The sequence below is a fragment of the Panthera pardus genome, unplaced genomic scaffold (genome assembly GCF_024362965.1).
Source record: "Panthera pardus isolate Hobbes unplaced genomic scaffold, ASM2436296v1 HiC_scaffold_3, whole genome shotgun sequence".
Lineage (NCBI taxonomy): Eukaryota > Metazoa > Chordata > Mammalia > Carnivora > Felidae > Panthera > Panthera pardus.
In genome coordinates, this window is record NW_026526876.1 from 43337716 (window position 1) to 43409804 (window position 72089).

Below are 72089 nucleotides of genomic sequence, written 5' to 3' on the forward strand. Positions count from 1 at the left end.
AAGCCTGAACAGATTAAGTCACTCACTCATTACTATTTTCTTTGCAGGTTCTGACTATCTCAAGAAGTCAATCTGAATCATTCTGTTGCTTTCTTAGTGCATCACAGCTAATCTTTATTTTCCATCTTTTTATATACTTCATGATCCTCTCTTTAAGCTTAAATTAACAATTTCCTTTCAAAAAAATAATTTCCTTTCAATAGGGTTTGAGGATGTCTCATCTGAAAGAGGTGAGGGATTTTTTTAAAATAGTGAGCTCTGTGTTTCTATGTCCACAGTAGCACATGGTTTAGAGGGATGAACAGGGTTTTGTTTTGTTTTGTTTTACCCCCAAGGGACAATTTTTTTCATGCAAATTGAAAATAGCTCTATTCTATTCCTTACATTTTTTTTTTCTTACAACTTTCTTTTAAAAACTTCCTAGGCAGATTACCAGAATGTGTTCATAAAAAGACAGCTGTTGAGAAAATATGTGGTGCTCATTAGCCACTAACATGTTCCCATTTGAGAATTTTGGAAAACTTGCCGTGTGAGTGCACTGCTCTATTAGTTTACCTGATGACTTTATTAAGAAGCTTGGCAACTTGCTGTAGCCTGACAGTCTAGGATTGCTCATTGCCGACCAACAGTGGTGCTTCCTTGGGGACTCAGGTGAGTAAACAAATCTAGCGGGTAGGGAGAGACTGACCTAGGATTTCAAACTTGTTTTGCTAAACAAGTACTGGAAAAAAAATAAAGAAAATAAGAAGACCACCATCATCCATAACTATGATTGGTTCTTGAAAGAAAGGGTACTATTGCTCAAAACCAAAAAATCCAGGATATAATCTCACCACACTGATTTTCCTTTTCACATTTTGAACTGCATGTCTCCAAACTGGTATTTAGAAACCACCAAACCTAGATTAATTATAATGGGAATTGTAATGTCAAATCCTATATAAAAAAAAAAGGACTAAAAATTTGTTTGATTCATATTGGTATTAACTACTGCTCATATCATTTGGTTCTTCAGTGAGGCCAAGGTGTTATTTATGTCTGAAGATTTCTAGATTATTGGAGAAACAGCACGGTGGAATCAGTATGCCCAGACTCACAGAGCCAGCTGGGAGAAATTCCAACTTTGCCACCACATTCCATAAACCACTTAACTTGTTTGTTTCTTCATCTTGAACAAACGGGTCTATTTCACAGGATGTTGCATCAAATAAAATAATAAATCTGCAAGCATTTAATAAACTATACAGTGGTCTGTAGCTGTGAGATTTTGTCAATAACTCTAAACTCTGTGGGCTTAAAAAAATTAAAACCTTCTCTAGGATGTTTTAATATGTCTGCAATGTCTGATGAATTTATCAAACTACATTTTACGTAGGAGATTACAATATATAAAGTATGTGTCAATGCCTGGCATAAGCTAGACACTCAATTATTTTTAATTTCCTTTACCCACTGGGAGTACACGTTTGACTCTCCATATAACGTAAATGCCGAACTTTTGTAACATAAGTGATAGCCAAACTGCAATTATGTGTTTATGATCTTTTTGAAATTTTCTTGGATACATGAGTGAAAAGAAAATCAAAATAACTTTCAGGTTATGAAACCATTCAAACCAGCTACACACTAGCTCTTTCACCTCTGCGCCCTCTACTGGCTGAAGGTCTGTATTAACATTAGCAAATTTTACCATTTCAAACAAAAGGATCACAATTTCCCTCAGCGTGTGACTGAAAGTCCTAACACACAAATCGCCACTTTAAAGAATCATGGTGTCTTCTTTTTTCCTTTTTAACAACACCAGGAAAACTTATTCATAATGTAAAAATTAAATGGGGATAAAAACAAGTAGGAAATAAAAATCAAATGTCAACTTCATCTTCAATGGAACTGTCAAGATTGTGTTTTATCTTTACTCTGTTTTCTCTACATAAGATGTATGTTATTTGTCTTACAAAAATAGGATTATGCTGTATATAATTTTTACAAACTTGCTTTTAGTACTGCTTACAGCAAACATCTTTCAATGTCAATAAAATGGACCATGTAATGGTTACATAGTATTCCATTGCAAGGATGTCCCATAATGCCTTTATAAATATTTATAAAGTACACATTCAGTTTGATTTCAGCTTTTCTTATTGCTGTGTTTTAAAAAAAAAAATTCTCTTATGGCCCATATTCTCCATGAAGATATGTCAGAAGCTAAAGCAAAAATTGATAATACTTCAAGAACAATATCGGGGGCTAAAAATGATACATCAGTGCCCAAGGTCTCCATATACTGTATAGTCAAAGATTTCTACTTCTGGTTTCCATTTCCTGTACTGAATATGCTTTTCCACTAAATCGTATTAACATATATTTATCATAAGCAAAGAGTGAACATTTTTAAAAGACTTAAAGTCTTTTTCTCAGTAAAATTCATGAAGATATTTCATCTCAAAAATGAGAGTTGGCACCATGAACAAGGAAAAATCTGAGGTCTGGAAAAACTGGGTGAAAATTAGAAATAGATTTACCATGTTCAACTCCCAGTGAAGGAAGGAATGTCCTCTATTACACTGAGAAAAGCCCAATTAGTGAAGCTGAAGGTAAACCAGAGCGTTTTCTCAAGGCTCACAGGTAATAATAATTAATTGAAAATAATGAGAGAAAAAGATAGGAAATAAGGAGTCTGAAAGGTGTAGTTAGTGCAAAGCAGGAATTCCATAACAGGAGCTGGAACCATGAGAACACAAGCAAAAATAAAAGCAACGGAAGAAGAAATTTTTGAGCTAAATAAATATTTGAGTCTGAAGTTTTAAAATGGTTCATTGAAAATAAATTAAACACGTGCCTTGGTATAACCAGGCAAAACTCCTGGACATAAAAGGCACATTAAACTTTCTGTTAGAATGGAGACTTTTAAAGGAAAACAAATATGTATCTTAGAGAGGAACACAAGTCAAGCTATTCTCCCTAAAGCTAAATGCCAATCTTCAATGTTTATAGGACTTTGAGGATTAATCAAAATTAAGAACTCAAGAATAGTGAAGATGTAATTTAAATTTTCCTTTCACAAACTTCCTTTCAGAGCTCCAGTGAGGAAAACCAACAAAAACTTAGTGCTCTTGTTTGTGGAGCAGGGAAGGGGGGGCTGGAGCTACACCTGCTAGTTTGCCCTCTGTCCAATGATGGAGCCAGAAGTCTCTCCTCAGACATTTTGAAAACCACTGTTTCAGTCCATTTAATAACATGGGGAAGGAAAATAATTGTATAGCTATTGAAAAAGCTAGGTGAATTTAACGTTTTTGCCTCCCCTGGCAATATGATTGTCTATGTAGAAAACTAAGAACAATTTAAAAATGAATGGAGCCTGGGTGGCTCAGTTGGTTATGTGGCTGACTTTAGCTCAGGTTGTGATCTCACAGTTTGTGAGTTTGAGCCCCATATAGGGCTCTGTGCTGACAGCTTGGGATTCTCTTTCTCTCCTTTCTCTTACTGCCCCTCCCCCCCCCACTCTCTTTCTCAAAATAAATAAACTTTAAAAAAATTAATAGAACTAATGAAAGAATTTAGTAAGGTGGTCAGTTTATAATATACATTCATATATATGTATGCATATATTACACATGTATATATACGATCAACAAAATATATGTATATACATACAATGTATGTATGTATATAAATGCATATAGATTTATAGATTTATTATATATTATTATGTATTATTTATTATATATACATATATATATATATATATATATATATATGAAGATCAACAGAATTCTACTAATTCACTCAACAGATATTTATATACCAGATGTGTGCTAATAACTAGGGACACAGTGGTGAGGGGGATGGACAGGTCTAGATGTTGAACTTATGCTCTGATGAAGGAGACAGATGCTCAACTAATTACAGATCAAGATCAGTGCTAGAAAGCAATTAGCATTTATTTGCTTACTTTTTATTGTTTTCCTCCTGCAGGTTCCAGCACAAGTGGAAATCAAATTTGTACAGGAAAAAAAGGCAAAGGCTGAGATAGCACATAAAAGAGGCTGGGAGAGAAGACTCTATAGAAAAAAGATTCGGGCTAATGCCTGACAGATGAGAATGAGTGGGGAGTGTGGGGAGAGCAGCTGAGACAGAGAAAAGCTCAGGGGACACTTGGCGTGACCGCAGACACTGAGGGACGGAGGCTGGAGCACAGTGAGGGGACAATGGGGAAGATGGGGATGGGGGCACAGGAAGGTCTAGTCAGAGGGAGGCATGGGACACTGTAAGGGGGGGGTGAGAACTCTTAATGTTGTTTTATGCAATGTGAAGCCGGTGGACGGTTGTCAGGAGAGGAGTGACAGGAGCAGTGGACACCACATTTTAATATAGCACTCCCTGTCTCTCTGTAGGGGGAGTGGATGTCTTACCGACTGGTGGGAAAGACACTGGGCAGTCAGGGGAACAGTGATGGTAGCCTTGGCCGGAGTGGGCAGTGTGTATAGAAAGAAGTGAACAAACTCAAGCTATGTGGAAAGTACAAATAGCAAAAACTATTGAGCAATTGTATGAGGGGTTTGAAGGACAGAAAGTAGTATCAGTGTAAGGTTTTCAAACTTCCAAACAAATTTGATGGACACACGACCGTAGGGAGATGGTGGCAAGGAGAGGCCACGCGAATGAGGCCTTTGCCCAGGTAGAACTGGCCTAGGTTAAGCAGGCAGAATTCACCAAGGACTTGGTCTACGTTCCCAGAGAAGACAGGTAGGCTTCTGACCCAGACTTGAGAGCTGCCCTCTGCGAGAGGATCCCAGGTGTACAGAAGAAAAGGGCAGCGGTGTTTATGCTGATGAGTATCAGAGTGTAATCTGGGGGCCACAGCCCAAGTGAAACCCTAAACTTTTGTCTGAAATGCCCTAGTGTTGACCTCAGGTCCCCTGCAGTGATTAGTCAGGGCAGCGGAAGGGACTTGGAAATACAATACTTCCAGCTCATCTCTGGAATCCCTTTACTGGAAGGAAGATGGTTGGCAACTTATTCTCTGACCCCCTTCCAGGATTTAAACACCTGGTTTTCTGAACAATTTTAAGAAAGTTGACATAAAGTATATGTCCCATTAGGTAAAATTATAAACCCATCTTCCCTAACATCGGGTTTGTATGTCTTATTTTTTAGCAGAGTATATAGACTAGGGATCTTCAGTCTGTATGGGTCTGTGACAATATGGTTTGACTAACTGAATCACCAAGTTGTTATCCAAAGTATTATCTCTGTGTGCCTTAATTCTCTTATTCTGATTCTCTCTCATAAAATAAAAATGGTGCCACAAAAGACCCTGAATAACCAAAGCAATCTTGAAAAAGAAAAACAAACCTGGAGGCATCACAATTCCAGACTTCAAAGTTATATTACAAAGTTGTGGTCATCAAGACATTATGGTACTGGTACCATAAAATTAAAGTGCTGGAATATAGATACAGATGTAGATAGATATAGATATATATCACATAAAATAATTTCTCAAACTAATTGTTCATGTGTTCATGAGGATGGCATCTCACAACTTTGTACCCTCCAATTGCTGTTACGGCCATAAAAACATAAAAGATCACACTTAAGGAGGATTCAGATATTGTCTTTAACTTATCCTTTTATCTATTAATGTACTCACTTGTTTGATAAATATTTACCAATGATAAGTATTTATCAAACAATTGAGTACATGAATACATAAGCGAGAACAAATTAAAGGCAATATCTAAATCCTTTTCCGGTACTAAATGTTATAGTTTTATGGCTAGAATGGTTCATAAAAAGTCTTTTAGGAGTGAAGACCTTCATGGATATAATTGAGTTGCAGCTACATTCATTGTTTTGTGTCTATCGATCCTATGTTGGTAATAGAAGATGTAGGTATGAGAAAGTAGGCTCTAGAACCCAATAGGACTGACTCCAAGCCTCAGCTCTGCCTTTGACCTACCCATGTGACCATGGGAAAGTTCCTTCATTTCTCTAAACATTAGTTTCTTCATTTAAAACCTGGAGATTATAATGGAACTGATTTCAGAGTAGTATTGGAAGGATTAAATGAAAACACTTAGCATAGTTTCTGGCTCATAATGAGTACTCAGCAGGCTTAGGCTATTATTAACTGACTTACAGGTTATTATTTTATAAGCTTTGGAGCCCAGTAACAGCGTCATCACCCTCTTTATTTTCTCCACTGCCCTAGCAAGGCAAAACTCTTGAGCATTTTAATAAGAGCAAACGTTCAACAGTACAAGTCAAATAGAAGTAAACTGATTTGGACAGCCATTGAGACAGATTAAATTCAACTCAGCTATAGAATTGAGCAATAACTATTGAGAGAATACATTCCATAAGGGTTCACTTTCACATTACAGAGTGCTTTCATTTGTATTATTTGTATAATCCTCTCAGCAAATCCTTGAGATAGGTATTATTTTTATATTACTGTTGAGTAAGTAGGTTTAAAAAATTAAAATGATCTCCCCAATTCTTAAAGTGACTAGAACCCTGATCTTTTGACTCCAAAGCTAGCTTTTGTGACCATGACTCTATCTTGGGAATCCACAAACCAAATTAGTTCTGTGCTGTGAAAAATATCACTGTGGGAATCTGATCTTTACCCAGATGTTTTAACCATGATGCCATATAGTTTGTTCTTTCCTCAGTTGCTTACTAGTAACTAAGGACAGGTATACTTTTAGTCCCCCAATTAAAAAAACACACATAAAACAACACTGATCAATCACAACAGGTAATCTATAGCTGTTCTCTGTGCAAAGTTAGGCATTTGTGAACATTCATTATTCATTCACTCATTTTACATGGTATTCCAGAATAGTGTTTTTCTTTTCCTTCTGCTATTTTTAATGGGAACTATAGTATTATATATTTATTGGAATTATTTATTTTTTATTATTTTTTAAATATCTTATTTTTGAGAGAGAGTAGGGAGGGGCAGAGAGAAAGGGAGCCACAGAATCCGAAGCAATCTCCAGGCTCTGAGCTGTCAGCACAGAGACTGATGTGGGGCTCGAACTCACAAACCGTGAGATCATGACCTAAGCTGAAGTCAGACACTTAACTGAATGAGCCACCCAGGTGCCTCTAGAATTATTTCTTTAACTTGTTTACATTACACAAATTTCAAATATATAGGAAAGTGCAGAGAATAGTATAACATTCATGAACCCACTACCCAGCATATACATTAATATTGTGCCTTATTTGCATCATAATTTTTTAAAGAAATAAAATGGAACAGCTACTCTTGAGAAACAGCTACTCTTGATGTTAACATGAATCCTTCCCAGTTACATTTTGAAGTTTACAGACTAAACACTACTAAATGCTATAAATATAAAATATCTTATTCTGTACATCCTTCTGCAACTTGTCTCCTTCATTCAAGAGTGTTTTCAAGATTTGTCTACCACAGACAAGTAGATTCTTTTTATTAAATGTTTATTTATTGAGAGAGAGAGCGAGCATGCACATGCAGGTGCAAGCCAGCAGGGGAGGGGCAGAGAAGGGGGGTGGAGAGAGAATCCCAAGCAGGCTCCATGCTGTCAGTGCAGAGCCCAATGTGGGGCTCGATCCTATGAACCATGAGATCATGATCTGAGCTGAAATCAAGAGTCGGACCCTTAACCTGCTGAGTCACCCAGGTGCCCCCAAGTCGATTTTTGTTTGTTTCAAAAGCTATATAATGGATATACCACACTTTATTTATTCTGTGTTTGGAGAATATTTTGTGTTGTTTCCAATTTTTTGCTACTGGAACACTGTGCCTATTTACATAATTATTAGCGGTTCCCTCAGGTATACCCATCAAAATGGACTGCTGAGCCAAGTAGCATGTGGATAGTCAATTTTAATAGGTCTTTCCAGGTTGTTTTTCAAACTATCATTTACATTTTACCTAGAACATTTTATGACAGAGTTTTCATTTCCTTGTATATTTACCAACTTCTAATTAAAAGAAAATTTTTTAATGTTTATTTTTGAGAGAATGAGAGTGCACGAGCAGGGGATGGGCAGAGAGAGATTGGGACGAGGATCCAAGCAGACTCTGTGCTGACAGCAGCTCGCCCTATGTGGAGCCGGAACTCACAAACTGTGAGATCATGACCTGAGCCGAAGTTGGTCACTCAATCGACTGAGCCACCCAGATACCCTACCAACTTCTAATTTTTAAGTTCTTGACAATCTAATAACTATGAAATGGTGTGATTTATTTTGCATCTCCCCACTTACTATGGAAGTTAACTTTTCATGTGTTTATACGCCATTTGGGTTTTTTTCTCTGTTCATATTTTCAGCTGCATTATCTGGGTTTTTCTTATTGATATATAGGAGTTCCATGTATATCACCAATATTGATTTTTTGTTGTCAATGTACCAAATGCCTTCTACCAATCTGTGTGTTGGGTTTTGATTTATCTATAGTGTATAATTGAACAGGGGTTGTTGCTTTCTAATTGAAATGTTATTTTACGGTTTCTGCTGTTTTATGTCTTTAAGAAACCTTTTCTTAACTCTTGGGTCATAAAGGTTTATTTACTTTTATATTGTCTTCTGCAAATTTCAACATTTTGCCTTATGCAGTTAAGTCTTTATACATCTGGAGTTTACATTTTTATGTGACATGATAGTGGAAATTCATTTTTGTATAAGGATAGTCCCTTGTTCCAATACCATTTTTTCTTTACCATATTTCACTATTGTAGTATAGTTGACAAACAACATTACATTAGTTTCAAGGGTACAACATAGTGGTTTGACAAGTCTTTTCATAATGCTCTGCTCACAAGTGTAGCTACCATCTGTCACCATGTAATGCTTCCAATACTATATTTTTAAATTATCCATTCTCTCTCACATGCTAGGGTTCAGTATGCACATGGATTTGTTTCTAGAAGGAAAGCTGTTCAATTATTTATTTTTCCTAGACCTGAGTCAGTATAACAGTATTTTCTTTATTATTGATCCTAATATCTGATAAGGCAAGTTTTCTCCCCCCCCCCCCCCCCCCAAAGGTACTTTCCTACTTTTTCAAACTGCTTGATACTGTTAAGGTCAGCCGTTGGGCACGGTAAAGATAGGAGTTAGAGGCTAAAAAAAATTTAGCAGTCAAACGCTTTATTGGGAACTAAGGTTCTGGGAGAGGTTCCGTGACTCAGGGAGTGAGAGTCAAGGAAGTCACGCCTGGGTGTGGTGGGGTAGGGTTTTTAAGCTACAGTGGTTCAGGGTTTAGGTCTGGGTGGGCCTTTTTTCGAGCCAGGTCGTGCTGTCGCCCGGTGATTGGTTGACCTTCAGTTCGTTCTGGCCCGCCGCTTGGGGCTTTTCCGTTGGGTTGCACTGACAAGATGGCCGTCCCCTCCACTGTGGTTCCAGGGACATCCTAACAGATACCTTTCTTGTGAAGTTTAGAATAGGTGTGTTAAGTTCTTTGAACACTCTTAATGGATTTTTGCTTAAATTTCATTGGATTTATAGTTTGAATTGATAGTGTTGGGAAAATAAAGTTTTACACCATAAGACGGCCGAGGGGACTAAAACAAGCTCTGGTCTCTAGCTTGGAGACCCCTCTTCTGGGTTCTTCTTGCCCTGTTTGCCCCGCGTGCAAAAACCCACCACAGATGTGGAAGCTGACAACTATAAATTACCCTCCCCCCCTTCATTCAGAGCTCGGATCTTTGGAGAAACGGTCTCCTCTGAGCCTGCTGATGTTAAATAAATCGATCCACCAAGATCTCCGAGTGCCGCTTGGTTTTTCCACCAGTGTTCCAGCCTGGTTCTGTAACAATGGAAATGGTCTTCTTTAAAAAATTAAATATCCTAATCTATGAGTAAGATGTCACACAGGAATAATTACAGAAAACAACTCTTCTCTAGGTGTTTTAGGCAGAAAGGAATTTGATGTGGGGGATTAACTGCTGGCTAAGCTCCTAGAATAAGTATGTATTTGTTTTGTTTTTTTGTTTTTCAAATATGTGAGGGCAGGGATTGGCTATTTTTTCTTTCTTTTTTTCTTTTGTTTTTTCATTGTCATCAGAGAATGATATATATTCTTTAGTGTTTGTTGAAAATATCTTCTGTGGCTTACAGGGTCATCAATTTTAATGAATGTTTAATGAGAGTTTGCAAATTATACGGGTGTTCTGGCTATTGGGTATGGGGTTCTATAAATGTCCTTTAGATCAAGCATATGAATTATATGCTAGTGTTCCATCTCTTTGCCAATTTTTTGTCTGCTTGACCAATCAATTTCCTAGAAAAGATCCTTAAAATGTTCCACTGTGATTGTGAATTTGCTGATTTCTCCTTGTATTGATGACATTTTTTGCTTTACATATTTGAGATGATGTTGTGAAATAAATATAAATTTAAGCATTCAGAATTCCTGAAAAGTTCTGTCCTTTATCATTATCCCATGAAATCCTATTTTTTTTCCTTGCCTTAAATTCTATTTTGTTTGATATTTTTAGAGCCATACAAACTCCTTTTTGTTTAGGGTTTTCTTGTGTATGTTTTCCATACCTTTCATACCTCTCATTTTCTGTGTCATTATATTTTAGTTATTTCTCCTGTAAACATATATAGCTGGGTTTTCTCAAAGTTTCTATTTTGAATAATTTTAAATGTGCAGAAAAGCTGAAGGAATAGAACAACAAAAAAAATGTTTATCTTTCCCCTAAATTCATCAGTTGTTTGTATTTTGTCACTTTTGCTTCTCTTTCTTACAATTACCCAGTTTATCACATCATAAATATTGCACAATTATTTTTATTGAACTCTCTGAATGTAAATCACAGGTATCGTGATACCTTACTCTAAAATTATTTATGCTAAATTGCATGCATTCCATTATATAAATATATACACAATATTACAAATGCATAAGCACACACACTCGTATATACACATTTTAATCATTTAACATTTTATTGCTGAGTAATTCATTGATGGATATATCACAATGTGTTGTGATAAAATCAATTCACCTCTTGAAGGACATTTGTGGTTTTTTTTTGTTTTTTGTTTTCCAGTTTTGGGCTACCACAAATCAAGCTGCTGTGAACATATGTGTACAAGTCTATATACGGACAGAGCTATTTTTTTTCTCTTGGATATATACCTAGGAAGTGGAATGCCTGGATTCTATGGTAGGTGTATTAAAGAAATTGTCAGTTTTCCAAAGTGCTTGTTGTATCATTTCCGTTCTGCCAGCAGGGTATGAGTGTTCTATTGCTTCCACATCCTTGCCAGCACTTGCCTTGATCAATCTTTTTAGTTTTAGCCATTCTGATAAGTGTATAGTGGTACCTCACTGTGATTTTATTTTACTTTAAAGTTTTCATTTATTTAGGTAATCTCTACACCCAGGGTGGGTCTCGAGCTCATGACCCCAAAATCAAGAGTCCCATGCTCTTATTTTAAATTAAATTACCCTACTGACAAATGATGATGAATATTTTTTCATGTTCCTATATGCCACTGATATATCTTCTTTGGTGAGCTGTTGGTTTAAACCTTTTGCCTACTTTATTGGTTTGTGTTTTGAGAATTCATTCCATTAAATTTTAACATGTGCAATAGACTAAAACTAATCAATATCTCTTGTTTACCTCCTACAAATAAAACTCTGAACTCACCCTCCCTGTTTTAGGTTTTTGCTCTTTGAGTTCCACTTTGTTTTATTTGTCCATTTGTCTATTTCTTCCCCACCTGTCCATCCCATCTCTAACCTCTCCCTTCTCTTTTTTTGGAACTCCAGTCAGAAATGTTTTAACTTTTAAGCGTATCCTTCATGTCTCTTACTTAATCTTCACCTTTTCCATTTCTTTCTATCTCTGTGTTGCTTTCTGGAGAATTGCCTCATAGCCTCCTTTTTATCTAGCCCTTTATTTCTCTTGAACAATTTTACCTGTTCTAATTTTAGTGACTATTGTATTTTTCATTTGCAGAAGGTTCTCTTTCAGATTTATTTTTTTTTTCTTAGTGTTCCATTTCTAGACCTTCTTTTATTTAGTTGTCATAAATGCATATTGAAAATTACTCATATTGGCCTGTTGTTACCTGTAGTTTTTTGGTTCCGGTAATCCTGTTTGCACATCTGCTAACTCTCTCACATGGAGAGTTGTTTCCTCAGATCTTCGTAACTCATTTATTGTATATGCATCTTCTGTGGGTGTTGTCCCACACCTCGGTAATTCTCCTGGGTAATTCCATGTGTCCTTCTTGTGAAAGTGTCCCTGTCTCTAATTCTGGCAGGATCTCAGGGGTTTCAGTGGTCCTGAATCAGATCTGGTGCTAATTTCTCTCTTTGTGGCTCCCATACAGGGCAGATGACATAAATTTAGGTCACATCTCTGGCATACACTCGGAGTTTGGTTTCTCCCAGCTGTCTTTTTATTTCTTTCTACTTAAGGCTTCAGGAAAAGCACGAGCTTCCTTGAGGGCCCCATGGTCTACAGCCTGGAGATTTTTCTGGTTTACTTGGAATGGAAGGGTTAGATCTGGAGGGATCCAGGCTTTATGAGGGTGTCCCCTGTCCAACCTCCCACCAACTATGGCCCAATACCAAGTCTTCAGTCCTTGTGTGAGTATTAGAACCCCAGCCCCAGCCCCTGGGGCGTCAGTCCGTTTGGATTTCAGGAAGCTCCAAATATATTATTCCTCTCTTCCCCACCAGTGCTCTGAATCCATGAGCTCTGAGCTCCAAATCCATTTAGATACACGCTGAAGTCTGACAATGGAAATTAGCATTTCCCCTTTATTACAATGAAGCAGAGGCAACTAAAGAATTACAACACTGCCTGAAACCAAACTTGCCCTCCAGGCACAGGCAGCAGTAAAAAGTCTCAATTCCAGTCCCACAGCCCACACTCTGGAATTTACTACATAAACTAGGGCAGATAAAAATGTGTATTTTCTACAAGTAGGAGGAGCCAGAAGGGGTTGATCTGGGCATATCTAATAGTTCCTGTTCTCAAACTCATCAGCCATTTAAATCACACATCTCCTGAGAAGGAGTGTGTGAATGAGTGAGGCCAGGAGGATTACTCTAAAGGAGGGAAGTTCCTCCACAGAGAAATACAGCATGGGGGAGTGTTGGGGGGTGGGGGGGGAAAGGGGTAGTCAATCCCTTCTAAAGATATCCCTTGTGCTTGCATCTCTGGCTTTCATTCTGTCTTCCCTTTCTGAAATCTGGTGCATACTCTTCCTTTATTTTCAGCTAAACTCTATATTTAAGACTATTTTGGTGTATTTTGCCCAGAATTCCCATGTTTGAGGCCAGGAGCTTCAGCTGTCATGTTGTTGGAAGTTCTCTAGAGAGTGTTTTCACAAAGGAAACAGGATGGCCTATTAAAATAGGCAAGTCCTGAAGGAGAACAGGCCGTTTTAGACCTTTCTCCAAGCCTTTTCTAGGTTTCTCTGAGGCTGCACAAAATAAAAGCTATTTGCTTCTTCATTCATAAACTGTAATAAAGTAAACATGTGCATAAACCTCAACATACCCAAATGTATGTGTGCTTACCTTCCGAGTTTAGTAGATAAACACACTTTTAAACATATGCAGTACATGCAGTTTGAATTTCTGGCCTTATATCTCCTATCTCACAAAATGCCATTTACATAGCATTTACGTAGCCATTTACATAGCATTGAAACATTGAAGCATTGCAGCTTCATCAAAGCACGCCTTTATAATGGGATTCCTTGAAGATGTTTGAAAATACTTCCTAGGTAATGGGTTTTGATGAAATTTCTTTTTTCAAGCAGTTGAATTTCAGTTTAAATATAATACAGTTTTGGGGCGCCGTGGTGACTGCCGGTTAAGCCTCTGACTTCGGCTCAGGTCATGATCTCGCGGTTCCTGAGTTCGAGCCCTGCTTCAGACTGCGTGCTGACAGCTCAGAGCCTGGAGCCTGCTTCAGATTCTGTCTCCCTCTCTCTCTGCCTCTCCCCTGCTCGTGCTCTCTCAAAAATAAATAAGCATTAAAAAAACCATATATATACATATATATAATACAGTTTGTATAAAGAAGAGAGTTTAAGAGGCATTACAAAAACAGTAGGAAAATAGGTCTCTAATCTCTTGTGCATTTTGTCTAGAACCATCCTCATAGAACAAAACCGAACCAGCTCATAATTGAACAAAACAGTAGCATATCTGTGCTGCCAGATCTGATCTTATTTCTCTTTTTGGAAATTTGCATGAACATAGAGTTTGCCATAATTTCAAGGCTTTAAGTTTAGAAGGAGAAACATTTCAATATAGGAATGCAAAATACACGGACATTTTTATTGAACATGTATTTACTTTGACAGGCAATGTGCAAACATGTTCTGTGTTTATTTTATATGGTCACCTCCTCAGTTCTCACTGGTTACACAATTCTTACCCCAGTTTACAGATTAGGAAACACGGATTTTCAGAGCGTATTGACATTGTGGTATGACATTGTTTCAACTACTTACTCAAAGCCAATTACAGGGTGCCGGTAGCACATATACTAACACCCAAAGGAGCTGAGGGAGCAAAAAGATCTTTGAGTTGCACGAAGATCTGAATTATGCAAGCAGCAGAAATCCTCGGTGGACACCATGATACCTTTTAGATTATCTTTCACCCTCCAGGGTGGCAAATTACCTGGTAGACCCATTATGAATTAGGTTATTTAATCCTTTTTGTGCCATGGACCCCTTTGGCCTCCTGGTGAATCCCATGCACCCCTTCTTGGAATAATGTTTTTAAATGCATAACAGAAGGAATAGAAATGACATTGGAACAGTATTCAGTTCTAGCATCTGATCCCGGAGATTTTCAAGCATTTCTGCTCTGTCCCTCTCACCTCCCAAGTGTACCAATCCCCTCAGAGACTTTCCCTGCCTTCTTCAGAGAAGGTAAAGGAGGGACACCCAAGCAGGTTTTAGGAGGTAAGGGGTGGGGAGGAGGATGAGATGGGCTAAGGAGCGGTTTCTGAGATGGCGTTAGTTTCTTCCTTTTCCCTTCCGTCCACAAGCCTCCTCACTCCCCTATCCCCTGCATCTTGCCCGAGATCAAGTCCAGTACTTCTCTGGTTTTTCTTCTCTTCCATCTTCACGATCTCAGGCCCAGCCCCGCCCACCTCCCTAAGCCCGCCCTTCCGTGGCCACGCCCCCGAGGCTCCTCCCTCCCCATAAACCCCTCCAGTGCCCCATCGCGCCTCTGGTCCCTGCCAATCACGCTGGACCACCCTCTCGGCCCGCCCCAGAGCGCACACCCGGCGGGTCCGCGGCTTCGCCCCGGAGGCGGAGAAGCTGGGGCTGCCAAAAGATGGAGTGTGGTGCGGTCGGCGGCTTCTCCGAGGAGCAGTTCCGGGAGGCCTGCGCGGAGATCCAGCAGCGCGCGCCGGCAGGCGCCAACTGGGAGCTGCTGGTGGAGACCCTGGGCTTCAGCATCTACGGGCTGCTGGACCAGGTAGCGGCCGGCCAGCTGGAGGATCCCAGGCAGTCGCTTGTCGGGGCCAACCTCCCCAGGGGAAGCGCGGGGCAGCGGCCTAGGAAGTCAGGGCCGGAGTTGGTCACGCGGAGCAGGGAGGAGCGAACGCTGGGGCAGTGCTGGCAACTGACTTTGCCCCTGCAGTTGGGAGGTCATCCGAATTCAGCCTAAGTCTGAGGCCCAGGGCGGGAGTGGTTTGTTGGAAGCTAATGATAGGGTTAAAATGCAGGATTGCAGAGTCTGAGCCCCATGCACTTGGCTGCAAGGGACGTGGATCCTCCTCCCGGGTGGGTGCCACTGATGTGTGTATGTTGGTGGGGTGGAGAGAACCTTAGGGTTTGCATACAGGTGGGAAGGAGACCAGACTTTTCAGAAACTGACTGGATGTGCAGGGTGATAGTGTGTGTGCAGAGCAGCGTGGCTGAGAAGGGAGCTAATATCATCTCAGTCATTTTAGTCATTTCATTTCGCAGCTGCCCCTTTCATGTAAGGGGCACTTAAGAATTTGGTCTGAAGCTTTAGGGAGAAGATTAACTTAAAGGGTAGGAGGAATAGAGTTGGTTATTAAGCAATTCTCCAGGCACTCCCGGAGGCCTTTGGAATCAGGTAGCTTTCCAGGTGGAACGATTGCGTTGTACCTGAGACCTTTCATCAGTTACAGTGAGTGATAGTAGCTGAAGGCACATGGGATAATAAATCACTTTTAGGCAAGTGAAGTGAAATCTAGGTTTACTGGCAGAGAACCAGAGTAGTATAGAGTAGGGAGGCACTCTGAACGTGTGTGTAGCAGGGCCACGGGGTGTGACAAAATGAACAAGAAGCTCACAGTCCAGCGCAGGTGGAATTAATTTCTGAGTGTAATTTCATTAGGTGCCTTGGTGCCAAAGTGGACATGTTTTCAGACAAAATCTTTTATTCTTCTGACCATTCCATTTTCCTTACCAGCCATATCCAGGCATTTGCCAAGTTTTGTCAATTCAGCTGCTCAGACAAGCCTGATATCTGGCCCCCTTCCCTTCCGTTTTCATTCCTTTGTGGTTGGCACTTTGGATGGTACCTTTCACCTAGAGTTGCAGAAGACTTCTGGCCTTCCTCCTTCCTCTCTGATCCCTTCCATCCTACACATTACAGCCTGATCAGGCACCTGAAGGAGAGGCTGTGGTCTTACCACTCCCCTTTCAGTGGCACTGTTGATTGCAGATTTAATACTATTATAATAGCTCACACACTGCATGCTGTCTTATGTTCCAGGCACTGTTTAAGTGCTTCACAGGTATTGACTTACTGAATCCTCATGTCAGTCTTAATGTAAGGCACTGTAATTATCACCTTTTTACCTATATGGAAATGAATGTGTGCAAAGGTTAAGGTGATTGCTCAAGGTCTGAACTGGGATCAGAACTCACCTGTCTACTTCCAGACCTGTGCCATGAGCAGGCTCCTGCATTGCCTCTCTGAGAGAAGTCAAATGCTGCTGGGTAGACTATACAGATCTTTCTCAACTTATGATGGGTTTACATCCTGATAAACCCATCATAAGCTGAAAATATCATAAGCTGAAAATGCATTTAATATACCTCACCTACTGAGCATGACAGTTAGCCTAGCTGATCTTAACTGTGCTCAGAATGCTGTCATTAGCCTATTGTTGGGCAAAATCATCTAACACAAGGCCTATTTTATACTAAAGTGTTGAATATCATGTAATTTTTTGAAGAGTGTACTGAAAGTGAAAACAGGATGATTGTATGGGTGCAGAATAGTTGTAAGTGTAGTGGTTCACTGCCCCTGCCCAGCATCAGAAGGTACTATATCACGTATCACTAGCCCAGGGAAAGATAACAATTCAAAATTCAAAGTACTGTTTCTACTGAATGCATATTGCTCTTGTGCGTTTGTAAAGTCAAAAATTATAAGTTATCCTGTCAAGTTGTTGACTGTATTGAATTGCATTAAGGCTTTTTATTTTATCCTGTTTCTTTTTATTTTTTAATGTTTATTTATTTTATTATTAAAAAAATTTTTTTAATGTGTACTTTTGAGAGAGAGAGAGAGAGAGAGAGAGACAGAGTATGAGTGGGGAAGGGCAGAGAGAGAGACACACACACACACAGAATCCCAAGCAGGCTCCAGGCTCTAGGCTCTGAGCTGTCAGTACAGAGCCTGACACGGGACTTGAACTCACTGACTGAGAGATCATGACCTGAGTCAAAGTCATCCACTTAACTGACTGAGCCATGCAGGTGCCCCAATGTTTGTTTATTTTTGAGACAGAGAGAGAGAGAGAGAGAGAGAGAGAGAGAGACCAAGTGGGGAGGGGCAGAGAGAGAAGGAGACACAGAATCCTAAGCAGGCTCTAGGCTCTGGGCTGTTAGCACAGAGCTTGACTAGGGGCTCGAATTCAGGATGGTGTAATCATGACCTGAGCTGAGGATCAATAGACTGAGCCACCCAGACGCCCCTCATACTTCCTGTTTGTTAATACCATCTAAAGATTTCCACTCTGTTGAGATGAGTGAACTAGTTTGGTCCCAACTTACATTTCCAGCTTTATCTCCCATGACTCATCTGCACACCCCTTGTCCTCCAGCCAGCCCAGAGCACTCTACCCTTTACTCCAGTGAGCCTGTGCTTTCTTGCTTTTGTGCTTGTGAGCTGAGACAGTGCCTGGCTTTCTATTGTGTCTTGTTGCCATTGTGTATTGTTACATTGCAGGGCCTGCCTCCCTCCTGTGGGGAGGACATGAGTGGTATTCAGAATAGTTCCTATCCCTACTAATAATACCGTATGTCTTATTTCAACCTGCTTAGGGATAAGGGTAGTCATGGTACACTGATGTAAATTACACGTGCTCCCAGGTAACTTCTTTAAGTTTAAAGGGCGTGGGATTCCAGTAGGTGTGCCCTGAGCCTCAACAGCTAGGACGGAGGGCCATTGCTCCATGGCCACTTTGTTCTCCATCTGTATTAAAATGTCAGGAGGCCCTACTGAGTCAGGGTATAAGCCCTTTCCTAGAACCCTTCCTGGGTTCTAGCATTTTCCAGCATTATTTGCTGCCTGGCCCACTTTGCTAAAGCCTCATTTTCTTTCCAGTTTGACTCCACGTTTTGCCTTCTTCCCGGAAGAGAATTCCCTCTAATTTCCAGTTAGTAAATCTTTTCATCCGAATACGATACCTTATCAAAAGTGAATTCACTTGTCCCACATTCTGCACCTATCTGCCCCAAAGCCCTTTTCTGTCTTGTGGGCCAGTGGTGTTTAATCCACCCTGCATGTTACCATTATGTGTCTTTTCTTCCACCAACCCAAACCATTTTACACACATGAGTGTATATGGCCTTGGGTCCTCAGGTCCCCAACTGGGGGCTCAGACCAGAAGACCTTGGTCCTTCTGTTAGTCTTCATCTTGATTAATCTACTTGACTATTGCTGCAGGTGAGTCCAGGTGAGGTTCAGTATTTCAGTTTTTGCTTTCTGGCTTTTTAAATTCCAACAACTGGGGTAAACAGAGTGGACTTGTTTGGAGCCCTTTAATGTTGAAGGGCCAACAGGGGGTACGACTAGTCCATCTAACTTTAGGTAGTGCTACTTTGCCTCAACCCCATCAACATTTGCTTCATTCATCCTGTTTCTTAATAACCATCTAAAGATTTCCACTCTATTGAGATGAGTGTTCTGATTCTCCCCTCTCTTTCCCCATTTTCTTGTTAGTCTAATTTTTACTGGCATCTTTAACATCCATATAAGGGATACTGAGATAGGTAATCTGGTAAGTCTTCTTGGATTGCTCGAATTTTGCAGCAGTAAGGTTACACATAGTACCCATGCAAAGGGGACCTCCTCTATCAAAGTATTTACCATGATTTGGCTAAAAGGCATATTTAATAGATGAATATCTCCATCATGATAAAGCCAGTCCAACATGACTTGCATATAAAGCATATTAGTGGCCTCATGGGGTGGGGTAGGGAAAAGCAGGTAACACTAGGAATTTTTATGATAGGAAGAATCGGGCAGCCACCCTTCTCAGTGTAAACAGATTTTGCAGTGGCTTTTATCCATTCCACCAGGTTGACTGTTCCCTTGGGAACAACCTACTATGTGTCTGGATCACATATAGACATTTATGTTAATCCACCATGAACTGTGACGATGATCTATTTTGCATGTTTTGAAAAGACTAAAGTGTAGGGGCATTTTAGTTATCTGGTGTAAAAAATAAATTAAATTAAAAAAAAGATTGTAGCCTTTTCTGTTTATGTTTTTTACTTATTTTTGAGAGAGAGAGAGAGAGAGAGCGAGCGAGAGTGCGCAAGCAGGGGAGGGACAGAGAGAGAGGGAGACACAGAATCTGAAGACAGGCTCCAGGCTCTGAGTAGCTGTCAGCACAGAGCCCGACACAGGTCTTGAACTCACAAACCGCGAGATCATGCCCTGAGTTGAAGTCGGAAGCTTAATCGACTGAGCCACCCAGGTGCCCCATAGATGGTCACTTTTGATATACAGTATTTTGATACTTTTTCATTTTCTCTTTTTCTATTAAATCACAGGTTTTTGACGTTGAAAGTTTCTTTGCAACCGTTCTGTTCAATGCCATCATCTTTTTCATTCACTTCTTTTTTCTACTTCCTTTGCCTGCTGTTTCCTTCCTCTCTTCTCTTTTTTCCTCCCCAGGTTGTAATGTCAATAACTTACCATTACATAGTGATTTAATTTACAAAATGCTGTCACGTGTAAGTTTCCTTTATCCCTGTAAACAAATCTGGAAGATAGGTAGGGACAGGCCTATTTTCCTATTTTACAGATGGAAATAATACCCAGTTGTTAAGTGAGCCACACAGGACCTAATTACTAGTAACTAGACATGAACCAGCCTACTTTGATAAGCATAGCACCAAATATACAGCTTGCTTCAAGGCAAGAATTACTTTCTCTTTCTGGAGGATAAGCAAAACTAGCCCCGAACTGCCACATGGTATCATGGGAAGAACATGGGTTTTGGAGGCAGACAATCCTGGGTTAAGATCTCCATTCTGCCCACTGTCATTCATTTTTTTTCATTCAGAGAAGATTCATCAAAGTGCCTCCCATGTGCTATTGCCCTCACAGGCACTGGGGATAAACAATGAATGGGAAGATGTGCCACTGTTCCAATGAATGAGTTCTTGAACAATGAACGACATTCACTGATGAGAATAAACCCATAGCATGTAATGATACATTGGGTGAAAAATGCTATGAAGACAGTAAAGTGGGGTAAAGGGATAGAGAGATGGTATCACAGTGGTGGCCAGGGATGATGTGATGTGTTTTAGATGAGGGAATCTGGAGAACCCTTCTGCCGAGGTAACATTTGAGTGGGGACAGAAATGAAGCGAGAGATTGCATCATGCAAATATCTGGAGGAGAAATGTACCAGAGAGTGTTTTTCAAAGCGCAAGCACATTAGGATCACCCTGGGAGCTGTTAAGACATGACCAAGCCCTACTCTAGAATCCCGGAATTAATTGATCTGGGTTGTGGCCTGGGTAGTCCTTTGAAAAACTCCCCTTTCATTACAGGGGTTGATCATTCTGTTGTCTCTACTTTTGTGTATGTTTGAAATGCTTCATAATCTGGTTTGTTGTTGTTTTTGTTTTCAGTGTTAAAACTTCCCAGGAGATTCAAATGGACTTGCTGGGTTTTAAATCACTGTAGTAGGGGGAACACTGAGTGCTAAGTCCCTGAGTCAGGCGAAGCTTGCCTTGTTTTTCAGGAAGAGCCAAAAGGATACAGGACTGGGGTGAATCTATGGTTGGAGAGTAGCCAGGGGCCAGGCCCCACTTACTAGCTGGGTGATGTTATTCAGTTATCTTTTCATTTTGAAATCCCAGCTTCCTCATTTTCAAAACAAGGATAATATTTACCTTTCAGAATTACTGACCTCTCAACAGTCATCAAATGAAATGGTATATGGCACAATGGTATTTCTTTTTTTTCTTCTTTTTGTGTTTTATTTCTAACCAGTTGCCAAGTGATGCTGAAGCTACCAGTCCAGGGACTATACCCTGAGTACCACCAATGTATGGGGACCATCTAGAATGGTGCTGGGGGGTGGAGAGTCCTAGAGAAGCAGTGAGTGGAAACTGAAAGGTAAGAGGGAGAAAGAAGAATATCTTAAGACAAAAGCAACACCATTTGAAGACTCACTCTCCTGATTTTTAAGTTAGTGGCCACCTGGGGGAGTGAATGTTGACTTCTGAGCTGTGCCAAGAAGTCTCCCTGGTAGAGAAGGGCCACAGGTCACTTACAAAAGCGTTCCCAGTGATCTGCAGTCAGGTCTCCTTGGAGCTCTGGGCCACATCATCATGCCAGTTGACACTGTGACATGCCTACAGAGAGTGTGAAATCAGCAGGCAGAGCTTTGCACCCTCAATTTAGACCAAGTAAGTAGTGGTCTGAGCTGATGGGGTTAATGGCTTGACTTCTTAACATTTTTAAATCTGAATGTCTGGCGCTGTGAGAAGGGACTGCCTGCAGTATGCCTTTGTCCTTTAATGGGCCTTCTAATCAAGAAGTTTGCTCAGGAGCTGACAGCTCTTTTCCAGGGACTGTTCTTTTCTATGCTGTGTACCTACTAAAATACAAAAAGCCTGGCATTCCTAGGAAAATGGTGTTTAGCCAGGCTGGGCTAAGGGACAGTTTGGCCTTTAGGTGGGAAGCACAGATTTAACTCCCACAAGAACAGGTTTACTTCAATGGCTGAGAAGTTTCCACTAGCACCCCACAGGTGAGATCATCATCATCAGGAGTGTCTTCACTTCCAGATTACAGGACTGTTCTGCCCCCTTCTCTCACCCTTTTACCTCTCTGCTAAGGGAGGAGTAGCTACCGGCATGAGTGACCTAATGATTATTGGACCTGGGACACTTATGGAGCCACATTTTACCAGTGGGCAGGGCCACCAGGTTTGAATGCAGAGCACCCATGTGTGGCATTCTTCTACCTGCCACAGACTGAGGCCAGCTCTTGTGCTCTCTTGCTCATGCTCTCTCTCTCCCTCTGTGTGTGTCTCTCTCTCTCCCTTTTTCCATATTCCTGAGCAAGCAGCTGGATGGATATATCAGAGCCTCAGGTCTTCCCCTCCTCACCTCTCTCTCCTGATGAGCATGTGGTGTGAGACTGTGTGAGAATGCTGGTCCCAAGGTTTAAATTGAGGGGACTGAGAGGAGAGGGCTGAACAGGACCTCCCACTCCTGTCTTGGTATAAGCCAGGCTTCATACCCTCACCCTGTCTTTCACCAAATTCCTCCATGGGGATCACAGGAGGTGACTATTAATAAAGCAAAACTCTGATTTTCATTGGGCCTTCAGGACTCTGAGAGCAGAAGTGACTTGTCAGCAAAGATTTGGACATTCTGGATCCCTGGACACAATACCATACCAGTTGAACCAGGGGCTGAATTGGAGCAGTGTCAAGTGGAATATGGTTCTTGCTGGGTCTTCCAACCTGCTGTTGACATCAGAGTCACCACCTATGGGTGGAAGGAGAATTCTAGTGGGCCCTTCAGTGGGAATAGTTTGTTACTTCACAAGCTCACAGTCCCTGGACATAATTTTGTGAGGCTATTTTATCCATCAGGGAAATTATGTAAATGAATGTATTCATGTAAGAAAGGGAGCATCCATGCAAATACGAACCTTTGAATTTTAGTCTGGGACTTTTAATGTGTTTTGTTTTTTAGGGGGAGAGAGAGAGAGAGAGAGAGAGAGAGAGAGAGAGAGAGAGAGAGAGAGAGGGAAAATATGAATGAGCCAGGGAGAGAGGCAGAGGGGGAGACAGAGACAGAATCCTAAGCAGGCTGCATACTCAGTGCAGAGACCCATGCTGGGCTTGATCCCACGACCCTGGGATAATGACCTGAGAGGTGAAATCAAGAGGTGCCCCTTTAATGTGTTTTTACGACCCAGAAAAGCTTAGATGGGGTGCCTGGGTGGCTCAATCGGTTAAGTGTCTGGCTTTGGCTCAGGTTATGATCTCACAGTTTGTGAGTTTGAGCCCCACATTGGGCTCTCCGCTCTCACTGCAGAGCTTGCTTCGGATCTTGTCTCTCTCTCTGTCCCTTCCCAGCTCTCTCTCTCTCCCTCTCTGTCAAAAGTAAATAAACACTAAAAAATTAAAAAAAAAAAAAAGACCCAGAAAAATTTAGAGATAGACTTAACCACCTTATTTTGCCATTTAGTTTAGGATAGATACCTCTCCATAGCTACCTTTGGGTGAATGAAAACTCCAAAATATTTGTTCATGTGCTCGTTCAAGCAGTCTTTAGGACCTGTTGTGTGCCTGGCATATGCTAAATCCCGGTGATACCTGATGAATAAGACAAAGTTCATACCTTCAAGAAGCTTTAAGACAATAAAACAAGCACTTTATATATTATATAGATCTGAGTTTCTGACCTTTATCATTTTTTTTTTTCTCTCTTGGAACATCTTCTTTTAACATTTCTTCCAGAGTAGGTCTGCTGCTGAATTCCTGCAGTTTTTATTTGTTTGAAAAACTTTTTATTTCTCCTTCACTTATTTATTTTGAGAGAGAACAAGGGTGAGCAGGGGAGGGGCAGAGAGAGAGGGAGAGAGAGAATCAGAGCATTGTCAGCACAGAGCCCAACGTGGGGCTCAATCTCGCGAACCAAGAGATCATGACCTGAGCTGAAATCAAGAGTATGTCGCTTAACTGACTGAGCCACTCAGGAGCCCCTCTCCTTCACTTTTGAAGGACAGTTTCACTGCATACAGCATTCTAGGTTGGTGGATTTTCTCTTTTAATACACTATGTATTTTATTCCACTCTTGTTTTACATGGATGGTTTCTGACAAGATGTCTGGTGTAATCTGCATCTATGTTCCTCTATAGGTCAAGATTTTCTTTTTCTTTTCTGAATTTAAATAGGATATATTTTGCTACCCAATTTGGATGTAAATTAAAAATAAGTTAATTAAAAAAATAAATAAATAGGGTATATTTAAGGTGTTTTTTTTTTTTTTGTATTTGTCCCGTATGGCGTGCTCAAGATGGGCAGATTTACTTTGAAGGGTGGTCTGAGCCTGCACAGTAAACACCCATGTGATTCAAAATAAAACGTAAATATGACTACGACACAAAGTTTCCTCTCTTACATGTGTAATTGCACTACGACTCATTGGCAGTTCAGAGTTTTCCGGAGTTGTATGTTTTGGAAGTGGTGGTAGCAATGGTCTCGAGCAGGGATCACCAGACTTTTCCTCTAAAGGGCCAGCGAGTAAATATTGGAGGCTTTGTGGGCCAAGAGGCAAAATGGAAGATATTATGTAGGTGCTTTTATAACCACCTAGAAATGCAGAAACAATCCTTAGCTTGTGGACTGTTCAAAAATAACTAACAGGACAGATTTGGGATCACCTGACTAAAGTATGTTTCTGACACCTGATTGCTCGGTCATTTTAGGATTTATGAGCCTGAGACTCTAGCTGGGTTCTCAGATTCCTCATCTGTAAAGTGGAAATAATTCCTGTTCTGCCAAATTTGTATGGGGATCCAATGAGAAGATACATTTTGAAACACACAGTAAATTAAATGGTTTTTGTTGTGAGCCATAGCTAAGTGTATATGTCCTACCCAATATACTCCCCAGAGGCCTGGTTTATACCTGTTGTCCTGGTGATATTTTTACCACATCCCTTTCACTCTCAAAAGTATGCTGGTTGGAATGATAAATAATACGGTCATCCTCGCTATAACTATATGCACTTCAACAGCTTTCTTATTTATCCAATGGTATGTTTGGAGAGGTCAGTGACAATCCAGAGGCAGTATCACAGACCATGACCTCAGCTGTCCGATCACTGGCTGCAAGGCCAGGTTCTACGGTCATTATTTGAGTGACTTTAGGTGAGTTTCACAGACTTTTTTTTTTTTTTTTTTTTTTTTACAGCTCTAATGAGGTATCATTTGTATACCATAAAATTTACTCAGTTTAAGTGTACAGTTCAATGAATTTTAGTAAATTTATGGAGTTATGCAGCCTTCATCACAGTCTAATTTTAGAACATTTGTGATATCCCCAAAAGACACTTCTTGTGGTTGTTATCATTCCCAGTCCAGACAGCCACCAATCTGCTTCCTGTCTCTGTAGACTTGCCTTTTCCAGAAATTTCTCCGAACTCCTTTAGCCTCAGTTTCCTTGTCTGAAAAATGGGTTTCCCAATGAGCCACACTTCATATTATCATTGTGTGGATTAAGTGAGATAATCCGATATCAGTCCAGTGTCCGGTATTCAATAAGCACTCAGTGAATGTTAGCCATCATTATTATCTTACCTAGCTATGTGCAATCCTTAGGGATTAAACCTGCCATGTTTTCGTAGAGAGATCTAAAATATTAAATCAGGGGCGCCTGGGTGGCGCAGTCGGTTAAGCTTCCGACTTCAGCCAGGTCACGATCTCGCGGTCCGTGAGTTCGAGCCCCGCGTCAGGCTCTGGGCTGATGGCTCGGAGCCTGGAGCCTGTTTCCGATTCTGTGTCTCCCTCTCTCTCTGTCCCTCCCCCATTCATGCTCTGTCTCTCTCTGTCCCAAAAATAAAAAAAAATAAAAAAAAAAATAAATAAAATAAAATATTAAATCAGATTTACTCAACTGCCTTTTTTTTTTTTTTTTAATGTTTTTATTTGTTTTTCAAGGGGAGAGAGAGACAGAGCATGAGTGGGGGAGGAACAGAGAGAGAGGGAGACACAGAAGCTGAAGCAGGATACAGGCTCTGAGCTGTCAGCACAGAGCCCAATGCGGGGCTTGAACCCACGAACTGTGAGATCATGACCTGAGCCGAAGTCAGACGCTTAACTGACTGAGCCACCCAGGCGCCCCACAACTGCCTTTTTTTAAATCTTGATACACCCTTCCAAGTGGCAGCTGTAGCTTGATTCCTGTCATTAGAATTGATGCTCCTTGGTGAAAAATGCTTACTTTTCTTAACTTCAGAGCCTGTTTACTTGCCACAGAGTGGCTGGAGTTGGTCAGCTTCCACAGTCATAGTTGAGATCTTGTCCCCTCCTGCGGAATGGGAATGAGCTCTTCTTTGAGAGGTTAAGAAAATTCAGCACACACTCAGAGGTGCATTTTCAGGATTAGACAAATGTGATTTATCAAGACTGTCTCCCAGTCAGTGAGGTCAATGCAGATGAACATCATGATTTACAGAGACAGGGTGACACCTTTCTGGATCAGGTGGGGGAGAGGTAAAGGAGGTCTAACAGATTAGTCCTCTGAGGGAGCTGCAAATGTCAAATGCAAACATTGTGACATTTTGGCATTTCTCATATGTAAACACATGAGCTCTTACAGAATTTATCCTGCTCAGGACAAATAAGTGTGCTGTTGGCAGTAGTGTTTCTCAAAATATGTTAACCTTATAAATGCAGTTGAAAATAAAATGTCCAGTTCTTTTGTGCATTTGAATCAGCACTGCTAAGAAATACAACAATCTGATGTTTAGACAAGTGCCCCAGAATAACAGAGTATCTTAAAAATTACTGATTAGTGAGATCAGTAGCAAATTGCCAAACCCTGTCCCCACACCTCCACCATTTCTTCATTTATAAAGTGGAGATAATAATATGCTTACCTCATAGGATTATTTTATGTATTAATCACCAAGCACAGTGCCTGGCTTCATACTCCATAGATGTTAGTTTCTCTAAAAAATGTGCATTATGTTACAGTTTGAATCCTCAATTATTTAATATGGAAAAGGGGATCATTGTACCCACCTTATGAATGACAATGACATCTAATATCTGCTAAGTACTTATGTGTGAGGCACAATGGTAAGAATTTTAGATGGATTAGCTCACAATCCTCATAATCATCCCCTTAAGTACAAATTCATTAGACCCACTTTGCAGCTGAGGAAAGCAAGGCTAGTGGGTAGAAGAGCTTTGACCCTACTGGGTTGTGACTCTGAGCCCATGCGGTAACCACCATGGGGTATTTTCTGGTTTTTGAGATGACTCTGGAATAATACACGTAAAGATAGCAAAGCACTAGTCCCTTGAAAGTTCTATTATTCATCCTTTCCCATTCCTGCCTATCTCCTGCTCTGGATCTGAATCTCTACAGAAGAGGCATCTAAAAAATATTCCTCTGGCTGCTTGGAGGCCTGTTAGACAAACACCAGGCTTAAGGCCTCAGGGGAGCATCTCAGTGGGCGGTCCATTCTGGGTGGTCCAGGGAAGGAGCAAGAGCACTGGCTTGGGGACCAGAAGGAACAGGTTCCCGTCCAGCCTTTGCAACCAACAGCTTCATCAGTGGGACCCTTGGCAAGTCACTGACCTCTTTTACGTAAAGGTCTAAGGCCCCTTCTGGCTCTAAGATGCTATGTGATGGGTCTTCTTTATCTTAATCATTAGATTGTGGTTTGGAACAATGGTTTGAAGGAAATGTGCAGACAGTAGGGCTAAACAGGAGACACTGAAGGAAGTAGAAGGGCCCATGTCACCTTCTTTCTGGCTGTCCCAAGTACTAGCTGTGGGACTCAAGCAAGTAATTTAGCCTGCCTGAGATAATTTCTTCACATAAAGATGGAGATAACACTAAAATCCCCATCTCTATCACAGAACTCTGTTAAAGATTACATGAGGTAATGAATATAAAACTGAAAACTGAACAATTACTAGTATTAGTAAAATAATTTATAGCAGGTCAAAGTGACCAGAAAACTTCAAATACAGAATGCATGGCTATTGCATGACTACTGACATCACCAGGGGGAAGTATGTTCCAAGCTCAAAAGCCAAGAATATGTGTATGCCCGATTTCTTCCCAGGGCCAAGGATACAGTGAGTCCTAGCAAGTTTATAATTTTATAATAAAATTTGTTAATTTTTTGTAATTATACTTTTTTCTGACCTAGTGGAAGGAGGTGGCACTTTCTATAACAGTGTGTGGAGTTTCAGATATGCAAAATTAAATATACTTACTGTTGATTAACACTGGCCATGATCTCTTCCCTCTCTTCCTTGACAATGCATTGTAGCAATGCTTATGTACTTCTGTACTGTTTTAATGGATTTATACATCATAGTTTCTCCTTGTAAATGCATCTAAGTCTTATCAGCACTATTCTGGCCGTCTGCTTTTCTACTTTAGAGTAATAATGCCAAGTAAAAACAAACCTGGACTCACAAGGAGAGACTTTTATCCAAAAGGATTATTGCAAAGTGGGGAGAGAGATTATTGTAATAGGGAGAACGCTTTGACCATAAGGTCTGTGAATGTCTCAAGAATGAGGCAAAAAGAGTTTTTCTTTTATAGAGATGAGTAAACAAGGTGAGAAACCAGTGTGAGGAAGTGAGATAAAAGGTGGCATGCCTGGATAGTAGATCAGAGAATATTTTGCCCTGAGGCTAATCTGTTCTCAGGAGGGGCTGTATGCTGGCTCAGCCTGAGGGTGGGCCAACATTTAGGGGAAGAATGAGAGAAACTTAACCAGTCTGGTTCACAAGCATTTTGTTCTGAGCGGATCAGTGGGGACAAGCAGTTCAGCTAATCATTTATGAGGCAATGCAAGGGAATTCAGAGCGTCTGTGTCTGGCCTTGTCACAGGTAAACAAGGGCAGCATCTGGGAGTCTTATCTAAGTCCTATGGGGAATGATGGTTCTTTGCAACAAGCTCTTTTCTGGAACACAAAGGAGAGGGGAGTTTTCTTAACCTTCACTGTTCCCCCAAATCACAGGACTCCTGTAAAATTCATTGTTGGAAAGGATCATTTTTATCAATTAAGGTTGCTTTTAGCTGCAAGTAACAGGAAACTGTACAAACAGTGACTCAAAGAGGGGTTTATTTTTCTCATTTAACAAGTAGAGCAGGGGTCAGTAGTTGATGACACTGGTTTAGCTGATCAATGATGCCAGTAAAACAATGAGTCTTTTTAGTCTTCCTCCTCATGTTTGGTACCTCTTCATTACAAAATAGCTGCTGTAGCTCCAAATAGCCATAGTCAAACCAGTGTAGGAGACCGGCAAAGTCATTAGTTGTGTACATTGCCACAGAGGTTCTCTTAGCAAGAAAGAAGGCACTCTGTGCTACGGTAAATCTTCTGTTTCTTCTGGTCACTGTATTCTACACAAGGTATTTACTGATTCTCTACCACCGAATAATTTTTTTTCAATTTTATTCATACATGGAGAATTAGAAAAATATACACCAAGTTTTACAGCATGATAAATAAATGGAGACATTCTTACAAATGATTTTCTGGAGGAGCTTCAGGAAAGCCAAGAATCTCTTGAGTAAACTTATTTGGAATCATTTATTGAATCATCTACTGAATCTTACACATAATGCAGAAAGTTTATATTTCTAATTTTAAGGAGATCTTACACATCAGTAATAAAAACTTTGCCCAAATCAAGCCAAGCTTTATTCCCTTTCCTATCTATTTGCACAAACAATGGTACCCAATCCTGATGAGATGTTCCTGTGCTATTGGCAAGAGTATACATTGGTATAAATTCTTAAAGCCTTATAAAAAGCATGAAGAACCTTAAACTTATAAAAAAGCATAGAGAACATTTACTAAAATCTATCTCTAAGGAAGAATGAAAAAAATTAGAATTATGGACCAAGTTGGTCCATCTGAAATAATAATTATTCCAGCAATATTTATATTTGTAAAAATATTAGAAACGAAGGACTGAATGAGAATAATTAAATTAGGTCTGATCTCTCCATAGAGAATACAAGTTGTTTAAACCATATTATTCCGATTTTGTAACATATAGAAGTATTTATGTACTTAAAAGAAATAATGTCAAATATTACCAATAGGTCTTTGTGGATTATGGGGTTACATGTCATTTATATTTTCCTTATTCAGTTTTTTGCATTTTCCAATTTTCCTATAATGAATATTATTTCTACAGTTATAAAAAATTCACTTTATTTTTTAAAGGAAAGTAAAATCGTGTGTATGTTTGCAGAGATCCTTGTCAGAAAGAAATAATAGGTGAAAAGGTGCCTTGATCCAAGAATTTTGGTGGGCTGTTTGTTACTTGAAAAGAACATTTTATTGATAGACGAGGGAAGTGTTACCAAGCATTTTGTTCCTCTGGAGTCCTGGCATTTCTCAGTTCTGCCACGAAGGGAGTGTTTAAAGGAAGTTGTAACAATAGTTCGTTCTTCTGTATTCAAGTAAATCACATCGTTTTATTTTTCTCTTTCTAAGAGGGCTTTCTGTTTTTCTTTTCTGTGATATGTATAGGACTGAGGTCACTAAGGACAGTAACTAAATTCAGAAGGGGAAGGGAACCAGTGTAAGGAAACAGTTTGTCTTAATTTATCCAGATAACCAAAGTTAACTCATTTAAGCTGAGATCATTATCTCAATGCATAATTATCCCTTTTGCTCAGTATGTACAGAAAATGGGGCCCCAGCATTCCGGAACAGGGAACTGTCTCTCTTCCAGAGATGATTAATAAATGTATGAGTATGTATAAACCCTCACTATCTTCCCATCTGTGTGAGGGGAGGGCACAGGAGGGAGAAGGAGGTGTTTCTCCTGATGTTTGTCTTTTGGGGTATACAAACTAGCAGATCTAAATACCTCGCGTGCTGTGCTCACAGCATGTGAGGTGTTTAAATCTGCTAGTTTGTCATTTGCTGGTTGGAAACCTTTGGTATAAAGTCACATACTTTTAGAGCTGGAAGAACTTTATGAATTCCATTTCAATTGCATCTTCCATTTCTTACCAGTTAATTTAACAGATAGATGAGATTCTTAAACTAGCATATGTTTTGCCCTGGGTTATGCCCCCTGAGCCAGGAAGCCCTTGTAGCCTCAAGATCTCTAGAAAGCTTCACCATGTTTACCTCTTGACTTCACATGTTCGATTAGCCAATAACATTGCTTTAGCACATGGAAGAATGTGTCATTCTAAAAGCATCGTTTTTGTTTTATTTGTTTGCTTTTGCATGGAACTTAATCTAAAAGCCTTTGGTTTAATCTTAACAGTAAAGCCTTTAGGCAAGAGGAGGGTCAGGAATTGTTAGTTGCCATTGGAGGGAAAGTGAAATGCATAACATGGCCAACTCTAGCCCCAGAACCCTCACAGAGGAGGATATGGTCTCGCATGAAGGAAAAAAAAAAAAGGCCAGAGGTGGGGGGGGGGGGGCGGGGAGAACTCTCATCCTTTGGAATCTAGAAATGGTCTCTCTCTCTCTCTTTTTTTTATAAAGAGGACTAATGTGATTTGAAGCTGATGTTTTATACACAAGTTCTTTACATAAAAAGGAAGTTGTTGACAAATTCTTTCTTGGCATTGATAAAAACAATGTGTTAGGTTTCATTATGCCCCATGGATATCTAAAATAGTAACCTGTCCCCTGAGCATTAGCTGCCTATATGACATTCCCACTTGGATGTTTAATAAGCATCTTAAACTCAAAAGTAGAATTCTTGATATCCCCATAGCTCACATATCACCTCTTCCCAAGTGTTCTCTATCTTAGAGCATGGATCTCTCATTTACCTAGTTCAAGCAGAGGTTCTAAGTAATTCTTTACTTTCTCTTCTCCACAGGCAATCTGTCAGCACTTCTTGCTAACATTACTTCTAAATATAACCCTAAATCACTGACTTCTCTCAATCACTGTTGTCACCTCCTTGTTTAAATCACCATCATCTCTTATCTGCAGAACCATTATCTGAAGACCATTGCACTGGTCTTCAAACCATCTCCTTGCTCCCTTATGATCTATTTTCTACCAAGCATCAAGGATCATCTTTTTATTTAGTGTTCCTCTGTTTAAAGTCACTCATTGGTTTTCCTTAGTAATTAGAACAAAATCTTTATCCCATCACCCTGGTTTACAAAGCCCTGTGGAGTCTGGACACCACTGTCTCTCTGACCTCAGCTCCTACCACCTCTCCAATCCACAGTTCTCTGGATCTTATGACTTCCTGTTTTTTGAGCATGAACGTTCATAAATGTGAAGGTCTTCCCTATACCAGGAATGGGTTTTCCTTATCTTCCCATGGCTGGTTCCTTCTAATATTTAGAATAAGATGTTCTGATAAAGGTTATCCCTCATAGAGGTCTTTCCTTATTACTTGATTACATAGGACATCCCTTGCCCCCAAAACAGGCACCACTGATGACATAACTTTCCTTATATACAATTCAAATTACCTAGATAGCATTTTTAGCCACCGCCACCACCACCACCAATGTCTACAATAAATGTATGATCCACTAGAGCAGGGGCCTCATCTGCTTTTTCATTATTGTGTTACCAAGACCACAGAGGAGGTACCTCAATAATTGGTGTTGTATGAACATCTGCTTTTCATATGCTGTGTCATCCGGCTGTCTATTTGGAAATCAATAGATTGTTTTGCCTGTTCTGTTTTTACAGCAGACTGGACTTTATGAGTATAAAGTCTTTGGTGTTCTGGACGACTGCCCTCCGGCTTTACTCGCAGATGTCTACATGGACTTAGACTACAGAAAACAGTGGGACCAATATGTTAAAGGTGAATAACGTCTATTATTAAGAAAAAAAAAAAATCTAGAAAGTAGAATCTATTGTTACTTATTCCAGCTAGTAGAAAGCAACAGGTTCAATTTCTACTATGTTATGTTTTATTTTTAATTTTGGCATGAAAGTCTTAAGTGTTGGGCTGAAACGTGATTCCTTTGTGATTCCTTTGTGATTCCTTGCATTCCCTTAGCTGCTAGTCTCCAGTTTGCTCTGGGGGTCCTTTGTTCTCACTGTAAGTTCAACATCATCTCACATATCTAGGTAGTCATAGGCAGCTTCTTGGAGGAGGTGGTGTCCGAGCTTTGTTTTGGAAGTTGAATCAAAGTTTTATCAACAAGAAGAATGCATATAGGTGAGAGGGTGAGAAGGTGAGGGGATGGGGGGCTTGAGGCCATCTGAGGCCCAGGGAACAGCATGAATAAAGGGAGGAAGGCATGAAACAGCATGGTATGTTCAAAAACTGTGAGCAGTTTGGTTTTATTGTGTTATTGGGGTAGCAGAATGTAGAGCTAAGGGAGGAGGAAGGTCCAGAGCTCCAAGGCTCCAGTTCTTAGATTGTGCCCTGAAAGTCAAGGAGGAGGGGAAGGGTGATGCCCTGAAGGAGAATGCCACCTGTGAAAGGCATTAAATAGGGGTTCCTCCTGTCACTTAAAGGTGGGAGTGGCCTCTGCCAAATCAGTCACAGTGGAAGAGAACTGCAGAACTAGCCAAGGTGCATGTAAACTCTGAAAGACCTTTGCTATAGTCAGGATTTTGGTTGCAAGCAACAAAAAGTTAACAAATGCCAGTGTAAGAAATGGAAAAGAGTTTATTGGTTTCATGGCATTGAAAAGTCCAGGGGTATCTGACTTCTAGGACAGCTGCATCTAATGCTTAAATAACTTCTCCATCTCGACTCAGTTTTCTTCTGAGTTGACCTAATTCTCAGGCAGATTCTTATGTCATGGCAAAGATGGCCACCAGAAGATCCAGGCTTATAGTCTAACCATATAAATAATAACCCCACAGGAACAGGAAGGAGCATTCCACTTTCCTGCTCACGGCAGCCAGAGCCCCACAATTTGCTCTCATGGCCTCCTGTGGATGTTTGTCATGGTTGTGGTCTCCTAGTGTTTTCCAGTACCCTTTCTATCTAGGAAGAACTGTGATACTTGTCCATTCAAGGGAGAAGCCAGATGTTCTCTGTCCCAGTCTCCTCAGGGATGTAATATAGATGTTGCCAGTAAGACACACATGCAGCTTCAATGTGAGAGAGAACTGCAGCGTCCAAAATCAATTTTCTGGTGATGGTCAGGGCTAAGGTGTCTGACACTGGGAGAAACAGTTGCAGAGCCTCTGATGTTTGGTACTTGGCATCAGCCATTCACACTATGGTGTCTAGTCCGGTAGCAGCAGTAGTTTGGCTTCTCTGGAACAATCCTGAGGTTCTAAGCCCGGCTCTGGTCCTTCTACATATTCTGTGAGCTACCTGAGGGCCTTTACTAAACCACAAGGTAAGACCCTGGCCAGATGCACCATCCCCGAATGAATCACTGTGGCCACATCTTGCTCATTTTCCCAGCCCTGAAATTAATGCTGAGTCAGTCCTGCTTAAACCGCATAGTCAAGGAGGGGAAGGGTGAAGGAGAATGGAGATCACTGGTTCAAGAAGGGGGAGGTGATGCTGAGTATGCAAAGGTCACAGATGTCTACTTCTTCCCTTCCTCTCAAGGGCTGTCTTTAGTCTCTTGTGGCACCAATGGGCAAGCTCTTTAATCCATGGTCTTCTAACAGATTTTCCTCCCAAAGCTGAATTAAAGAATACTTTTCCCCCATCAGCATCTCCTTAAGGGTCTGTCATGGTTACTTCAGCAGCCTTGGCTTGCCTCCTTCTTTAAATAAATGCTTAGTATGAAGGCATACTGCACAGCTTGGGGTCAGAGGGTGTACATGCCATTGAATGCTTTTGCTCTCTCCAGCCAAGTTAGCTGCTATTTGCACAATATAGAACGATCAAATATTAAGGGAATCTGGTCATTGCAGTCGTGGCAGTGTGTAAAGAAACAGGGGAGAGAAGCAAGACACTTAGGGTTAGCCACAGCTATGCCACTTCCTAGCTGTTTAGGAAGGACACTGCCCTGGCTAGAACCTTCATTTCCCAGTTGAACGCACTAGACTGGGTGACTCAGTTCAGGGCTAGCTGTAATAGGTCAAGAAATCCAGAGAGAGACATCAAAAGCAAAACTACTGGTACTCTAGTGACATCTGCTGGCTGCCCTGATTTTAAAACCTGAACGTTTAGTTTTGGATGCCTGATTTTGTTCCATTGCATTGTATTTGAGAATCTTGCTTGTGCTATACAATGGACACATTTTGTTATTTTATTTTTACTGTGTTTTAATGTCTACTAGACTCTGCTCTTGGGCAACAAGCTTTTAGCATTAATGAATCTTATTTCTCCTAGAGTTCTGTGCCTTATGAGTTAGTGGTTTATCATTACCCTCAGAGATAATCACACCTAGGCTTCTTGTTAAATGAAGCCCAGAAAGCTTCCAGATACATTAACTTCTTTTGTTCTCCTTAGAACTCTATGAAAAGGAATGCAATGGAGAAACCGTGGTCTACTGGGAAGTGAAGTACCCTTTTCCCATGTCCAACCGAGATGTATCCTTTCTCAAGGCACATCACTACTTGACTTCCTAAGTGTTTCTGTGCCCCTTGGCTATTGCCCAGTGGTGTCATGCCCATGGCAATGTGGACAGTGTTGTCCTTTGATTCTTGTAGAAACATCTGCTGAAGCTGTTGCTTCTTGTGTGGCTTTTGGAGACCTCAGAGTGTGATTTCTGGGCCTGACCATGTGGTGCGTCTATGATTGTGGTCACTGGAGGGCAGCTCAGACTTTCCTGGAAAGTTTTCTAAGGCTTGAATTTGTTGGCTCCAGAAATGGGGACCTGGAGAGAAGTTCTTCTAGTGTTTACAAATTCCCTCGATCTAGAGGTGGAAGTGAGCACCCAGGGAGGTAAAGTGACAGAGGCATACATACAGAGTGGGGACTGCAACTCACACCCTCACTTTTCCAGCTCTCCCCATCTCCTCTCCAGTTTGAGTGACCCCACAGCGATCCCTCCTTGACTGCTGGCTCTGGGTACTGGGGATATGTTTCTTCCCCAGTTTCCTCATTTATCATTAAAGCAGTTGAATGGAATGTGGGGAGTTTTAGCTAACACTACAAGGTTCTTGGAGGCCCTCTCAGGATAAGCCTCCTATGGGGGATGGAATTTCAAGGACAGGCAGGGTGGGGGCAGGATGACTGAGGGGTGAGGTTTCCACCCCTTCACTGTCCTCTTCAATCACAGCAGTCAAGTGTTTTACACACTGAATTTCCATAGAAGATCCTTTCAGCAAAGGGTCTTGTGGATTAAAAAAAGTTTGGAGAGCCACTGAATTTCTAGCTCTGACATTATACAAGTTTGTATGTTCTTAAATAATTATTCACAAGAAAGAGAAGGAGCATGCGGGTGTGTTTTATAGAAATTGTGTGTGTGTGTGTGTGTGTGTGTGTGTGTGTGTGTGTGTGTGTGTTGGCCTCTAAGTGTATGTGTTTACCTTGGCTCCAACCAGATTATAAAATCCTTAGGGGTTTATTTTTATTTTTATTTTTTTTTTTAACATTTGTTTATTTTTGAGACAGAGAGAGATAGAGCATGAACGGGGGAGGGTCAGAGAGAGAGGGAGACACAGAATCCAAAACAGGCTCCAGGCTCTGAGCTGTCAGCACAGAGCCTGACGCGGGGCTCAAACCCACGAACTGCGAGATCGTGACCTGAGCTGAGGTCGGACGCTTAGCCGACTGAGCCACCCAGGCGCCCCTTAAGGGTTTATTTCTTGCCCGCATACTGCTAGGTAGTTGGTACACACATGGTACATATTTCAACAGATCGTGGATTACTTCTTAGGTTTTATGTGGTTACCTCTGATCCTACCAACAACTGTGCAAAGTGAGTTCCATCATCCTCATGTTGTAGTCAAGGGAACTGATGCAAAGAGAAGTCAGAACTTTGCTGTGGTTTACACAACTAGTGGGTGGCAGAGGCAGGTTCTGGACCTGGGTGCAGCTCTTTCCAGAGATGTTGACCTTGACCAGGGCATGAGTCCATCTCTCTGACCTCACTGTGACACTGCTGGGTAGGTCTTAGGAGTGGACGCTTGGGGCTACTTGAAGTTCTATTTAATTGGATTTCCAGGCCCCACAGTCCCACAGTGAGTTTCTCATATGCACATATGTCTCTCCACTAAGGGTTAAATTTTTGAGAACAGAGAATAGCGCAGTGGAAAAGAACATTCATTTTGAGCCAGAGATCCCAGACTGAATGTGAGCTTATTCCCTGATTTGTTGTGTGATTTTGGAAAAGTCCCTTCGCTTCTCTGGACCTCAGTGACCTGGTGGTTCTCTGTTCATAGGCTCTATGGAAGGTCCAGCAACCTCCCAACCCTTTGAAGACCTTTGCCAAGTCTTAATAGATCAGCTGATTTTTCCTCAATGGAGTGTCAGGTGATATCTGTCACATGAGCTGAGCAAGTTTTAGGAGAGAGTAGGACAATCTTGGCTGTGAGGAAAGAGGCCTGGGGGAGGAAAGCCAGAGCCAAAGCAAATTCATTTCTCCCCCAAGACATTTAAGAACTTTACTCGTCAGTCCACAGAGAGCAGGGGCAACAGCCCATCCTGCAGGCTGTCTGAGTGAAGGCTGGGACCACTGTGGGTGCTGCAGAGACTCTGAGGTGGCATGGGGCTATGGTTGTTGCTGTTATAGTAAGTATAATTGTGTTATACTTAGGGTGATTTTTTTTTTTTTAATTGTTTAGTCTTTGAATTTCTTCTAGTGCAAAACCTAAAATTCTATTGAGGCCTGTCTAGCTATGAAAGTCTAACTAGGTTTGGGGGCCAGATCTGGGCTTGCATTCAGGTTCCAGTTGAGCTATGGGTCTTTGGCAAGTTTCTTTACTTTTCTGAGCCTCAATTTTATCATCAGTAGGATGGGGATACTTACACCGAACTCACAGGGACTATTTCAGGATCAAAACTAGTGCTACATGTAAAGCACATAGTAATGGCTGAATAAATGGTAACTCTCACTGTTTCTTAGGATTAAATTATCTTCTCTAGAATAGTGCCATAGACATAGTGAGTGTTCTACAAGTGTTTATTGAGATGAAATGGCTTTGTTATTTTTGGTGAATCAATGTTGACCCAGAGGGGACATCTACCTACTAAACATTCAGGTGCTTAGGTTTCTTCCTATGACCAGCAGGTGTAAGTAACATTGCTTGGCCATCCTCTGTGCATAGAAGTCAGCAACTAGAGCTTTGGAGGAGGGCAGGACAAAGTTTATGGGGTGCCTGTCCTGCCCTGGTTTCTCCAGTGCCTCCACCAAGCATGCCTGCTGAGCAGTGTAACCCCCTTTCCCTACAGAGGGAAACTTAGCCTCAGAAACAGGGAGTAACCAATGCAGAATCACACTGCTGATGAGTGATCAAACCTCTGATACCTCACAGTGCCTTCTTAGAGAAGGGAGGAGGGGTTTCTGTATATAATTAAAAGCATCAAGGACTCGTTCACAGGTAGGTAAGGCATGCTGTCAAATGAGAACATCAGACAGTATGGGACACCACCTTACAGTGCAGGTAGAGAGACAGGGCAAGGAAGTGAAGTAACAGTATAAGGGAACAAATGCCAGGTGAGAGGAACAGAGTCCTCTCCCTTTGCCTCTGGCTTGTGGGGTTTCCTTCTGCCCATCTATAAGGCTGGCATTGATATCATGCCTTGACTGGCAGTACAGTACATCTACATCCGGCAGCGGCAAGAGCTGGACGTGGAAGGGCGGAAGATCCATGTGGTCCTGGCCCAGAGCACTTCTGTGCCGCAGTTTGCCGAGAGGCCTGGTGTGATCCGGGTAAATCGGTACAAGCAGAGCCTCGCAATCGAGAGTGATGGCAAGAAGGGAAGCAAAGGTAAGGCCGGGGTGCATGTTGGTGCACTGACCAGGGCCACCTGTATCAAGGCCATGCTGATTGTGAGGCACGTAAAATTCATGGTGCTTATTCCCCGAGTTCAGAGAACAGGCACGTGTAGAAGACAACACCCGGAGAGAGACTCCATTCTCCCCCAGAAACTTGAGTGCATGGGGGACATTTAGATCTGACTCAGCCCATTCTTTACTGACTCTTGCACTGTCTAGATGAAATTAGAGCCAGAAGGTTTAGAAACTCTCACTTTAGATTGGTCCTCGGGATACATACGTTGGGCCTGAGGGTGGGCAAGAAGGCTGGCAGCACTGTCTCTGAGGACGCAGCTCCTGCCCAGCAGAAACCCAGAGACTCAGGACTTGCTTCTCTGGAGTTCCAGCCCACGTGGAAAAAAGCTGTGAGCAGAGTAGGCATACGCAGCCGCCTACAGTACTGGAACGAGTGTGGCCTTGCATGTGAGGCAAAATCTGAAGCTTAGTTCTGACGCTTTTCACATGTCACCTTGAACATGCCACCTAACTTCTCGGAGCCTCCATGTTATCATTTATAAGCTCAGGTTTGTTCTTACCGACTCCATTGTACCATGAAGGTAATAAAGAGAGAAGTAATTAAATGAGATACTATATCCAAGTGTATAGAACATTGCCAGGCATTTAATGAGTAGCAGCAAAATGTGCCTGTGACTGTGATTTAAAAATGTTTACATATAAATATTCTGGGAGACAGGGAAGAGAAGTCCTCCTGAATCCTGTGCCCCCTCCCTTCTTTCTGAATCTAAAAGGGGAAGGTTGGCAGGGTTTGTTTTTGTCTTTGTAACATTTTTCCTCCTCCTGAATTGTCTTTTCTTTCTCCTCTAGTTTTCATGTATTACTTCGATAACCCGGGTGGCCAAATTCCGTCCTGGCTCATTAACTGGGTCGCCAAGGTGAGATCCCAGGAGGCAGGAGGGGGAAGTGTGTTTGACAAATGTTGACTTAGTCCAAGGGGCTGTGCGGCTGAAGAGACATCCTATCTCAGGCCTAATGAGGCTCTTTTATGAAGCAGCTTGGTTGAGTGACTACAGTTAGGACTGAGGTTGCCAACACCCAGGATGTGGAGGCTGGGACAAAAGACAAAGAATCCTTAGCTGGAATGTCAGACCCTCCCTGCCGGCAACACCCTGCTGGGATCACTGTCTGGATCCTCCCGACAATAGCCTGCTCATTATAGAGAAAATGGGGCCTTTAGACCCTGCCCTGCTTATGGAGGAGTCTGGAAGGCTAACCTGGCTCCAGAGACAACCAGATGTGTCCAAGCCTGGAAGCCCCCAGTTTTGTTACTGCTGTTGTGTTTTGTTTCCCTGTAAGGAGAGGGAACTGCTGTGGTACCGGATCACTGCAGACTGCCTAGGGACCTGGCTTGATGAGAATCATTCAGCCTGCTTTGGAGGAGACCTACTTCTTGGTGGGAGGGCTCAGCACATTCCCTGGAGAGTGAAAAGTGCACAGGCTTTGAGTCAAATACATGTGATGTTGAATCCTGGTCCTGCTTCTGTCTGTGTTATCTAGGGAAGCCATCAGTTTCTTCCCTTTTAAAAATGGAGATGGATACTACCGACCCTGTAGAGTAGTAGTAAATAAAGCAGTGTCTGGGGAAAATCTTGTACGGAGTTCGGCACTGACTAAATAATAAAATAGCCTAACCCTTTGCCCCCACATCCTCACCATTTTCTAATTCTGTAAAAGAAGTCCTTTCTCTGATTTCTGTGGAAGAATCCCACAACCCAACCCAATCCCATTTCCTATGTTTTTTCTCTCCAAAAAATGGTGTCTCAGAAACATCTTAGCTTTTTACTAGTGAAAGCCAAGGCATACAACAGTGTCCCCTGCTGTCTAGTCTTGCCTGTGCCTTGGGTCTTCTGTCATTATCTGTAGCAACGTTCTGTTGAAATTGGACAGGGGACCTACTGTCATATTTATTATTCTCAAGGCATCTTTGTTTACCTTTGCCACATCCCAGAGAATCAGGAGTAATGTCTGTGAAGACACAGAAGTGACAAGTCTTCTTTGCTTTGCAGAATGGCGTTCCTAACTTCTTGAAGGACATGGCAAAAGCCTGTCAGAATTACCTCAAGAAAACCTAAGAAAGGGAACGAATGGTGTGTCCATGGAACGATGTCTCTGCAAGTGCCACAGCCCACTGATGCTCAGCTTTTCTTTCACTATTCTATCTTCAGAGGCCTGCACACTGTCCCACACATCATCCCCAAGTGTGTTTGTCTGATGCCTGGCTTCCTTTCCCACTCTCCCCACCCCGGGACTGGCTGCCTTCTTCCACTATTGAATGTGGGTCAGATTAGGGAAACTTTTGCTTGTTTATTTTTAAAAAGGGAAGTCCTCAATAGGGAACACAATCATTCCATTGTGCCATTTTAGGGGAATGGGTGGGTGGAGGAACAACAAATGCAAGGGCAACCAATCCTGGCAAGCTGGCTGCTTCCCAGAATGTGACTTCTTGCAACCCAGGAGGGGCTGCTGGGATGCCATCCCCTTCAGACTGGACTCTTGGTGCATCAGACTGGGAGACACGTGCTGATGTCCATTTGCCTGATGGTTTGGTGTGTTGATTTGGCTGGGGTCTGAGGTGATGATCCAGTAAGTCTTTCCACCATTTGTACTTGTAGAAGATCATGAGCTATTTTGATTTCAAACCATGTTGAAACACATGGCAGGCCTGATTACGCACTTAATGTGATAGCCATGTTTTCTCATCATCTATGTCTGGGATTCTCTTTCCCACATGCCACTGGAGAGAGGCTGACCATACCTCACTTGCTCTGCATTTTATCAGAAACTGAGGCATCATGATGGCTCTCTGGTGGTTTGCAAAAGTCAAAATACTGTGCGCACAGCTGTGATAAAGTGTCTTTATATGCAATAAAATGAATTTCCCTTCTAGAATGTTTGGAGATTCTGAAGGGATAAGAGTTCACAACCAGGGAAATATTAATTAGTGGATTGGATGACTCTACAACTTTTTTCTCAGGAATTCTACCTAAGATGTCTGCCTCTTCTACCGCTAAAAGACCTCCAGTTTCCTGTTTTCTCCTGAATTTTCGTAGAGCAAGATATTCTGTGGCTCAAGGCATAGCCTTAATGATCTCAGGGAAAAATTTTAACCACTGTGTGTGATGGCACTGAACCCTGATTAGGGGTCATAGACATTTAGGATGTAAAGCCAGAAGCAAAGGATTTATTAAAATGGGATACCTCAGACTGTATGTTTTCTCTCTGGGAAGAAAACAGATTGAATACCAATAAATACAACGTGACATAAATTTGTCCTGTTTGTAGTTTTCTTTGTACCTTGCTCCTTTTGTGAGAATGAACCAGTTGGGTCTCGTTTGTTTGCAAGACACATCCAACCTGAGTAATGAACTTGAGCATAAAAAAGAATTTTAGGTGCACTTACATGCAAGGCCAGGTGTAGGATGGACTCAGGTTAGGGTTGATAAGACTGACATTAGAATTTGGCTACATTTGTCTTCAGGTTATCTTTGACGTTGGGCTTTGTCTGGTGGCATGATTGCTGCTGACAGCAAAGGGTAGGCCTACATCTTCTCAGGCTCTTGCTGAGCCAAAAAAAGACAGCATTTCTTTCCAGTAGATCCCACACTATCCTATGACTCTCTCAACCATATGCCTGTCCGTTCCCCAGTCATTTTGGACATATGGATAGGCTTATACAAATAAGTGAATGCTTCATAAGTTTACCATTAAAAAAATCATTATCAGTAATATAACTGGAATTTAATTTTAGATAGGTGAAATCTAAAAGTCTCTTGTAACAGAGGGCCAAGTTGAAATTTTAAGTATAGAGTCACTGAAACACAGGCACAACGATTATAGTCTTTGAGAATCGACATGAAATGGTGTCATGCAAACCATCTTTAAACAGTGTTTAATAATTTGTTAAGAACTCTGAGAACACGAATATGGAGTTTCTAGGTAAAGTAGTACCAAAAAGCAGTCACAAAGTTTGGGATAATTAGTAGAGTTTTGACTCTTCGGCATTTATGTGTGCTAATTTGGAGAAGACAGTCCTACACAGCATTGAAACATGAGGTCATGTGAAAAACTGAGAACCCATGAGCCAATAGTAAATGCCAGAGGTGCAGAAAATGTAGGACTGGTGCTCTTGGGGTTGCTTCCGATTCCTCAGGGTATGCCTCTCTATGAGCGCTGGATGCATTGCTTGGAATTTGAAAGTTATATATTGTCATTCCTCTAGCACTTTGGTTCACTTACTCTTTTTCATTCTGTCTCTCCAAATGGACAATAAGATCTCTGGATAGAAACAGTTACTTCACTTTGATTACCAGCCCCTAGGGTTCTAGACAGTAGGCACTCAAGTGAGTGATTTAGAGTGATGGACCAAATGACACACACTCAGAAGGCCAAGCCTATTCAGATATGGAGGTCTAATTCGATTACATTAAACAACAATTCAGGCCAAATTATTTCCTTAGTCATTTTGTGTGTGTGTGTGTGTGTGGTGAGGGGGCTCTAGATTCCTTCGGTTCCCATTGGTCCTTTATTTGTTAAGGGGTGGCTTTGCTGGTGTGGTTACAGGTTATTTTTTAATGTTAGAGAAATGGTACAGTCTGGACACAGTCCAGTTGATTAGTCAGGATATCAGGATTTTAATGAAAAAAAAAAATAGCACTACTGTTGGAGCTAAATTTTTTCCACAGGTGGATTAGTCACATTGCATAACAATCCAAAGCTATCGACCACATTGGAATTGAGGGGTTCCAGCAAAGGGTCACCTCCCATGAAAATGTTCCTATTTCACAATGACAGTCCTGGCCTGGCTCCCTGGCTGAGGTTCTTCACCCAGAGTCCCCATCTATAATGCTTGTCCTTCAAACCTCCTGCTTCCCAGCTGGATTTGGGAGACACAGAGCAGGAAGAGCCCGTTCAGTTCTTATGTTTCCAGTATCATCACGCAGTTGGCTCGGAGAATTATCCTTAAAACTTAAAAGCTTTGAGACATGCATTCACTGAACAGCTATTTCTTGAGTCTGGTGTCCACCTGGCAAGGGGACCGCCATGGCAGATCCTGGGATGGATGAGACAGGCTTGGTGTCTACCCTCATGGAGCTCGTGGTCTAGTGAAGAAGACACCGTGGACAAGCTGTTGAAAGATGATGAGTTTTGAGAAAGGGCAAGTAAAGGGTGCCAGAGGTTGTAAAACTGGGGGCACTAACCGAGTTTGAGGGGTCAGAGAAGAACATGTTGTAGTGGGCCGCCTGTAGGCTGGAGAAGAAAACTGATCTGCGAGGAAGGAACCATTTACATAAAGCTGCTCTGGCAAGAGAGCCAATCACATCTGAGGAAATACCAAGGCCAGTGTGGCTGGGGCAATGGGAAGGAAGGAGAGGCATCTCACGTGTGGCGGAAGAAGCAGGCAGTTACACCGTGGGTGATCGTGAGAGCCATGGCAAGGATTTTGGACTCTATACCCAGAACACCAATAAGCTTTGAAGTATTTTAGGCTGACAGCAGTGACCTGATGAGTTTAATCATTCTTTTTTTTAAATGTTTACTTATTTTTGAGAGAGAGAGAGAGAGAGAGAGAGAGAGAGAGAATGAGCAGGGCAAGGACAGAGAGAAGGAGACACAGAATCAGAAGCGGGCTCTTCGCTGACAGCAGAAAGCCCGTTGTGGGGCTCAAACTCATGATTCGGGAGATCACGACCTGAGCCAAAGTTGGATGCTCAACCGACCGAGCCACGCAGGCACCCAAGTTTAATCATTCTTAACAGCTGCTCATTCCCTCCCCCCTCCATGGTTCCTTCTTCACCACATGGAACAGTCCGTCCAACACTGTCAGCGGGGTACTCTCCAAGGTGCTTTAAGCCTTGTCACTTGGAATCCTCTCCACTGTCAGGTAGAAGGCACAGTGGCTCACACCCAAATCTAGTTTCCGAAGTGGAGCATCAGCCTCTGAAGTCTAACCAGAAAAAGAGAGGCAGAGAACCTCATGGTCCATGCTGGTGTACCCCACACCCTCCAATGGGTGCATCACACAGCCCACACGAGCAGAACTGTCAGGATCTGGAGGTGGGAGAGCAAACAGAAAGGCATAAAAAAGGTAAGCAGGTCTGCTTTCTCCAAAGTTTCTTTTTCTACACTCCTCTTCCTCGTGAGAAGACAGAAACATTGTTTGTGTAGGTTCTCAGAGTTTAGAGCTAACAAGACAGGAGGGCTTCAGAAAAATTATTTATATTGCTAATCTACTTGTATGTTTTTGTATGTGTCTGTGTGGATACACATTATAGGTACTCCACTTCGTAAGACAGAAAAACGGAACTAAGTGACATTAACACGATAAGCCAGGTTGGATGCTAGGCAGAGGAGTTCATAAAGGTGGAACAGATTCTTCCACTGGGGACACAGCAGTCTGGAGAGGACTGAAATAGGTGCACAGTTTATGATAATGACAATGGGATCACCAGCACATGGAAGGAAAACATGTAGTATTTTAGGACTTCGTGGCAAACTGCGGTTAAGACAACAGGTCCAAAATCGAATTGCTTACACCAAGCCCCACTCCCCCAATGAAGATTTAACTTAATTACAGTTATGGCTCACCCACAAATGGAGTCTTAGACCCGTCAATCAGGAATCACCTGATCAATCCTAGTTAGGTAATCTGCCTGACAAACCCGTGCCATCCCCTGAAGGAAAGTGACCTTGCAATAACCGCGCTGCTCTGTGGTCTAGCATAATTCTCGCGTTCTCACTCCCTTCTTCCTTTTATTTCGTACAGCTCCTCGGAGCTCCTTTCAATCTGTTACACTGGATGCTGCCCGATTTGAATCGAGTTTTGTTCACATACGCTCTTAAAAGTTCTACCATGCCTCAGTCGATCTTTTACCAGCTCTGGTCAGAAGAGGAAACAAAAGGAGACCCCCCAGGAGCCCCCAGGGGCAAGGAGCCACCAGGACCTACCTGCTGAGCCCCCTGAGCTTCTGCTTTCCCGCTGCCTCTGGAGGCTGTACGTCCCTGTTGGATGCTAGCTCTGCAGCTCTCAAGGGAGGTGTTTCAGATTTGACCCGAGCATTTCTCTCTCCGGACTGAGTCCAGACACCGGCTGAGTCAGATTGGGCCCAATTTAGAAACTGGACGAGGCGCAGGGTGGGCCTGGGTATGACTTAGAAACTAAGACTAGGGGCTGGCTGGGTCCAACATAGAACCCTGGGTGGCTGGCTGTGAGGAGACTGGGCCACGCTTAGCACGAGGACCAGGTCGGAGGGGCCTACTTCCGTCTTAGAAACCGGAAGGCTCTGGGGCTGAACCGGGTCCCACTTAGAAACGGGACAGGTGTGCGCGGACTGGGTCCCGCTTGGAAACCGCACCGCGTGGGGTCCGTAGAGGGGCCCGCTTCGAAACCGGACCGGGTGCCCATGGACTGGGTCCCGCTTAGAAACTGGGTCCTGCTTAGAAACGGGACCGGGTGGGTGCGGACCGGGCGGAGGAGGACTCGGTCCCGCTTAGAAAGCGGACCGGGAGGGGGCAAATCGGGTACCACTTAGAAACTGGGCCGGGTCCTGCTTAGAAACCTGACCGGGTGGGGGCAGACGGGGCGGAGGCGGACTTGGTCCCGCTTAGAAACTGAACCGGGTGAGGGCGGATCAGGTCCCACTTAGAAACCGGGCCGGGTGGGGGCGGACCGGGAGAGGCGGACTTGGTCCGGCTTAGAAACCGAACCGGGTGGGGGCGGAGCGGGGCCAGTGTTTGGCCTCAGGTGGATGAAATGTTGTTTTAAGCCTGATCAAGCAGGTTAGCCTTACCAAAGGTAATCTTGAATTACTGTGGCCGCAGTGGAGAACTTCGACATAAAGCTCATCCATTCAGGAGGTGCCCTAGAGCCAAGCACTCACCATAGGGGTAGGGGGAAAACTGTTTTTCCTCCTCTAAAGTTTCAGGTGGCCAGAGTGTGACCCTCTGGGACACGCCACACACTCCAGGGCCTGCGGATGGGATCCTGAGGAAACTGGCAGAAGCCTGTGAAAGGTAAGAATTCTTAACCAAAATTAGCTTTGCCATTTCCATCTCTGTCTGTGGGGCCTGGCTGAGAGAAAAAGGTAAAGTTTCATGTTGTCCCTACCCTTCTAAATTCAGACGGGCAGGCAAAAAACATTTGTTAAACAGAGTGAGGTCTTTGCATTGTGACTGGTGAACGCGCTTTTGTGTACTCATTGGTTGTCAAACCCTTCCCTCCAGGGACAGCTATTGTCTTCTTGTTTGTCTCATTTTGGGTCCTGAGAACATGGCTTGGCAACAGGTTGGGGACCCTGATAATATAGCTGTACAGAAATGTGGGATGCTCTCCATTTGTGGCTGGGATCCTACCCACTGTTGCCAATTCTTAGGGGAATGGTCTTTAGGTTATCTCTGGGGGTGGCTGTGGGTCTTGGAGCATAGTATCTGTGCCTGTGGTCCCTATGGGGTTGTTCCTTCATGATGGGAAAATTTATTGCTTGTCCAAGGCTGAAATTTGACAAGGTATGCAAAAGGATTTTTTTTTCTCACTTTCCTTCTTTTTAAAGTAGTTCTGTGGACAGTCGTTGGCCAAAGTGGAAGCTGATATTTATTTAGAGCCTGAAAAGAAATTTGTTTTAGGCCTTCCCCCTAAGCTAAATGATACTATGGACCCAGAAAGAAGAAAAACATCTTGCACCCTTGTCTAAGGATTTACTAAAGCATTCCAAAGACACACGGCTCTGAATCTAAACATAGGAATCTCCTGATTTCCATCTTAGTTGAAGGTCTCCCTGATGTAAAGAAGCAAATTGAGGATAATGTAGTTGGATGGGTGGGACAGTCTCCATATCATTCTGGTTGCAGCCCAGTTCTTTGAGAAATTAAAGGCAATTATGCTTATCTTACAAATCGAATATAAGCCCAGAAATGTGGTTCTGGAAACAGTTCAAAGTCCACTTATCCATTTTTCCAGTCCCCAGATCTCTTCTAATCATTAGAAAGGCTTGCAGATTTTGTAAAAGATCTGGACTTGGGAAACAAGAGTCATTTTTGATGGAACTTGCATTTTTTCTGTGCCTGTTGAGATATACATATTTTACGTAGTCTTTTCCAGGAACCAAGGGACTTCTTATCGGGGGAGGAAAAAAAAAAGGCTATTTTGAAAACTAGTTCTGTGAAAAGTCTTAAAAACTCTCTTCCACAAACATTAATAAAAAGCTATCTGAGCAGGGGGAACTTATTCCATCTTCCAAAAACACAATTTCGATCCAACTGCCCTTTTATAAACTAGTGTCCTTTTATAAACTTTTACATTATCATACCTGTCTTATGGCTACAATTTTAAAATGAAAGCTGTAAGATCTGTTTGAGCTGTTTGTATATTTATGTACAGTTGTGTATTTATGTTATAGGTACATGGGGAGGGGGTTTGTACTTCTGACTGGTATTGCCAAAATTAGTTTTTTATTTTAAAGTTTTAATTTAAATTCCAGTTAGTTAGCATACAGTGTAATATTAGTTTCAGGTGTACAATATAGTGATTCAACACTTCCATACATCACGTAGTGCTGGACACAAGTGCATGCCTTAATCCCCATCACCTGTTTAACCCAGCCTTCTACCCACCTCCCCTCTGGTAACCATCAGTTTGTTCTCTATAGTTGAGTCTGCTTCTTGTTTGCCTCTCTCTCATTTTCTGCCTTCTGCTCATTTGTTTTGTTTCTTAAATTCCACATAAGAGTGAAATCATAATGTATGTCTTTCTCTGACTAACCTCACTTAGCATAATACTCTGTGGCCTCATCCATGGCATTGCAAATGGCAAGACTTCATTCCTTTTTAATGAGTGAGTAATATTCCATTGTGTGTATGTGTGTGTGTGTATCACATCTTCTTTCTTTATTTATCAGTCAGTGGACACTTGGGCTGTTTCCACTATTTGGCTATTGTAGATAATGCTGCTGTAAACATCGGGGTGCATCGGGGTGCATTTACCCTTTGGGTAAATACCTAGTAGAATTGCTGGATTGTAGGGTAGTTCTGTTTTTAACCTGCCAAAATTAATTTGAAAAGAGTTCTATTTAATTGGCTTGAAGACAAATACGTATTATATAAATATCCTCTGAGAAATATAGAAACCAGCCCACATATTTTGCAAGTTCACATGATCTAGGATAGTCCTCAGTAAATAAAAGCTAGTTTAAATTTATTGGTTTAATTAAAACTGGAATTTTAGAGTTATCAGTATTAAATGTAGTACTTTTATTCGACCTCAGTTTACTAAAAGTCAAATAAGCTCATGTTAAATTCATATCAACTTCTGTTACAGAATTTTTCAGCAAGAAAGATAACTTAAATGATTAGCTGTTTAATATCTCATGAAATTTTCACAAATAATCTAAATGTAATGGTTAAGAATAGGTAAATTAAGTAGATTTAAGTAAGACAGAAGTTTATAAATGAGCTTTCCTACAATGATTATGTTTTATATGTTTACTTAAAATTAGTTTCCCAAATCTTTTTGGAACGTTTCAGCCTACATAATCATGTGACGTACTTTTTTATGATAAGTCTTGAATTTGGACAGAAATTTGGCAAAATTTGGGGAGGATTTTCTTCACAGACTAAAAGAATAGCCTGAGGCATAGCCGAGGCTGGAGAGTGAGAGACAGATAGCTATGGGCAATTGGGGGTAATAGCTAATAACAGCCAACATTTATTGACCACTTATGAAATGTCAAGCAGAGGCTTAACACTTTGAGTACATTAAATTATTTCATCCTTGTTCACCTACAAAGACTCTGCGAGAGCATGATACCTTGTCTTGTTCCCAACTATATTCTCAATACATAGAACACAAAAAATATCTGACTGTCTGCTGAAGGAATGAGTGAATCCATGGGGTAGCAACAACCCTAAAGCCCTATGGTCTCAGTTTGACCGCTATGCCAGAGAGATGGACTCCCCCCAGATTTACAGCTAATCCTGTGCTCCGCTTACTTCTTACCAAAGAGTGGCCTTTGAGAACAAATGAATTTTTGGAAATTTTTTAAAGCTAGAATTGCTTTATTTTTCAGTTATTTTGTGTGTGTGTGTGTGTGTGTGTGTGTGTGTGTGTAATTTTTTTGTTTAATTACTTAAAATTTTTTTTTTAATTCTTCTTTGCTACCCATTTTGATCCAACACCCTTAAAGGACTTCTGCCAACTATCTGGAAGTCCACACACTGGAAGGGTATTATTGGTTTAACTGGGGGAGGGGAGAGAGGCAGGCGGCAAAGCAGAAGAAGAGAAGGAACTTTTCATTTGCAGGCCAGAATCCTGAACATTCAGAAAACCTGTATTCCCCCAGGGACAGGTATGGAGGTTGGGTGGGGGCAGCACACCAAATCCATTTTCTTCTATCTATTTTACCCAGTGTTTCTCTAGCAGTTCAGAAACTGAGAAGAAGCCAGTGGATACCAAGCAGGACAAAAACAGCACTTAGAGCTCAGTGAAGGACATACGGCAACTTTTGTTTTATGTCAAACAGCTTACGAGGGGCTGGATCTGTTAAGTGGTCATGAGTGTGGTGTTTCATTTTCCAAGGGAAAGTGAATAATGGTTCTCATCAGGAGCCTGTATTTCAGGCCTGGTACTGAATAATTACTGGACTGCTGAAAGCTTCCATGTAGAAGTTCACCCTCCATTCTACTGCTTGGCTCATGTTCCCATTTGAGCTACTTTAAGCTCTTGTAAACAGTGTTTGTTTTCCATTACAAGCTAGGAAATGTGACTGTGTGGCGACGGTGCTGGGTCCCTGGAGAGGGCCTGCCAGGGAGGCCTCTTCCTCACATCTCATTTCAGTGTGTAACTTGCTGTCAAGGTTGGGTAATCACTGAAGCTCATGTCTTCCCATCCTATTCTGTTCCACTAACTTATAAAACGGCCAGAGACCCGCTTGAGGACTGGCGGATCAACCAGATGTTTCCTGAGCACAGACAGTGTGCATTTCCCCTTGCATATCATCTTGTGAGAGGGGAGGGCTGGCAGGCGCTCACCCCGGCTGACATCATTGGGCGAGGTAGCCTGGGGAAGAATTTCAAAGCAGAGCAGCTTGGCCAGGGAAGAGCTCAGCTGGCAGACCTGTGCTGGGATTAAGTGACCCAGATAACTAGGGAGAAGGAATCAGCAATTTACGTGTGTTTATTCTCTGAGAGGAAGTAGACCCTCCATTCCCTGAATATCCATGGGCTACGGGGTGAACTTCCCCAGTGGCCCCACAGACACAACCAGGAGCATGCTCACTGTATGGCTCCTCATCCAGCTCCTTGTTTTCCCTGACTTTTGCTTGAGGTTGATGTGGGTGGGACAAGCTCTGTTGATTGCAGTGAATAATAATAAATAATAACCACAAATTAACGAGCCCTTCTTTCCCAAATGCAACATAGTGGAGCTCAGTTGCTAAAAAAAATCTATGATTCTGAATCATCTTATAGATCACTAGCTTGTCACATTCAGGGTGGTAGGAATGAATAAAATAAAATAATTTTTTAATATAGAGAACAATTGACATGGAGTTGCCAGCTCCCCCCTAGAAAGGTCATTAAGAATAAACTCAAAGAAATAAATGAATAGAATGTACCATTTACTATCACTATAATTACATAAAAGAAAGTTTGGTTTAACTTCTTTTGTTCAATCCCTCCAAGGAATTTTCTTCATAGCTCATAATCAAAACCAAACTAAGAAGACCTGAACAGTTCCATGTGACCTAGGATCTGGCCCCTGCCTACTTTTCAAACTCCACCTCCTTTTCTTATGTGTCTGTACCTCAAACTTCTCTCTGTACCTCAAACTTGCCTTGGTCTTTGCATTGCTGTTCCCAACATCTAGAATGCTATTCCCCCAGATCTGTATATAGTGCTCTGCCAATGGGGAAGCTTTCTGATATGGCTGCCAATGATCCCTACCTCCTGATATTCACACCCTTGTGTAATCCTCACTGCCCCTCCCCCCCTGCCCCCACCACACATACTGTATGTGACCTGGACCTAAAGACTTGCTTCTAAAGAATAGAATAGAATAGAATAGAATAGAATAGAATAGAATAGAAGACTTTCTTTATTTTTTTTCCTAATATATGAAATTTACTGTCAAATTGATTTCCATACAACACCCAGTGCTCATCCCAAAAGGTGCCCTCCTCAATACCCATCACCCACCCTCCCCTCCCTCCCACCCCCCATCAACCCTCAGTTTGTTCTCAGTTTTCAAGAGTCTCTTATGCTTTGGCTCTCTCCCACTCTAACCTCTTTTTTTTTTTTTTTCCTTCCCCTCCTCCATGGGTTTCTGTTAAGTTTCTCAGGATCCACATAAGAGTGAAAACATATGGTATCTGTCTTTCTCTGTATGGCTTATTTCACTTAGCATCACACTCTCCAGTTCCATCCACGTTGCTACAAAGGGCCATATTTCGTTCTTTCTCATTGCCATGTAGTACTCCATTGTGTATATAAACCACAATTTCTTTATCCATTCATCAGTTGATGGACATTTAGGCTCTAGAAGACTTTCTTTAAAGAGTAGCAACAGTGATGGGATGTCACATAGGAATTAGGTTATAAGACTGTGACCCATAGAGATTAGGTTATAAAAGACTGACTTCATTCTTGCTTATTCTCTCTGGCTCTTGCCTACTTGTTCTGATGAAGCAAGTTGCCATTTGTGAGCTGCCCTATAGAGATGCTGGTATGACAAAGAACCAAAAACGGGCTCTCGGCCAACAGCCACTCAGAACTGAGACACTTAGTCCAACAGCCTGGGAGGAACAGAATCCTGCCAACAACCTTCTGAGTGAGACTGGAGGCAGATCCTTCCCTGTTGGGCTTTCCTATGACTGCATTTCCAGAGGATGTCTTGGTTGCAGCCTTGTAGGAGATGCTGAGCCAGAGACACTGGAACCAGCTAAACCATGCCCCGCTGCAGGCACTTTGAAACACTGAGATAGTAAAGGTTTTGTTTTAAGCCAGTAAGTTCTGGGTTAATTTGTAACTAACACACTGCCTCACTTTATGTAGGTCTCTGTTCAGATGTCTCCTTCCTTAAAGTAGTCTCTCGCCTGCAAAACAAAACAAACCAAACAAAATTAATCACACGTTATTCTCTATCCCCTTACCCTTACTGTATTTTTATTCATGGAAGTTATGACTACTTATATTATGTATTTATTTATTAGCTGGCTTTTATACTAGAATGAAAGTTTAGTCAACACCCACTGTATCTAAATATGAGCACTTATTCATGTCTGAAGAAGGTGGACGTATATTTGCCCTGATAGTGCTTAAGTTTATTTGACAAATGCTTATTGTAGGCTACTATATGCCAGGCCCAGTGATTATAGGTTATTTATTCCTGTTCTCTGGGATCTGGGCCAGTTAATTTTAGTCTGTTGGCTAACCTTTTTTTTTTTTTTTTTAAAGCTAAGTTACTCTGTTTTGATAATGCACCTTTCTGTGCCTCTAAGCATTTGATAAAAATGCCATATAGGTTGGAGTCAAGGCTAGAGCTGTATGTGCTCTATTGAAGTTCATTGTTGGATGAACATAATTTTTTGAAAAGTTCTTATTTCACACTGTGCTGAAGTCTGACTTTATGCTACTTTCATCTACTGGCCTTAGCTTTGCTCTCAGAAATAATAAAGAACATATCTAGTCTTTCCCAAGCCCTGTTATAATTGCTTCATTAACTCTGCGTCTTTGGGTATACGTTTTATTTATTTCTGCTCTAAACTTTTCTTGGATATTTGGTTTTTATTCATTTTATGAGGTTGATATTGCAAATTCAGCTTTCTGCTTGCTTGAGAGGCAGTGTGTGAGCTATAGCTATGGCCCTCTCTCCACCCAGTTTCCAGTGGAAGTGGTAGGGCCCATGGTCCCCAGGGATGGTATCCTGAAGCAGCAACACCTAGGAGCTGTCCTATCTGTCTGTCTTAAGCCCTCACATTCACCTTTCTTATCTCAAGGCAGATTCCTTCATTTCTGGGGTATGTGTGTGTAGGGAGTGGGGGTGGGGTAGATGGTGGCTAATCAGCCTGGCTGTCCTCCTCCTTTCATGGAAAATAACAGAGGGAGACCATCTCTGAATGTGGATCATCCTGTTGTCCTCATCCTTGACAACTGCTTTTTTCTTCCCGTGAGCTCTGATCTCCACATTTCTCTGCAATTTTATCTCTATTTTCTCTTTACTTCTGGGTCATGAGTGTAATAGTTCTTATGTTTCAATCTTTTTGTTTTAATTCTGATGCATGTATTTATGTGTATGTATTTTGCATATTTAAAAAATATATGACTATGTGTATATTATATGCATAAATATATGAGTATATATTTTTCAGATGGCTTAGCTGCCATCTGAAACCATTATCTCTCCTTCCTTTTTTATCATTCCTTCAGATACTTGAAGATCATCACCATTTTCTCCCTCCTTGGTCTAGACATCTCAAATCCTTTTTCTCCCAGATTTTTGAGAAACAATAGACATACATCACCATACAAGTTTAAGGTGTGCAGTGTGATGGTTTGATTTACATAGATTGCAAAATGATTACTACAACAGGTTCAGCCAACAGCCATCATCCTACATAGACACAATAAATAGAAGAGAAAAAAAGTTTCTCCTTGGGGTGAGAACTACCAGGATCCACTTCTACAACAACCCCCCCCTCCATAACATACAGCAGTGTTAACAATGGACACCAAGGCTGCATGTTACATCCGCAGTTCCTTTAATGATTCTAAGCTACAAGAATTTTCTGAACCCTTCTCACCAAAAAAACCACCTCCTCTATTCCTATAGACACATTATTTTATTTAATAACTCCCAATGTTGAGAGGGATACTCAGAATACAGTGGGATTATTACTTCTTGTAATCTGTGCTCCCCCACCCCCTGACCCGTTCATGCTGTGTGGCAGATCATTTTTTAACCACATATTTATACTGTTGGCTCAGAATAATCAAATCCCTTTCCACCTTCCTTGCAAATTTTAAATATATAAACTCTGTCAAGCAACAGTTGCCCCATCCTCTACTTGTATAATTGATCATTTCACCTAAACGAAAGACTTCCTACTCACCTCTCTTGAGTTTTATCATGTTAGTTTTAGCCTCCACATCCTGTTGTAGTGAAATTTCAGGAAATGCAGAAAAACTAGCTTCAGTTTATTCTTGCCTTCACCAAACTGATGCTCCTTTGATATACTGATCCCCAATGAATTGTGGCTCCTTCCATCTATATAACGTTTTCTCCTCTTATTCATTTATCAGAGAGCATACTATACTAGCTTCTTTAGCTGAAGCCCATTTGAAGCTGAAGCCCATTTTTACTCGCTGAGATTATGTTATTCATTCACTCAGTAAAGATTTATCAAGGGGCAACTCTGTGTGGAGAGCCAAGCTGGGCATTGGTTATACAGAGATAAATGAACAAACATGGTTCTTGACCTTACAGAACTTATGGTAGACTATTTACATTTTTATACTCATTTGTAGACTTGTTATCATACTTATAATTGCTAGTGTTTACATAGTCTGATTTTTACCTTAAAAAAAAAAAAGACCAATCTTGATAAAGCAAAAACTGTAGTATCTAGGTCGTGGGTTGATGGGTGTTCACTATACAATCCTTTCAACTTTTCTGTATATTTTAAAATTTTCATAATAAAATGTTGGAGGAAAATTTGTGTTTCATAAGCTATATATTTTTTAATGGTGCTCAGCCATGGGAGTGTACATATCCTTTTTAAAATATCTTTACATTGTTTTCCTTTTTATGTAATTCAGGATACTGCAGCCTCCTTCCGCCAGGGTTCTCAGGAGAAATTATCACGTAATAGAACACTTGCGTTGGAGACGGAGTAGGTAGGACTCCAGCACTTAGTGGCTTTGTGCCCCCATAAGTCATTTAATGTCTCTAAGCCTTGATTTTTCTCATCCCTAAAGTGGGGGTAATCATATTCATACCCCAAGTTCTTGTGAAAACTAAATCAAATTGTGTACATGCTCACTTAGCATATTTAAAATGCATCCTGCCCACTTCTACCACTCCCTCCACTCGTCTACTTTGTACATACCATTATTTCCTTCCTTAACAAATGTGAATTAATTAATCCCCATGCATGCTGCTTTTCTTGTTTTACCCTTTGAAAAATAAAATTCCTAGAAACTGAAATCCCTAATGTATTACTGGATGCTTTGGGTTAGCAAATATGGTATCAAAAGATACGAATTCATCCATCACCTTCAAGTTTCCTTTTCAGGTATGGGATTGATGTTAAGGAAATGCTGTTCATATCCTGACCAGGTGGTCTGAAATTGCTGCTATGTTGTAAATGCTTTGTTGTCAATTCCTGTCTTGATTTAGTATGTTTATGCTATTGTCTGTGTGTCCTGATTGCTCTGTCTGCAGTATCTTCCCCCTTCGAACCTGCAAAAGCCCCATGCTTCCTTTGAGAACAAGTTCAATACTGTGTCTTTTACTCTTGATGTTTCCACTGTATCATGTCATTCTCAAAATATCTTAAAGAGCTTACTACTAGATGGTAAGCAGAGAAAAGCAACTCTTCCGTCTTTGAATTCCCAGCACATAGGACTGGGAGCACCACGTAGGCACTTGTTAGAGATCACTCATGGGTGCTTGCATGGATGATGAATCACTAGAATTCATCATCCCTGGGTCTCAGTTTATTTCCATGGAACAAGAGAGATAGCCGTGTTACTTCAGAAGCCTGTTTGAACACTGAAATGCTAGGATTCTTTGCTTTTGTATTATGTTACATACAGTATACCATTTTTTATTTCAAGTATTGTCTTAATGCCAGATTTCTCAAAGTCAGAAGCTTCTTGATTTTTAGGCACTTGGGATTTGGATGTTTATACATCCCCTCTCTCTGACTCTTTGCCCTTAATTGCACCAAGGGTATGATTGAGTCGATATATCTAACCAGTCCCTGACATATCTCCCACTCCAAATAAACAAACATACACCTCCCCATCTCTCTCACCTTCCATCCCCTCTGTCTCCCAGATTACTTAGTTTAGAATATTCCTTCGATCTTGTGGCCTAACTCCGAAGGAGGTTGAATGGATTCCTATCTCCTGGAGGAGCCTGCTGGGTCTTTGGATAAGTACTAAGATGATGCTAGTTCTTTGAGGCTCAGGTCCTTTATCCTCCAGCAGCTGCTGAGTTAGTTTCTTGGAAGATATTTAAATTCTAAATTCTAAGATATTGTGAGCCCCCCATTGATTATTCTGGAGATTGAGCAGCACTCAGGGAAGACAAGGAGGCATGTTGTTAGGGAGGCATTAGACCACATCTTAAATGTATTTCTCTCTCCTCACCCTTTAAGTGGCAGCATTCTGGACATGTTTAATATTCTCAATTCTCTACTTTCTCTACTAGTCACACTCTTCAAATCCTGTCCACCCTCTCTGACTGCTAAAGCTTATTCATCCTCTGCGGCTCAGTTGAAAATATTACTTCCTACAGAAAGAATTTCTCGATTCTCCTATTGTAACACTTACAATACTGCTTGGTGATTGATTATTTGTGTGATTTCTTCACTTAACTAAATTTCGTGTAGGAGGAGATACCGTCTTTCTTGTTCCTTGTTGTATCCCAAGAGTTTTAGTAGTGCTTGACACACAGTAGTTTCTCATCCTATATCTATGACGTGAATTAATAGTAGTCCCTCTTCTTACGGAAATTGACATAAGATGCACAAAATAAGCGTACGATGTCTATCACTGTATATTAATACAATATGAATGAACAATGTATTAATGCCCCTCATTGTGCAACTCCTAAGGATCCTGTGGACATAATATTGTTTCTCTCATTTGGCAGAAAAGAAAATTTAGGCTGAGAAGTTACATCATTTCCCAGGGTTACACTACCACTAGAAAGTAGCAGAATTGGATCTGAACTCTAGCCTTCTGGTATCAGATTAAGTGCTCTCTCCATAACGTTGCAGCAAGTGTTGTAAGATTGTACAAAATTCTGCTGCATTGCAGAAATGGGACAATTCATTCCTAAGATAAGATGATATTTGAATTTGGATCTGAAAGAAAAATAAGATTTGTTTTTAATTACCAAAATCAAACAATGACCCTTAGGCATTTTAATGAATTCAGGTAATACAGATGTGTTTAATGTAAGATATGAAAGCTCATCCTTCCTTATTCTAATTACATTCCCAAGACATATCATAAACCATATTTGTGTATATATACACTGTGGTGGTTTTATTTGTTTAAAAGGAATCATACTGTAAATACTGTTATTCATCCTCCTTTTTTTTTTTTTTTTAAGACTTCAGTACAACTTGGACAACCTGGTATGTGTTGTATTTATATTTACGGGCTGCATTGTTAACTGCTGCATTTCATCCTTTCATAGGAATGTTTCAGAGTGTGTTTAACCAGTCTCCTATTGTGGGCATTTATGTAGGTGGTTTTCCATTTTCTCCTTTGTAAAAAACTGCAGTAATTCTTCTGAGTCCTTGTTAAAGATTTTCTGTCTATCCGTTCCTAAGAAATGGGACCCCTTGTGTCATGGGTTATATGCAATTTAAATTGTGAAAGAGGGGTATCTGGGTGGCTCAGTCGGTTAAGCGTCTGACTTCAGCTCAGGTCATGATCTCATGGTTTGTGGGTTCAAGCCATGCATCGGGCTCTGTGCTGATAGCTCAGAGCCTGGAGCCTGCTTTGGGTTCCGTGTCTCCCTCTGTCTCTGCCCCTCCCCTGCTCATGCTCTGTCTCTCTCTGTCTCTCAAAAATAAATAAATGTTAAAAAAAGTTTTAATTGTGAAAGAAACTGACAAAAAATGCACAGAATGTGCCAAAGCTGTAATTGGAGGGCAAAAAACATTCAAGGTGGAGAAAAATCACACAGATAAAGGTGCCAAAAAACGTAAGTCACATTCCTTTGTTGTTCCCCAGATGTTTCAGCATTTTGACCCTTTGTGTGAGCTCTGATGACAAATTCCAGCTCCTGCACAGCGCCCAGAAGCTATTTGTCAGTACGTCTCTTTATCCTCCCTCCTGTCCCTTCAGTGATGAAGTCCCTAGAGGTTAAGCACTCTCATTATTAATCTTAACACAAGAATCTCTGAAAACCAATGTTTGCTGCCCTTTGGTTCTTTACTTTCATGACTCCTCACCACACACAGACCCCTTATTGTGCTATTCACAACTTTCCAGATGAAACCAAAGGCTTGATTCAACTGTAGTCAAAAGAAACGAATTCTCCACAATTCCACACACATACGTGCACTAACCCTCCGCTTTCCACCAGCGACTGAAACTTAAAATTGAATGAACAAGACATGAGATGTTTCTAAAGAGCTATCCTGTCACAATCAGCTTTATAAAGGCACAAATGTGCAGTTGCATTTAATGGTGTTTATTTTAAAACATACGATGTTTACCCTTGAAAGCCTATTATGCATCTCTCACCTTACAGTGAACAAAAGGGCATTGTAACTTCATGTAGGCTGACTGCTTGCTTAAATTTAGGTCTGCACTCAAATGAGAAAAATACTTGAGTATCAGTCATCTTGGAATCCAAGGGACTTATTCATAGAGCATGTGGGGCTCTATTCATAAATGATTTATGTCTTTGTATAAAGGAGAGTGGGGGTTGTGTGTGTTGCTCAGAGAACCATCGACTGCCTCTCCTGAGTAATTTATACAAGATCAATATTTATCAAAGTGAGCCAAGAATTGTGCCATAACTCTCAGAGAGCCAAATACTTCGTTTACAGTTCCTTCACCCATGGAAGGGAGCATGACAGATTAAAATGTTTGTATAAAAGCTACTTAAAGTGGTTCTCACTTGGTTCCTGTTGCTTTAGATACAATGTGATGTTTTGGCAGAAATTGCAGATTTCTGTCATGGATGTTGCTCAATGACTAACACATAGTAGATGTTTTTAAAAATGTATTTGTTGAATTAACGACTAAAGGGAAATAAGCAAATGTTCCAAAAAGAAAGGAGGGTTTCCCACTGTATTTATTCTTTTAACATATATTAATTAAGCACCTGCTAAGCCTTATGCATTGAGTGAGGACACAGTTATTACCTGGAATGATTCTCTCAGACATATGGGTAAACAATTAAAAGAATATTAATGAAAAATGCTATATGCTTTGTTAAAGGTTTTAAAAAAAGTGTTTTGGAGATCCTGAGGAAGGAGCAACTAATTCTGCTCAGAGAAGTTTGGGAAAGGATAAGAGTACGTAGGAATTATACAAGTAGATAGTAAATGGGGGAGGGAATTTTAGAAAGAAATAATGGCATGAACAAAGGAAACATGAGAGATCTTCAGAATGCAGGAATAGGGAAGATGTGTTGCCATGAGAGATTAGAGTATTTGTGTCAATAATGGGAAATAAGTATGAACTTTTCCATTAGAGTTGGATTGTGAAAGGCCTTATACACTCAACCAGTGAGCTGTTGCCTTATTTTGTGAGCAAGAAGAGACTTCCACAGATTTTTAACCACAGAAGTGACGTCATCACATTTCCCTTAGCAATATATCTCTGGTGGCACAATTTATACTATCTCTATGCCATCTGGTAGAGAAGGGTAGAGAAGAGATGACGAATGGCTTTCAATTTGTTTATCAACTCTAGGAAATTTATATACATCTACAGGAAAACAAAGTATGTCAGAACATGTGGAAATATAGCTATGAGGGGGACAGTGATTTTGATGGTGGCAGTCTCTTCTTGATTTCCAGAATTTTCCTTTGATGAAGGAATTAGTCCATGATGGAGTCTACAAAAATGAGCTCTGAATGATAGTGTAATCCTAAGGCAATAAAATCATGCTGATGTATTATGGTGTTTTCTTTTTATTGTCAACATCACCACCATGACTGCTACTTAGAAACCACCAAGTTTAACAGCAGCTGCTAATTGTTCACTAATGGCCTGCACTCTCAGAAGTGTTTATAGAACTAATACAGCTAGATTTCTACTGGCAGAAACTAGTTGTCAGAATTCTGGCTGTCTTAGCTTCTATTCCTTTCTCACATGGGGCTTGGCAAGACTGACTTATGTATCCTGAGAAACTTAACAGAAGACAATGGAGGAAGGGAAGGGAAAAAAAAGTTAGAGAGGGAGGGAGCCAAACCATAAGAGACTTAAAAACTGAGAATAAACTGAGGGTTGATGGGGGGGGGGGGGAGGGAAGGGAAAGTGGGTGATGGGCATTGAGGAGGACACCTGTTCGGATGAGCACTGGGTGTTGTATGGAAACCAATTTGGCAATAAATTTCATATTAAAAAAATAGTGAAAATCAAATAATAATAATAAAAAAAGAACCAAATGTACAACTTTTTTTGAAGATGGACTTTCTTCTCCCCCTACCATCTCCTCTGGCCACAAAAAGAATCCTTGGATCATTATTATTTTGCTCCCTATTCCTAGGTTTAAGAAAACCCTGTCTTTATAAGACAGTAAATCATCGACTGATGCCCCCTCCTTTTTGATGGCATACCCTGTGAGATTTGACTGACCTTGTTAAAGCTTCCACATGAAGCCAACGATTGAGCAATAAATATATAGCTGACCTTTATAAATGCAAACATCATGGCCTGGAGAGATGGGTGAAAGGTTTTTGCTTTTCATTTTAAATCTTCAGCATTGTCAGAAGTTAAGACTCTGGCTAAGACTAGAATCAGGACAATTTTGAAGTGCACAGCAATTACCTTCCATTTACTTTATTATATTTGCAAATTATATTTTTTCAATTTCTTCAGATTTAAAATAAATTCCAACGCTTTAAAATTGCTTCTCGGGGCTCCTGGGTGGCTCAGTCAGTTAAGTGGCTGACTTTGGCTCAGGTCATGATCTCGTGGTTCATGGGTTTGAGCCCTGTGTCAGGCTCTGTGCTGATAGCTCAGGGCCTGGAGCCTGCTTCAGATTCTGTGTCCCCCTCTCTTTCTTCTCCTCTCCAACTCGCACTCTGTCTCTTGTCTCTCTCTCAAAAATAAATAAACATTAATTTTTAAAAAATTGCTTCTAATTTGTTTTTGGTCCAAGGTAGTTTAATAAGCACTCTCTTACATCCTTCTAAAATACTAAGAGTAAATAAAGTAGAGATTAGTGATAGTGATAATTATAGTATTGGTAAGAGTAATGGTTTTGATGATGATGATGGTAACTACAGTTCATTAGCATTTCCTATATTCTAGGTCTTGTGATAGTTTCTTTACATGTATTCCATCATTTAATCTTTCCAATAATCTTATGAGGTAGAGAACTAAAACCTAGATTGTGATTTGTCCAAGGTTACACAGCCAATAAATACTAGAACACATTAAGGAATTTAAGTCTTTTGTCTTCTGGTCCAAGTTCTTTCACCCACATATTGCCAAATCTGATACATAGAATGCTGTTCCTACTCCTTAGGTGATGCATCTCACCTTTAGGGAACTTGGATTAACCTCACTTCCTCTGAGAAGCACTCCCTGCCACTTATTAGCCATGTGGTTTTAAGTAAACCATTTAACATGAGTTTACTCATCCATAAAAAGGAGGTAACAATATGTGGCTCAGAAGTTGTGCAAAAATCAAATCCCTTAACCTAAAAGGCCTAGAAAGGTCTGGCAGGAAGCAAGCACTCACTAAATTGTGGTTCATTTTTCTGCACTGGCCACTTGACTCCTTATGCACTATCCTAATTATGAGGAGTGCAAGTGACAAAAAGAGTCATGTGAACCCAAGGCTCACAGACTTTGGATATCAGCACATTATTCCAAATTTCTCATGTGAGCCAGCAAATTGCAATCTTTATGTCTGTCCAAAGCGTTCATCAGCATTGCACTGGACTTTAACCCTACTATCACTAACAGGGAATAAAATGTCCTAAAGGTTGATGTCTGAAGAGAAGGGAAAAACAAAGAACCCTGGTAGGTCAGTCTCAGAAGGAGCCAAAGCTCACACTTCCTCAGAACAAAGGAATGTACGTTTTCCCCTTGCACATTTAATGTATACTTTCCAAGAGGTCAGCTAAAAGTAATGGACTTCAGCCAATCTAATATCAGGCAACTGCTCCAACATATTTCCCTTTGATACCTGGTGAGGCAGTGGTGTCCAAGAAACATCTAGGCGATGCAAAACAAGCAGAAACCCAGCCAACTCCGACTGCTACATCACTAGTCTCCTCCAAGCTTGGGTTGAAAAACTACAACATAATACTCTACCTTTTTTGCCCACTCTTTCTCCAAATAAGAAAATAGAATTCTGATGTGAAGAAAATAACATTAGAATTCTTTCTTTTAGTACTCAAAACAGTGGCTAGCCTTTTCATGTTTCCACCTCCTTCCATAAAAGCCCTTTTTCTTTTACCTTAAACAAACAAAAACAAACTTTCTATAAATTGAGATTGAGTTCAGTCTTATTTTTCCTTCATTTGAAAAGGTCCTGTAGGTATGATTTTATATCTGTTATCTGTTGGCACTGGGATTCTCTTTAGGGTTAGCAAAACTAGTCTCATAATCTCTATTGTAGTTATGGGAGGAGGTTTAGAAGATTGTGTAATACACCCAGATATCTTAGCTAGTAGGTGGTGGATCCAGAGCTAGAACCTACAGCTTCTGACTTCATTTGTTTTTCAAAATCAGAGCACCTCAGAGTGTTTTTGCTTTTGTTGCCGTTCTTCTTGTGTGTGTGTGTGTGTGTGTGTGTGTGTGTTCCTTGTATACACCTAGTGCAGAGTTTAGAAACATAAAAACAAAAACAATGAAGCTGTTACTACCTAGAAATATACCTTCCAGCTGGCAAATAGATGGCATTACCCTAAACAGAAAGCAAAGTCATTGTAATTAAGTGCTGGAACGAGCATGCAAACCAATAGTAGAAATTACATGAGAGTCATTAGGGAAGATCTCCGGGAATAAGTAAGAATCCACCCATCTGTGAAATCCGGAGCCCTGGTTTTCCCAACCATTGTCACAACTCAGGGGTAGAGAGGTGGGGAGGAGTGAGGGAGGCAGTCCCACTGAATGGTCTGTGTTTATAGAAATTCCTTCATTGAGTGTGACTCTAACAAGCTTTTATTACCCCTACTGCCTCGATTGTAGGAGTGAGTTTGATCTCCCTGTTGTCCCTGAAACATGACAGGGCCTATGACAGCTTACCCACAATCTGCTCATGAGAGGGGCTCCCTGTGGATGTAGTATTTGGAAACAGGATTCCAGAGACATGGATCCCCCTGCAGAAATGATTCCCCAAAAGTCTGCCGGAGGAAATCATAGTCAGGAGGGAAATTGGAGTCAAAAACTTAACTTATGAAACCATGGTTTGGCCTAATGGGCAACACCAGGTTAAAACCAGTGGCTAGGCCATGACAGTTAGTGGCTAGGATGTCAGGAGAATGAAAACAAGGTTTGATGCCTACACAGGTGAAATCAAGAAATTTAAGCAAATTCTGGAAACTGTGGATCTTTCCTTTTTTGTGGGAGGAGTTATAGCCAAGCTGCCAGAGTTCTTTGAAGACATTAAGGGAAGGCTGGACAGTTTTTACCAAGCTATTTACCCTTCATGTAATGCCCTTGTCCTCCTATCCCTGACTTTGATTCCTAAATTTCCTGCAAGGCTCGGCTTTAATATTTTCTCCAGCATAGAATTATTCACAGCCACCCAGACAATAGAGATCTTGTTCAGTTTGTCATATATTCAGATAACTCTGTATTATCATTTCATTTGTCATATACAAAGTCTTTTCTCCAAAAAGAATATAAGCTTATGACAGCAGAGGTGAGAATGTGATGCCTTTTGAAAAGTCCCAAATGCCTTAGTCCAATAATTATTATCATTATAGCAAACACATGTCCAGCACTTAAACTGTGTCCCATGCTTTCTTGTAAGCACTTTTCCACACATATTATTTAGTCCTGACAACATCCTACACAGTATTTCCTGTTATTATCTTATTTTACATGTGAGGAAACTGAGTCCCATAGAGTTTCAATGATATTTCCATTGGTTCTTGGTTAAACCACTGAGATGTTGACCTCTGAAATCTCCCCAGAACAATTTTCATAAGCACTTTTGCCTCGCTCCACTGCCAAAGAAGTAGATGTTATGTGGGATCTGAATACAGCACCTGGCTGGAGAGGGTTGGTTTTCTGATGATTCACACTTTTAAATAAAAATAATAAAACCCTTGGCTGGACAGCTTCACTTCCCCAGTCCAGCTGGGATGTGGTCACTGTGGTTCCAAAACACACTTGGGTGATATTCCAGCTTGAATAGCATAATTTGCACATTTGGTTGTCAAAGTTCTGCACGGTGGTCTTGTGATCACACTCCTTGTCCAGTGCCTGCCAAAAGTTCGCTAATGCTTTGGCTGTCTGTCCTGCTCTTTGCTGGAAGTGGCATGGAGGAGAATGCCTTCTTTAGTTGCAAACCTAAGTTAAAAAGGGACAAGCTGGGTAAGTGACCTAAACCTAAGTCCTGATTCAACCATTATTTGCAGGGCACGAGTATGAATCAAGTATTTTCCCGTATCTTATTACATTAGATCTTCCCAGTAGCCCTGTGAGCTGTGTCACTGTCAGTATTTTATAGATGTGTACGTAGATTCAGATGTGCAAAGTGACTTGTCAAAGATCATTATTCAGCTAGTAGAAAGGAAGAGATCCGTTTTCTGTGGATCTCCCGTTTCTGTGCTCTTGCTGCTGCATCAAGGTACTTCCAGCTCACTTTGAGGTGGATAAGGTGAAGAATAGAGCAATATGATAAAGATGATGCTAGTAGTAAACATCACTACTAACATTTATTGCGTCCTCACTATGGGGTAGGCACCATGGGAATACCTTACAAGCACCATTCCATCTCATCCTCACAATAACATATAAAGTAGACACTATTTCCCCCATGTTACAAAGAAGGAAGGTGGTTTTCAGAGGTGTTAAATCATTAGTCTATACTAATACTGTACTATACTAATGATAGCACTAAGATTTGAGCCTAGGCATCTGTCACTATAGCTTGTTGTAACAGCTGTATATACTACGACATGGGAGTAGTGGATCGGATTCTTCCCCTGCCCTGGATCTTCGTGACAAAGTATGAGATGAGCACTTGAAAAAAAAAAAAAAAAGGTCAGACTGACAGGATTGCCAATGGAATCCATTTAATCAAAGTCACAATTCTCAACTCTTACCTCCATGCTCAAAGATTGACTTAGGAAAATTGCAGACAGACTGCAAGGCAGATGATGGAGTTACTGAGATGCAACCTTACCTGGCCTGGAGCTTTAGATGCCCAAGCCAGTTATCTGTGTCATTAAGTCCTTCTCACTCCATTTTACTAGGAGTGAACTGGAAAGGAGATGTGCATACCTTGCCAAGCCTTTGGGAATCCACACCTCTGTCATTGAGATATGAGGAGGGCCTTTAGTTAGTAAGAATTCTCAGACACCTCTTCTGGAAGAGAGTCAGTCATGTGCCTTCTGTTGCCAAGGGGGTTATCACCCTTTTGCATGAGAATAGTGAATCTGGGGGTGGCAGCTACTCCCAGAGTGATTGAGAGCAGAATCATACCTGGCAAGGGAGAAAGGGAAGAGGAATGGCAGATTGAGGATTAGTTTTATATCCAGTTATTAACACACCAAACTAAAAGGAGCAGGGCTCCTTTGCATGTGTGAATTACTCGTTACACTGTTTTCCTTTCCCCCACCTTTTCCTTTCCCCTTTATTTTAATTTTTATTAAAAATGAAAGACTTCATTTAAACAGCATTATCACAACAGAAGGATATTCACATTCTGCTTTAGGTTTTCATAATCCTTATGAGTCTTCCCGCCCCCCCCCCCCATGTATCATCCATTTCTATGTGACTGTAATTGTAAAAGAGAGTGCTTTTCCATGTTGGCCTATATTTCTTGAAAACATTTCTTATCAAAAGCTAACCCAATGTATGGATGACACAAACTTATTTTTCTTGTCTTCTTCTTTTCATTGATATCCTGATATTTTTATTTCCATTCTAGAGCGTGAGGTTATTCATGACTATTCCAGAGGTGAAGGCCTAAAAATCAAGGGAAATGTAAATTTGTCTATTCTGCCATGTAGTAATGCCTCCCATTAAAAATAAAACAGCTATAAGATAGAAGTGAGGGGGTGGGAAAAAAGGTCAAAACTGTTCATTCAAGTGAGTTTTTATTCTGGTTATATTCAAGTTAGGAAAATGAAAGGTGAAGAAACACACTAACAAGCTGACAAACAGCCCTGCACTTGGCGATGGCCCAGCAGCTGTGCCCAAGGGTGGACACCTCTGGCGGTGCCAGCAGCCATGCCAAGGCTGGGTGAGGCTGGGGGGAAAGAAATGCCTCGCATACCTCTGGATCTGTTTAGTCACTGACTCAGGAAATAGGCCTGTGTCACTCAGCTGGTAGCATCATTACTTTGCCTGGGAGGCCAAGGGTTCAAGTCCCATACCAGAAACTTGGCAGCTTCCCAAAGCCTATGCTTGTGTTGTTGTGGGAGGCGGATGATGGCATGCGCTGGAGAAGAGCTGTTTCTCCTTGATTCTTCCAGAGAAATGGGGATCTGGGGAGCAAGGGTGATGACACATCACTCAGCTGAGTGCTTTGACCCACAAGCTCTGAAAAGCTGTAGTAAGGAATCGGCAGAACTATTACCCTTCCAGGAAGAGAGGACAGACTGAGCTCTCTGCCATGGTGCACCACCTCTTTAACTCAATTCTCAGCTCAGTCTTTGTTGCAGCTACAAGAAACATAGAGACCAAGAACAGCAAAAAATGGTGACAGGTCTTTATTGTTAGAGTGAGGAAGCTGAAGTCCTTGGTTAGTGAGGAAGCCAAACCTGGAATGCACATCCACACTCCTGTAGAAAAATCCCTTGATGAACTTTTCTTTAAAATACTTGCATGCAGCATTGCTTGACAGTTTAATGTGATCTATGAAAGCATTTTGTCATTTGATATTTCAGTTAGCTTAAAAGTTTAGAAAGTATCACATTTAAAAGTACTTGGAATTATGTATATTAAATATACCCAATCATTTTGCCTTTGAGTATGTATTGGAAATCAGGGAATAAACAAATGAAGAAAAAACGGTGGTACAAAGGGGCCTGCCGCTTCAATGAAGGTGGAAGTGGTGATGGATCTTTTAAAATAAAATCAGCTCACCCCAATAAAAGATAAACCATGTAAGCATGAAATATAATTTCTTCTCTTGTCTGAAGAATTTCTATGACAGCTTGCGTGGCCTGAAAAGTAAGTTTGTGTCTGTCATCTGGGCATGGATCAATACTTTACAAGTTGCCACAGAGCTGGTTCTGGTTGATCTACTTTGTGCTCAGCCCTGATGCTGAGCCCTTTGCCCCAGGAGCATGGGAGGCTGAATGAGGCTTGGGATAGTGCTCTTAGGGTGAAGTTGTATAGAATGGAGAGGCCTCAGTAACATGAGTTACCTCTCAGCCTGATGTAAAATCACCCTTTCCTCCTTTTCCCCTTTAAATAAAATACTTCGCTTGTGACCAGCTGTAAAGGAGGTACCTACTTGTATAGGGACTCCTTGGGGAGGCCCAGATCTAGTGTTTCTGGTTCCATGACATCTTTTGCTGTGTTCCCATGGGATTCATTTCTATTTAGTTATGAGAAGTTCTCCTCTTCTCCTGTAAAGCCTTCTCTCCTACCCCTTGTGTCTAAACATACAGTGAGAGAGATTGTGGCAGTTCTAGGAAAGAGAAAATCCTCCAAAGCTGGAAGAAAGCTAAGCAGTTTTGGATCTTCCTTAGCATTCTGTGGCACCTGTCTATTGTTTTTTGTGTTTTCCACCTGAAATTATTAGCATCTCTCTTTTTGTGAGTGCACATTTTTAAAACAGCTTTATTGAGGTATCATTCACATACCATACAATTTGTCCATTTAAAGTGTACAGTTCAAGGGTTTTTAGTATATTCCCAGAGTTGGGCAACCCTTGCCACAATCAATTGTAGAACATTTTCAGTACCACCAAAAGAAACCCCACATCCTTTAAGCTAGCATTGTCCAATCCCCTATCCTCCCAGCTCTAGGAAGCCATGAATCTACTTTTGCCTTATGGATTTGCCTATTCTGGACGTGTCATTGAAATGGAATCAAGGATCTATTTAAGCATCCTACTGTTCTTCCACAGAGCCTGGCAAAAGACCTTGTACCTAGTAGGGCTTTGAGTTAGGTTAAATTATTACTTGTATTAGTTATATTGGATAACCTGGTCTTAGGATCAGTATAGTCCATGAAGAAGGAAACTGGATAGACCTAGATGAAAAGCCTCAAATGTCATTACCCAGAGTGTGCTAATGATCTGGACATTATCAGAATGGACGGACAGCCTATGATTCATAGCTTCTCCTAGGTCAGATTCTGCAGACATGGTCTCCTGTACTCCCAGTCTGTTCAATGATATAGCACGGACGCCATAAACTCAACAATTCAGAAATCGATTCCTTAGAAGACTGGAGTTCTCTCATAAGTTGGCACACCACACTGCGTGTTAACAGGCAATAACACTAAAATGCACTAAAGACCATGTAATTTATTCCCAACATGCTGTTATTCTTTCCAAAACATTAGCTTTGGAGCAGAACGTTTGCTAAATGTTGTCTTTATTTCCAAAGCTTGGGGTAAAGATCATATGCAACCAATGGCTGAGAGATAATTGGCCACTTTACAGTTTCAACCTCAAATGAACTCCCCTGTCTGAGTAAATTTCCTGGTAAAAGATCCCATTTTAATAGAATGTGAAAGCTGCAAGAAGGATGGAGCTTACAGATCTCAGTATGGTCTGTTAGATAAATGACCAGGGGTAATATATCTTAAAACCACATTTTGTAGACAGTTAACAGAAAGCCCAGAAAAAAAAAATACTCACTGGTTCAGCATTCATGCCTAAATGAAAATAACATGTGTGCCTTCAGCCCAAGATGTGCCAGGGCTTGGAGGGAAATTGGCAAGGATTAAGACCAAGAGCCTTTTGGGAGCTGTTAGGCATTGTCCTCCTGGGCCTGACCTCACAACTTTCTCTTAGAGGAGAAAGTAAAAGGTGGCTGCCTTCAAGCTTTGCTCTCAGAGTTGCCACAAAGAGCCCCCCAAAACACCTTGTGGCTGGCTTCTTTTCACTGAGCTGGCATTGAATCAGAAGTAAAATTATCATTTTGTTTAGTAGATGAAGAAATGGATGGCTTATACTATTTAATCTAAAAGTGGTCTCTGGCATGGCTTTGGGTCCCTAGGTGTTGAGAAGTGCTTACGAACATGAGGCTGCTCTTGCTCTGTATTTAAAGTGAGATGCTTTGTTTCCTCCTTTGGATTCGCCTCTTTTCTGAGGTCTGCCTCATGGTGACCTGGTGACTGTGAGTTGTGTTTTGCAGAGTGGAAAGGTGGTCTTACTGTTTTAAGTTCAGTTTCATAGGCCTGAGACCCCTGGTTTAAGATTTAGATTCTCCATAATGGAAGGAAACAAAAAGTCCCAACTGTAACTTAATTGGCTAGAGGGGAGGGTGGTTTAAATCTCCTACCACCAATAGCATCTGTTTGTAGGAGCTCATCCTAAAGATTCAATTCGTTATTTAAAAAACACAGGGCCAGGAACTATCCAGGGAGACAGGGGAGAACTAACCATGGCTCCCCCTTGAATAAATCAGTTACCATAATTGGTTGTGGGGGAGAAGGAGGGGAACATAAATGTGGTGAGTACCATGGCATAGGTATGGATGGGATATAATAGAGCACAGCCTAGGGTGGATCAGAAGGACTTCTGATTTCTTATATTGGGTCTTAAAGGAGGAATAGGAATTGGCCAGGCATGTAGAAATTGGCAGTTGAGTAGAAGAGCATGTTTTTGAGGCAGATAAGTACAGCAACAGAGATAGCATAATGTGGTTCAGCATGTCTTGGATGGGTGGGCATGTATTTTTGGAAGATAGGGCTGGACAAGTCTGCAAAGACCAGAGCAACATAAGCCTTGTATTTAAAAATGCGACGTACCACTTTCCTAGTTTTCCTAGCTTTTTCAGTGTGGTAACCAATACCCTGAATTCTGTCCTAGCAATTACAACTATATGCATTTCCTCTCTTTTGCTCCAAACAAAATCATATTCTGGCTCTGCCACTTACTATGTATGTAACCTTGGACAAATTTGCCACATGAAGTCTTTGTTTTCTGTTCCATAAAATGGGACCAAATCAAAAACAATGTGAGGGGGTTATTGTGAATATTGTCAGGATCAAACAAGCACAATGCTTGGCATTAAAAAGTTCTCATGAAATATTTGTGGAATCAAACTGGTACAGGAATAAAAAGGAAATTCTACTGCCTGGAAAACAGCCTTTAGCTTTCCAAACACCAGTGGCTGCCAAAGTAGTCTAGGACACCTGGAAAGAGGTAGAAAAGGGATCTGAACCCTGAAGAAGAGTGACAGGAAGCCAGGGACCCAGAACCAGGAGACAGTAGGCCAGCAAAGCAGATCGAAGTGGAAGGGATACAACTTGTGCCAGAACAACAAGGGCATCACTAGGTCAGGAGTGCAGACAGGAGGGAGGAGGTGGCAGATGCTTGCTCATAGAGCACTTCAGGGAATGGATGCACAGCAGCCCATGGTTTCCGCTTTCCTGATGTCATCCTGGTGTCCTACCAGGCTCTGGAAAGAAATCAAAAAAGGGAAAGAAGAGAGAAAAAAAGGGAAAAAAGAGAACAGCTGCATTTTTGTATAACAATAACACACTTTTGTGATAAAAACACTCACAAACTAGGAATAGAAGGGAACTTCCTCAACCTGAGAGCATCTATGGACAACCCACAGCAAACATCATTCTTAATGGTGAGAGGCTAACAGCTTTTCCTCTAAGATCAAGAGCAAGACAAGGTTTTCTGCTCTTGCTGCTTCTATTCAGAAATTGTACTGGAGGTTCTGGCCAGGGCAATTAGGTAAGAAAAAGAAAA

General features: G+C 41.3%; 1 protein-coding gene across 2 annotated transcripts; it reads left to right on the forward strand.

Moving 5' to 3' along the window:
* The first annotated feature begins 15197 nt into the window (after window positions 1-15197).
* On the forward strand, window positions 15198-42375 carry PCTP (phosphatidylcholine transfer protein). Of its 2 annotated transcripts, none has more exons than XM_019415695.2 (6): window positions 15198-15478; window positions 32934-33048; window positions 35620-35699; window positions 38873-39044; window positions 39917-39984; window positions 41116-42375. In XM_019415695.2, exons 1-6 carry the CDS (start codon window positions 15335-15337, stop codon window positions 41179-41181), a joined length of 645 nt encoding a protein of 214 aa, XP_019271240.1. In that variant the 5' UTR covers window positions 15198-15334; the 3' UTR covers window positions 41182-42375. The 2 variants fall into 2 exon arrangements, with proteins under 2 accessions (XP_019271240.1, XP_019271239.1); XM_019415694.2 differs by having other exon boundaries at window positions 15203-15478; window positions 32931-33048.
* The last annotated feature ends 29714 nt before the right edge of the window (window positions 42376-72089 follow it).

Excerpts from the sequence above, each read along its gene's own strand:
- PCTP (XM_019415694.2), top strand. The coding sequence starts at position 15,335 with ATGGAGTGTGGTGCGGTCGGCGGCTTCTCCGAGGAGCAGTTCCGGGAG. Across the intron at positions 33,049-35,619 it reads GTGGGACCAATATGTTAAAG|AACTCTATGAAAAGGAATGC; the intron begins GTGAATAACGTC and ends TGTTCTCCTTAG. Across the intron at positions 39,045-39,916 it reads TGGCAAGAAGGGAAGCAAAG|TTTTCATGTATTACTTCGAT; the intron begins GTAAGGCCGGGG and ends TTTCTCCTCTAG.